The 72,089-nt window shown below is 36.5% G+C and overlaps 1 protein-coding gene across 3 annotated transcripts; it reads right to left on the bottom strand.

Annotated features, from left to right (window-relative positions):
• Nucleotides 1–1,171: 1,171 nt before the first annotated feature.
• Nucleotides 1,172–54,996, bottom strand: LOC145674677 (uncharacterized). 3 transcript variants are annotated; one of them, XM_081744902.1, is made up of 7 exons: nucleotides 51,695–52,015; nucleotides 40,752–40,801; nucleotides 35,375–35,420; nucleotides 30,533–30,582; nucleotides 19,656–19,839; nucleotides 8,676–8,922; nucleotides 1,172–1,884 (listed from the first exon to the last, which is right to left on the bottom strand). In XM_081744902.1, exons 1-7 carry the CDS (start codon nucleotides 51,808–51,810, stop codon nucleotides 1,762–1,764), a joined length of 816 nt encoding a protein of 271 aa, XP_081601028.1. In that variant the 5' UTR covers nucleotides 51,811–52,015; the 3' UTR covers nucleotides 1,172–1,761. The 3 variants fall into 3 exon arrangements, with proteins under 3 accessions (XP_081601028.1, XP_081601029.1, XP_081601030.1); XM_081744903.1 differs by lacking the exon at nucleotides 51,695–52,015 and adding an exon at nucleotides 54,517–54,996 and having other exon boundaries at nucleotides 1,176–1,884; nucleotides 30,533–30,577; XM_081744904.1 differs by lacking the exon at nucleotides 51,695–52,015 and adding an exon at nucleotides 54,517–54,996 and having other exon boundaries at nucleotides 1,187–1,884.
• Between the last annotated feature and the right edge of the window lie 17,093 nt (nucleotides 54,997–72,089).

Genomic DNA, 72,089 nt, shown 5'->3' on the forward strand with positions numbered 1-72,089 from the left:
TAATTTATTATTTCAGAACGATAGAATATGTATTTATACAAATAGCTTGTAAGAACTAAGGTTCTGTAATATGAAACAGTATATCTAAAACTTTGACAAACAGATTGACAGTATTCTTCTTACGGATGCGATGGTAGCGCCACAAGAGCTTTTTAGGACTTCTGCAGTTTAGGACTTCTGTCGTTTAGGACTTGTGCCGCGAAATGATTTTTAGGACTTGTGCCTTTTAGGACTTCTGCCATTTAGGACTTGTGCCGCGAAATAATTTTTAAGACTTGTGCATTTTAGGTCTAATGCCTTTTAGGACTTCTGCCGCGTCCCCACTTGATTTGCCCAATTTTACCCAATAAAACCCATTGGACTGGATTTTTTCTACAACCCTGACGGCATTATAACAACACGTTTTGCTAGGTATAATTACAAAATGTTGAAAAATTATGTGATTGTAAACCGTGTTGCAAACTTTTACAATCTTCACCGTATCTCAAGAACTGTTTGACATTTCAAATTGCTTTAAACGGTATTATGTTTTTAAACTTATTGTAAACCATTAATACGATTGAATGAGGTACTTATTTAGGCAGTTTCTCGGGGAAAAAAAAGGTACAATTTTTAATCTCTTGTAGTTCTGTTTCTACTCAATCCAAATCCATCATTCGTGGTAATAGTATTAGACACTAAGGTATTTTATGTGTGCAATGTCTCATCCTGTTATCATTGCTGTAGAAACCTCCAAAATTTGGCTGTTTCTCTTATGTTTGTATACTGTATCGTGCGTTTAGTTTGTAACCCTGAATAGCAAATTTAGTATTATGAGTTTTCGTTCGACATGTACATTGAAATGTGTAATAATCTGACATAAAAGAATTTTAAAAATTACAACTTTATGTTGGGTTGGCAACATTTTTAATCTGGTGGTAGAACGCAGTACGCCAAACAATGTCCCCTATCGACATTTGCATTGTAAGAAATTCCAGCCTTTTGTATCTATAATTTTAACAGTTACATGGGCGAATCAAGATGAATGGTCCTCCCTCTCTCTCTCTCTCTCTCATATATATATATATATTAATATATATATGTACACCTTTCGAGTCTTCGTCTGGAAAGCCAAATTGCACTATGTGGTAACGTCGCAAATAAAGAACCATAGATTAGATCTACCAATCTATCAAATAGTTATATCGATTCTTTCCAGAAGGCAGCTAAAGTCGATATTCATTGACACTAGCATCAATTATTAGTGTAGCAATCGATTCAACTGCTTGTTGTATTTGTACAGTAATGCTAATGGCTCCAAGTTAATCTGCGACGTTGCCACATTGTGAAATGTTGATTCCCCTTAACACCTGAAGGAGGCCCCGGAGGTCATACCATCACATAACATTTTCGTTTTATTTTGGCCTGTAGAATAGTGCTCTGGGGTCCATCGGCGCCATTTTTAGAACATCCGATATTATATCAACGAACCGATTACCGGTTCGAAAAATAAGGAAATGTCAAAAAAAGAAAAGAAAAAAAAAGACATCCTATTTGTCATCCTAGTGAAGTTCTCCTCTTAACATTAAGTAAAAATAATATTTACTGACAAAAATTGATAAACGCTCGTCAGGAAAGAGGTAGTGTCATAAAGAGAGTTGTAATGCATTACTCTTATGGAAGTCTAATTCTTTTCCAGTAAAAACTCATCAAGATGAGAGGTGGTCCTTCAGAGAGGTTTTACTATAACTATTTGACATGCATAAATCACTATAATTTCTTTTATAAACTTTTACCTACTTCTTTGGCTAAAAAGTGTTGAACATGCTCCGCCCGGAAGTCTATCGCAGCAAACAGACTCTTATACAGAAGACCCTCATCAACATCGGATGGTTCTGGGCTTTCCTAAAATGACAACCACAATAAACATTAAGACGAGGCTTCAAAAAACTGCACTTTTATTGATATTCTAGTTTTCTTTTTCATACATTAAGTACAATGATACACCATTGAAAACTTGATATTTTACAGATTCAGTTACGTCAGTCCACAATGGGTCATTGGACACTTTGTTGGATCTCACTAAGGCACTTGACACTATAATTCTTCATCTCTTACTTTAAAAAATATGTTCTTATAGTATAAGAGGAACTACTTCAAAAGTCGATATCAAGTTGTTCAAATTAAGAAAGAGATTAATGGAAAATTCCAAGTTTTATTTCATCTATACTTAAGACTAGGAATGGCCAAAAATTTTCGGATCCGGGATGTGAGATCCGGATCCGGATCTTGCCGGATCCGGATCTCGGATCTGGATCCGAAATTCGGATCTCGGACCTGGATCCGGATCTCGGATCTGGATCCGAAATTCGAATCTCAGATCTTGATTCGTATCCAAACCTACGTCTGAAATTGTGATGATAAAATTGAATATCTAAAATTCGTCAAAACTTTTTTCGGATTCACCGATATAGTAGGTTGCTGTGCTTTTAAATGTTTCCATAACACATTTGTGCTACCTTTGTTCTTTATTTTACTTCAACCTTGCAATATTTACATGTTGCACTATCTATCGTCTCTTTAGTAAAATGTTTCCAAGTTTGACTTCTTCCCATTTCAGAGTATAGTGAATTGTCTGAAAACTGATGTAAATGATAACAAATTTTTCTGTTTAGCTCCTCTTCGAAACGTAATGTTAGCTTCACATTGAAAATATTTATTTTATTCTTTAGAAAATAAACTTTCTTATTTTCTCATATACAAATGAAATATCTTTTAGATAAGGCCCTTCTAATCGCAGGAATACTAGACAAAACAAACTCTTTATTAATAGTAGTTTCAGACTCACTGGAGTCCAACCATAAACAAATGTAATAATGAATATCTTACATTTCAAGGTATATACAACAAAAAATATAGACTGGTCGGCGTGGAACAACAGTAGACTTTTAAACATATACACGAGAATTTCAGGAGAGTGATATGGTTGTGTTCGTTGTATGACTTTATTACCTAACTTATGTTTGCCCTTCTGAGGTCGGAAGTTTGTTGGAGTTTCTTTTATTTTTTCTTCACCCTCCAGGTTTCTTTAATCATATATTGCAGGACGTAAGCAAAACATATCCATGCATCGTATCATTGAATCATTTTGTGTTTTGTATATTAAAGTGTTCAAAAATATTTAACATATTCGCATTTGTTCATGTGATCTCAGGTTCAATTCTCGGTGGGAACATAGAAGAGAAAATTGAAAGCTGAAACAATATGAAAATAGTATTTAAAAGTCAGGAAATTGATATTAAAACTTTAGCTATCTATTGGGACTGTAAGTCTGTAGTTAAATTAGCCCACACGTTTCGTGAAGATATATTACGTCGTTATTGTTTATTTACTATAAGCTACCAGATACATCCAAAGAGACCACTTTATACTGTAGTAATCAACAGATGAAAATAACATTGGAAAAGGAATGGAAAATCTCCAGAGCCTTAGATCAAGGTACTAACCTAGCAATTGCACAGTATAACTGAGGAACAACCCTGGAAAATCCTCAGTCAGGATGGCGGTCTCCGAATTCGAACCTGGTGTTATCCAATTGCGAAGCAAGAATACTAACAAGTAGCCTGAACTTGCTCCATATTATTATTATTATTTAATCAACGTAATGTTTTAAAATTAGTGCAAATTAAACCCTACTTTCTTTATTGCTGATGTTATAGTTAATAAGCCTACATGAGACATCAGCCCCCCATCAAGAAAGAATACTAGAACTGGAATTCAGGAAGCGGGAGTGAAGAGATTAATGAGGATGAGGAAACTATGTACGATGCAAAAACTGAGTAACTATAACTTCATCACAGATATATTCACTTACATACGTCAATTAATATTTCTCTGATACAGGGCACTCTTACTTTCTATAATGGCAGGAAAGTGGTCCGCTTTTGTAAACGAACACACTAGGCACGTGCGTATAGGCGCAATGTCCGTGCAAAGAAACATAGGTAAAACTAGAAAAAAATAGGGAAATCGAGGGGAAAATGATAAACCGCCCTTCAACTTTTTTTAAAAAAAAAAGCTAAAAATAACTAAACTTACAGCTACGAAAGACATAAGGTGAATTTTATTGAAAAGATTGTTTTTCCTTAGTGATTAGTTGTGATAACTATGAACATGGATTAAAAAGAAAACAAGTAGCTAGCTCTGAGTTTCGCAAACTAGTTGAAAAGAAAATATTGGATAAAATTTAATAATAAAGAAGGCATTTATGATAATTAAAACAAACTAAATTTTTGGCACGACAGTCCTTTGGTTCCTACCAGCGGGCTTACGTTCAAAATGGGGATGTGTAGTCAACGCATCGACACCCGAAGTCTCTAATGCAGGCTTTCTAGACTGGAGTCCGCTACCTCTTACTTAAGATAACTCCCCAATTGTCCTCACGATGCTGGGTCAACATCGAAATTGTTGAGTGCCTCTCCGGAAATTGAACCCATGACCATAGGCACCGAAGGCACGCGCTAACCACTGTTTTTCATTTATAAAAAGGTAACAGTTTTTTTATCAAATTATTTAACCTGTTGAACGCTTTGCACGGATTACACTGTAACCATTATGACACCACACAGACATAGAAGTAAACGAGGACAGTTAAAAACACCTACGCCCGAAGCGGGATTTGAATCCAAGACATTCACAGCAAACGATCCACAGCCTAATCCCGCAGACCCCTCGACTATGGCTGACGGATTTTCTCGGCTAATCCGTAGCACATTTAAAGTAACTGATTATTTTAAAAGTTGCTCCTAAATACTGACAATCTAAGTCTTATGTATCAAATATTTCCTGCGATAATACCATACTCTCCGTCTTCTATAGACGAAAAGCTATAGTTACCCACATTATCTAATACAGAAATAAGTTATGTTTCTCTAATAGCTGCTGATGGTGATAGTCAAGGTTCACCGAAGCATGATCCCAAACACAAACTGAGATATTGATGTCACTGGAACGCCTGAAAAGTCATTGTGGGTAAGTGAATTGCCCACTTGTCAGGATGAAGGGCGATGGTGATGTGAAATGCGGGGCTGTCAGAGGTACTACTTATGATAATTGGATTTATAACATTCTATGTTGCCATAAACCCTCTTCAAGAACATAACTGTTAATCTTAGCTTTGAAAATGTTACATAAGGAGTTTTATTGCTATCATTAGGTTGCATTAGGAATTATCGGATTTATTTTAACGCTTAACTTTTACATCTCTTCTGATTTACGAATATTTAAATCGAGATTATCCCCTTAAGGTCAATTAGTGATATTTTAAATCATTTCGAACCAACTTTATATATGGTTAGTCTTGTTATATGGGAATAATTGAGACCAGAAGCAGTCTACAAGGTAAGTCCAAAAGAATCTTGGCCGACCTCCTGATAAACCACGTCTTTCAGCAAGGTGAATTGTGGCAATCCGATACTCACATGAGGAAATCTTCGGTTCAGTGTGAAAGCTGCCATAAGAACCAGCATTCTAATCAGTGGAATGTGCTTTGCTAATTTTTCCTCGATGTGAAAGTACCTAACTTTATTGCTAAAAAAGAAAAGGCATTTATTTCAAACAAGTCGCCATTACAGTTTTCACATTTGAACACAACACTCATGAAAAGTCATGTTAAAGCGCGACTTGCCCCTGAAAAAGAACATTTATCTGTTTTTAGTTTCTCGTGTTCCCCAAAGTACATGCGGAATTAGTGCAAGTGCCTTCCGCTCGCATTACCTAGGTACAAACGGCTACGATCTTGGTACTAGCACATGTTTCGGCTTCCAGATCTCAAATATTTATCTTTCAGCCTGATTCTATGTATAAATCCGAAATTTCAAATCTAGATAAGGGGCGCCAAAATTCATAGTTTATTCTCGGTGCTCATATTGTGATTTACTAAATAATTATGAAATCTAATTGTAAGGTACAGGGGCGGATCCAGGACCGACTTCTGGGGGGACGGTGGGTTGTCATACTGCTACTTTTAAGGGCTCCAAATTTTGGGATGGGTTTTATTTATATATATAAAATAAGAAAGTTTCGTCTCCTGGGGGGGGGGGCGATCGCCCCCCCCCCTGGATCCGCCCCTGGTAAGGTATACATTTGATATTTTGAGCAGACTGAGCAAGATAAATATACGTAAAAACTAGTCAATACTTGTCTTAACTGTTTATGTTTTCTTAACTGTCAATGAAATAGGTGTATTGAAGAATTTTAAATATTCGAGTTTGGTATTCCGGTTTCAAATATAAATATGTGCAACCCAGGTCCGAGATCCGAATCCCGATCCGAGAGCCGGATCCAGATCCGAAATCCGAGATCCCGATCCAGATCCGAAATCCGGACCCAGATCCGAAATTTGAGATCCGGATCCGAGATTCAAGATCCGGATCCAGATCCGAAATCCGGATCTAAAGGATCCGGACCCAATCAGATCCGGATCCGGCCATCCCTACTTAAGACCCTAACTGGTGTATCAGAAAGGATCAGTATTTAGTCCACTACATTTCTTATATATATATATATACAGGGTGTTTCAAAACAACATCGACAATGTTTAGGAGGCGATTCCTGACCACGACAAGACAAAAAGTATAGTCCAACCTGGGTGCACAAATGCTTCCTTTCGGAGTTATAAGCAGTCAAAAACATGAAAAAACGAACCTTAGAAGTCCATGGTTCCAAAGCTATGGGATCTACCATAGTCGGATCAAGACTTAACTTAGGAACTGTGTGCCCTATCCAGAAATACATGTTTCAGAATCCTAAAGTAGTCACGCAACAATTTTTATAGAGGGAGTCTGACTACAGGCATGTAATTTGAAGTACTCACCAACTACCTCTATAAAAATTGTTGCGGAAGTACTGCAGGTTTCTGAAACATGGATATTTGGATATGACACATACTAGTTTTTAAGTGAAGTCTTGACTCGACTGCAATAGGTCCCATAGTATTGGACCGTCAGTAGTATGGTATATACAGGGTGAGCACAGAAACAGTACCTGATTTTAAAGTGCCATATAATTAACATTTAATTGAATATTTACATGAAATTTTGTACAGAGCTCAGTCAACTCAAAGTATTTTCCCATCTATCTTTTCAGAATCCTAGTTCTGACCAGGGCAGCTAGAGGGCAGTAACATCGAAAATGGCGTTCACCCCACAGCAACGAAGCTGGTGCGTTTTACAATTTGCAAAAACAAGCAGTTTTGTGGGAGTGCAGCGTGATTTCAAACGACAATTTAATAATGATCCATCCACACACAAATCCATTGTGAAGTGGCATAGAAGGTTTATTGAGACGGGGTGCATTTGTCATCAAAGAAAAGGACATTCAGGGCGACATCCAGTCTCCGAGGAAACTGTGGAGCGCGTAAGAGCAGCCTTCGTACACAGCCCACAGAAGTCTACACCCAAAGCTAGCAGAGAGTTGCAGATGCCACAAACAACAGTAAGCAAGATCTTACGCAAGCGTTTGCGGTGTTACCCGTACCGACTGCAGTTGGTTCAGAAGTTATACCCACAAGACAAGGTAAAGCGCCGTGAGTTCTGTGAGACTATGCAAAATTTCATGAGAGGACGACGAAAAATTTCTGACGAAGATCATTTTCAGCGATGAGGCGACATTTCACTTAAGTGGAAAGGTGAATAGACACAATGTAAAGATATGGGAACCCAGAATCCTCATGCAACTGTAAATGTGGAACGTGGCTCACCGAAAATCAATGTTTTTTGTGCAGTATCAGAGCGTCGGGTGCACGGTCCGTTCTTCTTTCAGGAACAAACAATTACAGGTGAAAGTTACTTAGCATTGCTACGTAACTGGTTGATTCCGCAACTTAGTAATGCAGAGATAGACGACTTCGTTCTACAAAAAATGGAGCGCCGCCACACTGGCATCGTGCTGTACGCAGGTTTCTAAACGAGAACCTCCCAAACCGATGGATAGGGCGCTCTGGAGTCAATGATCAAGTTCTTTGCAAGTGGCCTCCAAGATCACCTGACCTCACTGTTTGTGACTTCCTTCTATGGGGATTTGTGAAGGACAAAGTGTATGCACCTCCACTACCCGCAACTCTGAACGATCTCCAAGAACGCATCAGTGATGCTGTCAACTCCATCACACCGGATATGCTTCACAACATGTGGTTGGAGCTAGATTACCGCCTCGATATTTCCCGCGTTACAGATGGCGCGAACATCGAGTGTTTGTGATTTCAATTATTGCTACAAAAACTTTTTGAGTTTATGTATCACTGTTCAAAATTTCAGCAAAATATTCCTTCGCACATTAAATTTACACTAATTTGAAACCTGGGACTGTTTCTGTGCTCACCTGTATAGGTCTATATATATATATATATATATATATATATATATATATATATATATATATAATGTCAATTATACATGCCAAAGCTCCTATAACATCTATCTTATTACCAGTCAACATGTGATCTGGAAAAGGACGAACGTCATCAACCCGAAAATTTCGAGGAACCTGAGGACAGGATACAAAATACGCCGCAGCACTTTAGAAGACATCAATCTCGACGGACTGATCTCTCCATTCCCTTGTGCTGGCTGTGACTACGCCCCGAAAACTACCTCAACCTACTCTCCTGGCTGTGACTGGACATTGAAATTACCTACCTCACCTTTGGCTGCAACCGTGTCCTGGGACACATCTATCCTTTTTGTTTGGTAGCGACTGGCCTCTGAGGCATGAGACTCTATTTTCGCCCGTGCCTCCGCTACTTCTCTTTCAGCCTCTATTACGTGCTCACGCAGGCTTTTCACCTCAGAGCTCGCGTTACACAACTTTTCTTGCTGATCTTCCTCACGGAAACATAACTCACGTTTTGGTTTATTAGGAGCTTCCTCTCCATCTTTAATGTATCTACGAAAAAGCAAAAGTAACATTATTATTATTTAACGAAACAACTGTATCATTGTTATATTAAACAATTCTATATTCCCTATTTCCAAAGGATATAGTTTAGGAATGGATAAATATAATAACTATATCTTATTATATAGCAAGACTTGGTTGACACTAGTAGTTACTCAGTTTTCAATTGACTACAGCAGCAAAAGTATTTAAGGATGCGATTGATTCGTATTTATAATAATTTGTACACGAACTGTTTTATTTACTGCATCGAATGTTCAATGTACTAAAAACTGTACTGTTTCGGTGTCCTCTGATGCTTTCCTCAGCACACTGGGTAATTCGCTCGCAATTCCTACTATACGCTACAACATAAGATACCATTTTGTTGAATCATAACCCAGTAACCTTCCTTCAATTCTTAGCTGGTGTATCTGTAGATGAAGCGCTGTTCCTCTTGCTAGGCATTTTACAGGTTGAGAAGTACAAATTCCACAAATAATTAAATGTAGCCCTTGTGGAGGCTGTATAAAAAGATTCACGTGTAACCGAAACTGATATCCAACTGAGGGAATGCCTTTGATGCCTTCAAATGACGTCTCAGCAGTTTGTTGTTTGATATTTTAAATCGATAGGTTAAGCATGATGAACTTTCACCAGCATTTATTCATTTTTTCTGCTGAGTTCCAAAGTCGTGAGCTGCATATTAAAAATATGGTTCTTATAAATATTATAATGACAGAATTGCAATTTTTGCTTAAGTTTCTGAAAGAAGGTACTTCAGAAAGCGATTAGACCAAAGATAAGTAAGAGAGGGGAACATTTTACATGAAAATGAAGTGAAATATACACCGGTCTATGCCTTCTTTACCTAGCAGACGTTTTATTTGGAAACGTAAATGTGAGTTTTAGATCCTTGCATTTAAGTTGAGAGCAGAAGTGACAAACTCACTTAACTCGACCCTTATACGTAGTTCTAAAATCACAATGTAAACATACAATGTTTTCAAATACAAAATTATTTATATTTCTATGAACTCAATTTCTATATATATGTCAGTGTATAGTAAGTAGTAGTGGTACAATGAAGGGCACACATTTTAAATTTGAATGTCAGATGATACTAAGGTAGTTTTCGTAAATTTAAATTTCGTCAGTTGTATTCGACCTATTGCATTGATCAATGAACTGAACTGAAATGAAATAAAGATATATATAAGAATTTTAAACAAAGACTATAAAATATAAGCTTTACAATATACCAGTCAGCACAAAGAAAAAAAAAGTATCTCAGAAGAATTTAGTCGAAAGACTACTGTAAGTTATAAATACAAGAAAAGGTCATCAATGGTAATGTAGTTTCTCAAGCAATAATAGTTTACTGGAAGGACCTGTCGTGAGAACGGAACTAATCATTTGCTGAAACATACACAGTTAAATAAAAAAGTTTTTTTTTTTTTTTTTTTTTTTTTAAGTAAGTACAATTTTAATAACTACTAGCTGAACCTGCGCTCTCTACACAGCGCATCATTTGCATATGACCATAAATCTCCTTCTCATTCCTCACAACATATGTACATGTCCCTTTACAGACACAAGTGAAAGACGTCTTAATTATCTATCTATCTATCTATCTATCTATATATATATATATAAAAATCGGCAAGGGGTATCATAAAGGGGAGATTTTTTTTCGATTATTTTTTCTCAATATCTCGCACCGTTTGCAAGATTTGAGCCTACTTCCGGTTGGAGTTTCTAATTCATGTATGACCAGTGTTTTCTTTCTTCTTGCATGCAATATGTAATAAGCAAATACACTACATATACAATTAATTATAATGTCAGTTATATATGGTGTTCATTGGGCAAAACACTCAAAAAATAAAGATTTATCTTAGACTGGAGAAATGGTTATCCTTCCTTTTTCACTATTATTTGGCCATGGAACAAACGCCTGAGACATATACAACCCCAATATACATTGTGGTGTTGGAATGTATAACGCATAGGATATGATGCTTTAGATTTTTTTTTTAAAAAAATGTCAACGCTTCCAGTGTATCCTAAAAAAATGTAATAAAGAAATAATGGCTATTTTTTTAATATTCAATTAGAACTGAACAATCTACGCAAAATTTGCAATCGATCAGTGAAAACTTCATCTTTCTAGAACCTGTAGTTTCCGAGATCTCATTGTCGAAAGGATTGGCCACAAACATATAAACATAGTTTAAAAGAACTCGGAAGATGGAAGCACAATTCACATGCATTAATTTTAGAGAAGGCTTATTAAAATACAAAGGCTTTGAACAATAATTTTATATCATAAACTTTATGAAAAAGATATAGTTAACTAATTTAGATTATTTAAAGTACGAATACTTAAAATGTTTGTCTCTGTTAAACGTGAAATCACACATAACCGTACATGAAAGATTTGAAAGCCAAAGTTATAGGTTGGAGCTCAGGAGCTTTTAATTGCTACTGTAGCATTTTAATAGATAGATTAATAGACATCCTATTGAATAAGGAAACAATTTGAAGAAAATGATTGTTTCAAAAAGCACTGTCAGTTTCCTGTTGCATGTGTCACTGTTCACAAGCCCAAGTGTCATCGAAAAGCATGTGGCAAACTTGTTCCTCCGCTTGGAAGTACGAAAGTGAGTCACCATTAGTAAATCAGCTTTCTGAATGTCGCAAGAATGCAAATAGTTTTGTTTTATTTCCGTCTAGAAGTAACAAGAAACAGTAGTTTTGTAGTCCTTGTTCTCCCTCTGAAAGTGTGAGTCAAGCATCACAAGGTTTTTAAATATCACACGGGTGCAATTAGTTTTGAATATAGTTGTTCTCGGAATAACAACCAGGTGGATTCCAGCTTGTCCGACATTTCGAGAACTGACAACACTGTTCTCATTATCATCTCATTCTGAGTGATCCGATGTATGCTTAGACTGGATGCAGTATTGAAATATCAAAAAACATTAAATGGCATCATGAAGAAAAATCTTAATAGAGACACTGGCCAACAACTCAAGTCAAAATAGAAAATGAAATGATATCTTTAAGTTTTACGTCCCACGGTTATGCCGGTTAGGCTAAAGGAGACGGTGATTATGAGAAATGAATGAAATGGTGGAAGGAAGAGTGGAAGGAAACGGGATAACCCCGAGAAAACCCACGAGCACGGTGTTTGTCCACCACACAGTCCACACGGCCCGAGCTGGGATCGAACTAGGGACCCCAAGCACCGGAGGTGAACGCTCTACCACTGAGCCACCGCGCCCCCTACCAAGTCAAAATGGGTTACTTTCATTGGAATAAAACGAAAATAAATCAACCAATCACGGCCTCCCTACGAACTCAGACAACTGACCAATTAGAATGAGGCTGACTGGACGTTTCCATGGACCAATAACATTTCGCCCCAGTGATTTATCCAGAATTTTGAACTTAGGGGGGTGCAATCTTGCATTAAGGTCGTATACTATTATGATCTGTTAATTAGTTTTTTTTTTTTTTTTTTTTTAAACAAACTAAAAATGTTGCATCGAACGTTTGCATTGGATTTCTTTCTCAGCCAGAGCCAATTAGCGTCGACTTTCTCATGGTTGGTGTGACGTCGAGATGAAATCGTTCGCAATCGATTGATCAAACGTTGTGACGATCACAGGCGTGTAAAGGTTGATTTCCATAAATTCTTGCGTTGCGTGCTTTGTTTGAAAATTTATCTTGTCGAAAGTAAGTTGTTTTATTATATTGGCTCTTAAAAACAAGAATTCAAAATCTTTTAAAAACCAAAATAGCAAGATTTTTAATACTGTCTTTCCGTTCTCTCTCAAGGTCTTCCAGCACTTTGTAGAAAATATTGTAAATGGTCTTATCTTTAGGCAGAATGGGAATTCCCGTTCTGCATAATCTTTCGAGACAAGGAATTCTGTCCACGGAGGGATTTCTGCAAGAGAATTTTTCTTTTGTAATAGTAACAGATTCTGTAAGTTCTATCGTAAATTTTAGATCTTATTCTACTTGTTCTTTTCGGAAAAATGACTACATACAGTTCTGTTATTAACAGTGTTACTCACCTCTATTTCAGTTAAAATGAATGTGATTTAAAAAAAAAAGCTACCTGCAGAGAAATGGAAAATTGATTGACTCAGTTGCAGGGGCGGATCCAGGATGGACTTCTGGGGGGGCGGTCGGCGGTAATACTGCTACTTTTAAGAGCTCCAAACTTGTTATGGATGGGTTTATTTATATATAAAATAAGAAAGTTTCCTGTTGTGGGGGGGGGGGCGATCGCCCCGATCGCCCCTCTCTGGATCCGCCCCTGCTCAGTTGCAAGAAAGCCGTTTGACATTGTAGTTGAAACGAAAATAAAACAAACTTACTTCGGTCTAGTATAAAGTCATTTCACAATAAAATTGTATTCAGCTTTCCAGCAGTTCACCTCCAATATGCTAAGGCTGACAGTCAGGGGCGGCTTTAGGATTTTTATTTTGAGTAGGCCTACTCACTCGCGTATGGATACATATGCACAATTGATTGATTAGTAACAATAGGAAATTACTTTTATAGTAGTGGTTGATGCTGTTTATTAAATAATTAATTACTATTAATATAAAAAGTGGAAAATATATTTACTCTTTATTGTATCTTTTAGTGTTTATATATTTTTCAAAATTTTTGGGTAGGCCAGTGCCTACCTGCTAAAACCGCCACTGATATTACACCGAATTAAGTTTATTTTATGTTCGTTTCAGTTACAATGTCAAACGGCTTTCTTGCAACTGAGTCAATCAATTTTCCATTTGCCCACAGGTATTAAAAAAAATCACATTCATCTTTACCAAAATAACGTCATTTTCCCCAGAAGAACAAGAACAATAACATCTAAAAATGTTAATGAAACTTGAATAAATAGTTATTCTTCTTACAGCCTCTGTTAGAATTACCAGATTATTACGAATGCAGGATAAAATTCAAGAGGACAAACCCAAAGGAAAATTCAGACAAAACGGACTAAATTCAAGCGACAGAATCGTAGGCTCAAATTAATAAAAGAACGATTATTTTTTTCTTCAACAGTTATGCATCTAAAATGTTATCTAAAATTCTTCACTTTACGGAAATAATATTTTTTAAAAAATGCTGAAAACTCAATAAAAGACTAAGACTGTTATAGTAAGCATATATTTCACTTTTCGATCTTTGCTTTTAAAAAAAAAGTTCAGTATTTCAGAATTAACCCTTTTTAGGATTTCCACTTTTTGAGGTAAACTTTAGACTTTCACTTAAACAGCTACTGATTCCTTACTATTTAGCGTAGGATCATGGTTCATATCTAGTTTTTTTTTTTTTTTTTTTTTTTTTTTTTTTCAGGATATAGCATACTATCCACCGGTGTTACTCGCTTGTCCGTATTATACACCAGAAACATGAAAATCGGGTAAAACCGGAAGATTTTTCGAAAAAAAGTACACTGTTATATACACAATACGTGTGCAAAATTTCAGTCTTGTACCTTGGAAACTAAGGTCGGGAGAAATGTTTGAAAGTCTAAGGGTGACCCATGTTTGTACATATATATAAAAGTAATTCAAAAATGTACTGCGTCATTACTATTTGACATAAGAGTCACGGTTCAAACGTCATTTACTTTTGTATAATAAGCCCCTTCCTATGGCATTACTCATATGTCCGTATCATACATCTGAACCGGAAAAATCAGAATTTCTTCTGAAAAAAAAAATCACCTTCTCGGAACACCTGCTTTCCTCGGGCTCTGACCGGTTTCGCGTAGGGATCTCAGAAAAATTTGAGAAATACCCAGAGGTACATACAATCCGTATGCACAGTTTCAATCTGATATCTTGAAAACTGAAGGCGTGAAAAATTTTTGAAATTTGCCTTAAGAAAAAATAACGTCACGTTCCTCCGCCCTTACTTGGCGCCGCAAAGTTGACCATCCGGTTCCGAAAAGCATCTGAGGTGTTCTTTGGTCTATCCTTGACTTGACCAATAAATAAAAACCTGGCTTAAATACCTGTTATAAAACCTAAATAATCGATCAAAGACCATATTACGCCATGGTAAGTGCTTGGGGTCCCGGGCTCGATCCCAGCCCCGCCAAGTGAACTTTGTGGTGGACGAACACTGTGGGTGGGTTTCCTCGGGGTTCTCTTGTTTCCTTCCCCTTTCTTCATTCCACCATTTAATTCATTCATTTCTCATAATCACCGTCTCCTTTAGCCTAGCTGGCATAAGCGTGGGACGTAAAAGTCAAAGATTTCATTTTACGCCATGGTAACAAAAGTTATCAAAATTCTAAAAGGGTTAAAATAAATATGTATACATTACTCAAAATAAAAGACTGCTATATGTTGCCACACAAGAACGACCTTTTTAAAATTAAATAGCATCACAGTTACTTTTCGTAATTAAAATGAATGGTATTACTGTAATATGCTAAACGTATTTCAAATGTATTAAAGGTATAATAAATAGGAATACCCAGAACTTCTCATACGGGTATGTGTGAAAGTAATTAAAGCCAATCTGCCCTTTTATTGCAACATTTTTACGTTTTATTTGGTTTTCAGAATTTTTAAAGAAATAAAAAGTTATTTCAGAGGAAAACATACAGATAACATTTTAGAATATATGACAGTTGAAGGGAAAAAATAATCATATAAGGTGTGCACAGGTACACCCAATATATACTCTTGTGAGTTTGTGCCTTGAATTTTGTCCTCGTCAGAATTTTCCTTGCATTTTGACCGCCTGAATTTAGTTCCCACCCTCGTTATTACAGCCATTTTATGCATGAGTTTCGATCTGCATACAAACACAAGCAAGCTTCGATCATGAGTTTCGATCTGCAAGCTTTTCGGTGCTGCATTTTCCTAAAAATTTCCTCCTCGCATAGAATTCCCTTTCTCCAAAGATTAGACAGAACGGGAATTCCTGTTCTGCCTACAGATAAGATCATTTAAAATATTTTCTACAAAGTCCTGGAGGGCCTTTAGGTAGAACGAGAATGAATCCTTTTAATATTGCACCCCCCTAGTTGAGGGATATAAGGAATTTATTTCCGGGGGGGTGTCCGAAAATTTTAGGAGGGTGCTGGGGGGTGTTAGGGGGTGTAGATAAATCACTGTTTCACCCCTTTCTTGGGCAGCAAATATGTAAGGAATGCTTGCTATACTGTACCCTGAACGGTAAGAAGAACGTTGTCAGTTCTGGAAACGTCGGCAGCGTAGAATTCATAGGGTGTTTGCCCAAGAACAACTATATTAATAATGAATCCAAAAAATATTGAGTTATTATAAATAGTTTATTACTGTTTAGAAGCAACAGGAAAGGGTAATTTTGTAGTAAACTGAAGCCCCTGTTCTACTGTGTATTTTCCCCCCTCTTGCGACCGAAAATGCGACGTATAAGGATCTGCAAATGATATAGTAGTTCACCAGCAAGTAGAACAATTATTATAAATAGCATTTAACATTCCTGTTATGTTTAAAAACATTTCAAAATAATTTATCTTCTAGGAACTAGAACACACAAATATATATAACTGAGATTATTTATATAATTAAAATTCAATGAAAATCAGACGATTATTACAGACGAATGCTGCACATGAGACGAAGGTTCTATTCCAAACCCTAGAAATGAAATAAAATCTTTGAGTTTTGCGTCCTACACTTATGTCATGTAAACTAAAGGAGACGGTGATGATAAGTTAATGAAATATTGCAATGAAAACTATGAGAGAACCCCGAGAACATCTACACACACGATGTTTATCCACTACAAAGCCCATTTGATGCGAGCTGGGATCGAATCAGGGACCGCACGCACCAGAGATGAACGCTCTCCCACTGAACCACCGCGCCCGTGATCAAAATGTAAATGAAATGAAATCTTTAAAGTTTTACGGCTCACGCATATGCCCGTTAGGCTAAAGGAGACGGTGGTGATGAGACATGAATGAAATGATGGAATGAAGAAAGTGGGAGGAAACGGGAGAACCCCGAGAAAACTCATGATCACGGTGTTTGTCCACCACAAAGTCCACACGATGCGAGCTGGGATCGATCCAAGGACCCCAAGCACCGGAGGTGAGCGCTCTACAACTGAGCCACCGCGTCCCCCGCCTGTGATCAAAGACCGCAGTGTTAGATACAGTATATTTCTCAATGACTGAAGTGTTGCTGCTGTTCTTTCGAATGCAATTGGTATGTGTATATTAATTTCGAATAATTTCAATGTATACATTGTAGTGTACGAATTAACTGCCAACAGAGAATGGAAACAGAGAATGCTAATGTTATTTCTGTTTACCATCCAATGCTGTTCATTTGTATCAGTAAATATATTTACTCAGAAATGGTGATCCTTGAGTTTAATTCTTCATTTCTACTAAACATATATATATATATATATATATATTTACCTCAGGAAGAACCATCATATTTATTTAAAAGAGGAAGCTGAAGATCGACAAAAGTGGAAGAAACATTTCCAAGCCAAAATCTAAAATTGGAAAAAAAAAATCCTCATTAGTCCTCGGACCTGCCAAAAGGCAGAATACTTAATAATAATAGAAATAACGCAACTTCACTCATTAAAATGTTCCATAGAATTTTAAAATTAATGTTGGTGGTGTGCATTTACACAGTGTGGTGGCCAGAAAAAATAACGATTTTTTCCGTTTTTAGGAAAAAAAAAGTTTCTAAAAAACTTTTCGAAGCAGCTTTTCTATCAGAAACCAGTTTTGGAGAAAACCAAAAGTTGATTTTCGGTTTCTCTAAAAACCGTATTTCCTAACCTACTACTTACTGAATTATGTCTTGATGGTTGTATAATTTTCGTGCTTTTCCTTTTAATAATAAAAATAATAATACCACAGAAAAAGAAAAAAATACTGGAGTTGATAAATGACTCGAAAGTTGAACCTGGATTTTTTTTATTTTTTTTTAAATTTTTTTTATTAATTAATTAATTTTTTTTTTTTTTTTTGGCAGGGGGGTTTGACTTCGGTAACGAACTGATTCAAAGCAACATTATGTCTGCCATTTTTAGCTTAAAAAAATAAATAAATAAAAACTGAAAAATAATCAGTACTTGGATTTACTAAACACTATAAATTTGTTTCGTATTCTCCAAAAGTAGGACATGCTATTCATCATACTTCTTTCAAAACAGCATCTCGAACATTCTGTTAGTTAGCTTAAACAATTTTGATCCAGATATGATGCCTCATAATAACAAAGCCAAAGGTGTAGTAGATACTTCTGGTAAAATGTGTGCAGAGTTTATTATACGTCGGTAAACACGAAGGTGGCCCCTGAATATGTTTGTAACCCTCATCAAACAAGCACACAAGGAAGCAGCAAATGTATATTCTTTGTATGTTACAAAACTGATGGACTTGGGTTTGAATAAAAATGATCTTTGCGATTCAACTGTTTTGAATGCCAGCCAAGATCTTGTCTGTGCAATAAAAGTCCTATTTAATCTTTTCGTTTAAAAATAATTAATCATTTACTCTTCTAAAAAAGCATCGTATCAAAAGGATTTAAATTTGATTTGAGTTTAGCATTCCTTTCAGCAGCAAGGCTATACGAGACGTGAACCCACAGCTTAACAAAGGATCTGAACTACATGAGCTACAGTTTGTGATCGAACACCATTCCCCCACGTCAAAGGCACGTACGACAGCCGCTTAGACACGAGGGTGCTACAGGTTTCAAAATCAAATGGAATTTTTTAGTTTTACGTTTCACGGTTATCCTGAAAAGGTTAAAGTGATGACGAGAAAGAATGAAATGATGGAATGTAAAGTGTGAGACGAAACGGGAAATCCCACCCCACAGAGTATTTGTCCGCCACAAAGCCCATTTGGTGAGAGCTGGGATCGAACTAGGGACCCTACGTGCTACAGTAAATGCTCTACCACTGTGACACTGCCTATAAAAAGCACGGTTTGTTTTGGTCTGCAAGTATACCCAACCCGGTAAGTAACGTAATTTGGTAAACAGAGAATTAAGTTTAATTTTTATTTAGAAAAGGCATTATATATATCCGAATTCTAATGTTATCTTTCGCGTACACTAACCGGATTATTCTTATCTAGGGTGACGAGACGTACTGATTTTCGCAGTACAGTACTGGTTTTCAAAGAGCTGTCCTGCGTGTTGTGAAGACGCCTAGAAAATCGAGAAATGTTCTTCTTTTTTAAAATGTCCTGCAAAATATTCTGAGTTAACTTATTTTCAATATTTTAATGTTTCATTCTTTATTCTTTTAATGTTTCATTCTTTATTCACAATATTTCGAATCACAGGCACTCTTTTCCTGAATGATGAACTGCTGTGTTTTTTAACACTCCTCAAAAAATTAAGGAAGGAGAACAATCAACAAACCATTATTTTGCAATACATTGTTTTTACTGACAATAAGAAGGGCTTCTTGAAATATCGGTAAGCTAGGAAATGTTTCTTTTTCAACCTCTCGGGCAACAATCCAAAGCTTTCACAATGTTCTACCCTGATGTGTCCACTACTTTTTATATTCTTGATTTTTTCTTTACTTTTATTCTCCGTGAACAATGCTTCACGGGAAAGCCAAAATCTTGAAAATATAAGATTATTCTCAGGAATCGGAATAAGAAGAACAAAAAGGAAGAGGAACAAATGTTCGCTATTATTTAATAGGAAAGAATCAAACCCACTTACGTTTTATCCAAATCCTGTTGAACTTTTGTCGCTTCATCGACTTCTTTCATCCGCTGTTCTGGCACCATTGATTCCCGCATTACATGTTCTTTTGCAGCACTCGCTTGAAACTGGGATGGACTGAATTTCCTGTTCCTTGATTTTTCCTGAAGATTCTCAACAAGATCTAATTTTTCATGTTTTACTGTTAAGAAAATAAAAACGGATAGATATATTTTATATCAGAAATTTTAACAAAAACAAATGCAAATACCAGAGTTTATCATAAGTTTTGCAATACTGGCATACGAACATCGTATGCGTTGTTGTAACCTAGATTTTGTGCTTTGAAAATTTGTGCAGTCCTGCATTCCATGAGCGATGTGGCAACAGCTGAGATGACAGTGTAACAAACTCTAATTCGAGAAATTTTGTTTTAGGAGTTCACTGAGCCGTTAGCGGCAAGGAGGCAATCAGATGATTCAACAAATTTTCCTCAGGATGTTCGAAGCCTCCTTCAGGTTGGTTACATAAGTTATGGGAAAGAATTTCCTAATTTATACCGGCTTTCCTGATATCTATTATAAACTAGTGTCAATTTCCTGCTCCGCTAGGTGGAAATAAGAAAAATTAATAATACGTTCCGTTAGTTAGTCACTTTTTACTATTACTGAAGCCCTCTCTGATATTGGTCATTTCTGATCATTTATATATATATACAATGAAACCCTACTAACGGACACCTCCCATAACGGACAAATTTTGTAATCCCCAAACATTGTTATAGGAAAAAGCATATTGGCAAACCTCTGTAAAGCGGACACTCTCTAGTACGGACAAGGACAGTCTTTACTGTCTTTTATAGGTATTATTTAACTCCATATTACGGACACTTTCTCTGCAAACAAGTTGAAAATTATAGTATAAATACACTTTTTGTAATCCATACGTGTATCTGCAATGAAGGACATGAGAGTGTGACAACATTTTACCTCCTCAACTGTCTGCTCAGCAACCCAGAGGAAAAGTCTCCGTTTAACAACACTCTCATGTCCTTTGCTTGCATTTCACTTTCACCCAACCTGTTTTAGACACAAAAGTGATTGACAGTTGCCACCGTTTGGGATGACAAGTAATTTTAGTGTCCCGCTGGAATCTCTAACCAAGCAGAAGACAAGTTTGGTATTTTTTGACCGCGGCAGGCATATTGTCTATTAATAAAAAAAAAAAAAAAAAAAAAAAAAAAAAAAAAAAAAAAAAAAAGCCATTACTGGACTGCAATTGACTCACAAATTAAAGAAACATACCTAAAACGTAGTAAGTAGCGATAAGTGTAAAATACAGAGAACTATAACATCTTATTTCCATGTTCTGCCTCGAACACAGAGTATTGGATGGCGCAATATAATGCAGGTACGGTAATATTCATAAATACATGATCCATGCAAAAGTGTTTTTTTTCTTTTTCTAATTGCATAGTACTTTGTACTAATTTACGTAAAAAAATATTGAAACCTCTCTAAGGCGGACAATTTTTGATTCTCCACGGCCGTCCGCTTTATAGAGGTTTCACTGTATATATATATATATATATATATATATATATATATATATATATATATATATATATATAGTGAAACCTCTACTAACGGACACCTCCCATAACGGATATATTTTGTAATCCCCAAACACTGTAATAGGAAAAAAACATGTTGACAAACCTCTCTAAAGCGGACACTCTCTAGTACGGACACGGACAGTCATTTCTGTCTTTTATAGGTATTATTTACCTCCGTATTACGGACACTTTCTCTAGAAAGAAGTTGAAAAGTATTGTAAAAATACATTTTTAGTAATTCATACATGTGTCACCAAGAAAGCATTGTGACATTTTGTCTCCTCAACTGTCTACTCAGCAACCCAGACGAAGAGTCTCTGTTTAACAAGACTCTCATATCCTTTGCTTGCATTCCACTCCCACCCAAGCTGTTTTAGACACAAAAGCGAAGTCCTGCTGGAATCTCTAAGCAAGCAGAGGGAAGTTCGGTAGTTTTTGCCCGCGGGTACGCATATTGTCACAAAAAAGACACTACTGGACTGCAATTAACCATTTCATTCTTCATTATTCATTAACCATTTCGCTTCTTCACATACCATTTTTTATGAGTATACACCCAAAGGGAAATAACTCTAAACACATGAAAAAAAAAGAAGAAAGAAACAAAATTACTGTCCTCCCTGCGCCATGGTTCAACCTACATACATAAAATGCATATCGGTGAAAAGCTTCATCCTTCAGGAACACATTAATATCAAAATTCTCTCCCTAGCTTAATAGAGGTGAGCTATCGAGTTTTAAAGCTTTGACGCAGCAGTTGCGTCAATCGGCGTTTAAAGGTTAATATGGTGGTTTTATGCAGTATTTCAAACAATATACACCTGTCCATGTTTGTACAAGATTTCATTTTTTTTTCTTTTTTTTTTTTTTAACCATTTGTTCAAAAGTTATAAAAACATTTCAAGGTAAATAATCCAGCTTGTATACCAGCAAAATTGGCCACACTTGATCAAACTTGGCTGTGATTGAATGAGGGACGTCTCGTGACCTGATCATGTAGTATGACGTTATTGGGGTCACTTTCGTCTTGTTTTTTAGCAGGGGGTACCTTGGCCCACCTCCTCAAATTTGGGAGGGGCTCATAGGAACCCCTCTTATATTTTGCAAATTGGCAAATTTTATAATTTGGTATGGCAGTATAGGACCAGGGTATATACGTTTTTAAGTTTGGTTAGTCCAGCCTTCTCCCTTTTATGGGTACAAAAAAAGATATCAAAAATTCATTCGGAGGTTTTGACCTATTTTTTCTTCTTTGATGAGGCCTTATCACGCTATATGGTTACGTGAACGCGCTGAGCCCGCTCAAGGGTGTACAGCAGCCTTAGGCCAATTTTTAGCTTGTAGTCTAAAAATGTCCTTTTTATGATGTAATCATAACTGTCAACTATCGGCCAAATATTTATTATTCGACAAATACTCGAAAAGAAGTGGGAATACAATACTCCGGTACATCAATTATTTATTGATTTTAGAAAGCCTTACGACTTGGTTATAAGAGAAACACTGTACAACATTCTTACAGAATTTGGAATACCAAGAGAGCTAATTAGATTAATTAAGATATGTTTAAATGAATCCCAAAGTAAAGTCCGAGTAGGAAAATTTTTGTCCACAAGCTTTCACGTCGATAATGGCCTGAAGCAAGGAGATGCGTTGTCGCGATTATTCATCTTTGTCCTGGAGTACGCTATAAGGAAAACCAAAGATAGCAACCAGGGCCTAGAGTTGAATGCCATTCACCAGGTTATGGAGTATGCTAATGATGTAAATTTAATAGGGGATGATAAGAGAACAATAGAAAGAAACTCAGAACTCTTGTTAAACGTTTGCGGGGATATGGGTTTAGAAGAAAATGCAGAGAAAACTAAATACATGGAAGTTCGTCGGGATCGTAATACGGCAAATTATGGATATGATAAAAATCAAATAATACTTTTGATAAAGTGGATACTTGCAAACATCTAGGATCAATATTAATAGACGAAAACCATATTCACAAAGAAATGAAATGTCGAATAAAAGCACAGAATTCATGTTATTATTCAGATTAAAATCACTTGTTGTCGCGAATTCAATCGAGGAATTTGAAGCTTAAATATATAAAACGATAATCATGCCTGTTCTGTATGGTTACAAAACATGGACGTTGACTCTCAGGGAAGAACGTAAACTGGAAGTATTTGAGAACAAGATCCTGAGACCAATATTTGGGCCCAAAAGGAACGGGAATGGCAAATGGTGGAAATTTCATAACGAGGAAGCACATATTTTATACGGTTTACCAAATATTGTTAGGGCTATTTAATCTAGGAGGCTTAGGTGGGCAGATCATGTAGGAAGAATGGAAGAAAGTAGGATCGTTTTCAGTCTTAACTGAAAGACTAATTGGAAAACGACCATTAGGAAGACCTAGGCGCAGATGGGAGGACAATATTAAGATGAATCTCGCAGAATTAGGAATACAAAGTAGAAACTGGATCCAGTTGGCTAAGGATAGAAGTCAGTGGAGAGCCTTAGTGAACGCCGCATTGAACCTCCAGGTTCCGTAGGTCATAGAGTGAGTTAATTAATCATAACTGTAATTAAGACACTATACGTTACAATAAGATCAATTTACAAGAACGTAACAGTCCCAGCTTTTACCTTAGCGAATATATCAATAAAATTTGTCATGTCAATTTCATTTAATAAACTGCGCTCGATGAAAATCCTTGTTAAACTGTCTAACCTGCCTTGAATTATTGTACTTCGCATTATACATTTTAATTAATATCAATCTTGAGAAATTTTGCTCTCCGGTTGCTACTGATACAGTAAGTGTTACAAGTATTAGGACTGCTACGAAAAGATTCGGGTGAGACGCTTTTTTTTCTTTTGTTTAATCACAAATGAAATTCGGCAATTGCGTAGGCATTGAAATAACTATTTATATAGTATTGAAGTTCATGGAAAAAAGAAAATCAAGACCTAAAATGTTTGTTTCTGTTTTATCTGTTAGAACAGTGGTTTTCAAACATTTTGCAGTTAAGGCTCCCCTCACTACCAAAATCTGAACGCACCTCCCCTGTCAAAAATGAAATGTGTCACGAACATAAATACATGTGTCCATAAAATAAAGACTATCACTATGATAAACTATGTTTCATTTGTTAATCACTAATGGAAATATCTCATTAACACAGGTGATCTACACTGTACACACTGACTACACCTTTTAGTGTTATTGGCCGGTGTTAATAATTATAAATTGTGATAAGTCAGATATTTATGTTAAAATTGAAATATACGAGCAGAGAGGGGAATTTAAATAATAGAAACTGACACATTTAAATGTTAAGCAAAGTCAATGCGATGTATGAGCTTCTTTTGAGTCACACGATTTATTAAAAAAAAGAAAAAAAAGAAATGAAATCTTTAGTTTTACGTCCCACAGTTATGTCGGTTAGGCTAAAGGAGAAGGTGAAGATGAGAAATGAATGAAATGGTGGAATGAAGAAAGTGGGAGGAAACGGGAGAACCCCGAGAAAATTTACGCACACTGTGTTTGTCAAACCACAAAGTTCACTTGGCGGGGGCTGAGATCGAACCCGGGATCCCAAGTACACACAATTTATTAAATCTCGGCACATATTTTGAAATGGCAAGACACAAGACGGCTTCGACCAATGAAAATAAAACAAATAAGACTATTCGTGAATGGCTATTAGTACTTTACAAAAAATTAAAACTCAAGAATCGTCCCAAAAATAATAATAAAAAATTAAGAGAAAGAAAAATTCAGCTAACATGGCTTCGTGCGAAATTCCAAAGACATTTAAGAAGACATACTATTCTACAGAGATAAAGTAGAAGATTGTTAGTGTCCATCTAAGAAGCAATATACACATTTAAGCCAACGGTGATAGGATCACCCCTGATCGTATGTGGAACAGAGGCTATGCAAAGGCTTAGTCCACTATGTATTATTAAAGAAGAAAGGTGCAGACTTAAGTGTTCGTGTTGCATTATAAATATGTTCCTTTGTAGATTTTTTTTAAAGTTCTCTCGTCTCTCCAGGGTGGTGCGCCGCACAGTTTGAAAACCCCTGTGTTAGAACATTATAATTTTATGCACTAGCTTAACAAACTACTTTACAAGAATTACGAAAATTACGCGAAAGAGAAACATATGCATTTTATTAATTCAAACAGTTCAAGAAGTGCATTTGTTGCAATATTAAAAACAACATAAACGTTCACATCTGGTGCGTAGGGTCCCTGGTTCGATTCCGTTCATGTCAAGTGGACAAACACCATGTGCATGGGCTTTCTCTGGGTTCTCCCATTTCCTCCCCCTTTCCTCATTCCACGATTTCCTTCATTGATCATAATCACCGTCTCCTTTAGCCTACCCGGCATAATCCTGGGACGTAAAACTTAACCTTTTGGTGCGCAACTTTACATATATGCAAAGTTTACTTTGAAATTTATTGCAGCATGTAGCTTCTAGTTCGGACATAGAAAAGCAGCTTTGCGTATCAGCTAAGATGCCCTTTCACTAATCAAGTTCTGAATTTCCCGCTAGATGTCACAGTAAGCCAGCGTTGGTCTCTTTGTATTACTTGCTGCATACGGAGTTACGCCATATTGTCATCTTTGAGCTTTTTTTGCTCCTTTAGGTGGACAGGTTTTGGACTGTTGACTTTTTCCTTACTAGGCAGAAGTGTAATAAGTGTAAAAATGCAAGTACGCTCACAACTCGTCGCGTTTTATTAGTTATATCTGTTTCCAGTGGACTTTCCAGGTGTCAACGCGCAACTTTGCATAGACCTTATGTGCAAAAAAACACTCATAGACCTCATAATATTGGCATTAATTAAAAAAAAAACTGTTTCCTACACCGAAACCACTCCAAATTAAAAAAAAAATCAGCCTTTTTAAAGACATAATTTAATTTAATTAAATCTATCTTGAAAGAAAAATAAACCTTTTTTTTTTTTTTCATCGCCGCTTTCAATATCACGTTTCCTGTTCTGGGCACTTCAATTTGCGGGCAATGTCTTCTGTATATTTCACCACTGATTCTTTCTTTTTAATGATTTTTGTAGTGGTCTATATATAGTTTTAGTAGTTGATGATATTAATTTAAACTGTTTTAACATCTGAAATTTCACTAATAACATTTATTTTGTATTACATCGTTCCAAAGAACTAATGAACAAATGAATTAAAATTGTGTGGTGTGCTTCACGAACCTCACTGCCACCGATTTATTTGTTGCAGTTGTCGTCATATTATTTTCTTGTTGATTATTTAAAAAAAAAATCATGTGTTTCAATTACAACTGAAATTTTTCAAGTTTAACCCATAACGCCGGCCAGGGATTTCAACGAAATCGTAGACTCTCACGTTAGAGGCTCTAGTGAACCCCGTAATTATCACAGAGTCGTGATTTATATATTGTTGGAAAGCTTATGGATCACAGATTTCAACGAGGTAACACTTGTGCAATTCAGGCTTTATTCGTAGAAGTGGAAGATGAAAAAGAATTTTTAAAAATCCGGAAAAATATGAAAATAATAGAATTTGGGAGGTCCTGCCAATCCAAAATTGCTCAACTCTGAACCTCCCCTATTCCACACACATAACCAACAAGTACTTTTGCGGGTTATTAGCGTATAGTGGACAGTTTTATTGTTTCGCATACCAATTTTTATGTCTGTACCCCCAAGAGGAGAAGGAGGATGTCCCCCAAAAAACTGATGAAAAAAATACGAATTCTACCCTCCCCCCCTCTGCTATTGCACTCTCCACATACATAAAATGCATATCCTTCGTAAGCTTCATCCTTCACAAATAAATTGTTACGAAAATTATCTTTGTGCCTTAATTAGGGGCTGAGCTGTGAATGTGTAAACCTATGACGCAGATGTGCGTCAATAGGCGTTTAAAGGTTAAGGCTTCTAAACGAGTTTGTTTTAATTTCTTATGTTAGAAAATGTTTGAACTCAGCACAAATTTGAAATTGAATTTTCAATCCGTAGAAGCTAGGATCCTGGTCATGGACTTTAGGGAAAACGTTCAAAATTCCCGCCTCACATAGAAAGCATGGCAAAATTAAAATAAAATGAAATCTTTTTAAGTTTTACGCCGGTTAGGTTAAAGGACACGGCGATGATGAGAAATAAATTAAATGACGAAATAAAGAAAGTGGGAAGGAACTGGAGAACTCAGAATAAAACACGTACACGGTGTTTGCCCACCACAAAGTTTACTTGGCGCGAGCTGCGAACGAACCAGGAACCCCATACACCAGAGGTGAATGCTCTACCACTAAGCCACCGCGGCCCCATGGCTAATTCAAATTTCCAGCCCAAGTATGAAGTATTACTTACGTATATTTTTAGCAATTTTTTATATATGGGAGGGTACGAGATAAAGAAACCAAATTTGTAAAGTTACGTATTCACGTTTTAGAGAACAATTATTGATCTGTATTCTTAGCAATTTGCGAATTTAGGGCTGATCCACTACAATCCTTCCCAAATTTAAGAGCTGTGCATCAATGTACCCATGTCTTATGAGAGAGAACGGACCCCTGTACTAAATCATATAAGCATTTCGTGGAATAAAGATTCATCAAAGAGGATAAATTAGATCAATAGCGTATCGTAATAATACGTAAATTTAAAATAACGTACCGTGATAAATTTAAGGGGTCGTCCAATGCACGCTTCCGAAATGTAACAACTTCTCGGTCCACTGCATCCAAAGTAACCAGGTCAAGACAGACCAACCCGAGATATTACGTTTTCCGCATTTATTTCAATTTAGACCAGCACGAGTAAATTCGCACTTTGTTTCGTCGACCGTTCTTTCGTGATTTATTGCGAGATATTTCGTGTACAACATACAGTAGAACCCCTCTCTTCTGCCCTCGGTTGGTCCGCTACTCCGGTTAATCTGACCGTGCTCGAGCCGAAATTGTCCCGTTTCGTCGGTGACTCACGAGGCTCATTGTTGTATACTTCCGTCGCGGCATTGTTGTTTACTTGCTGTTACCACATATCCGCTTTAGTGTTCCGTCATCTCTTGTATCGTGTCTTTCGTTGTGCGTGTTTTCTGCACTGTGCAGTTTTTAGCGTTCACTGTTCGTTTTTGATAATCCGACCCTTTTTGTGTTCCGACCATATCCCCAGTCCCAAAGGTGACGGATTAGGAGTTCTACTGTAGTCTCATTTCTCCCGCATCTTCGACGTGAATCTCGTTTCTGGTACACAGAATGCAACGTAGCACTTTGTGTTGCTCCTTGCTTTAGTATGTACCACACAGTGGCCGCCATATAGATGCAAACTATAAAACTTAATTTCTGCTGTATACGATCAACAGCCACGATTACTACAGTATAGAACTCAGCATTATAGTTGCTTTTATGGTATAGCTTGTACCTCAAACAATTAGGGCACAAATATGCCAAATATACAATCAGATATGTTACTGTTTTGCTATTACGTTACTGGTACGAGTTAACTCGGGTTAGTCCGAGATAATTTTATGATGTCACATATCTTCACAAACAATTCTGTCAAACTGCAATCCTTTATTTGTGAACCTTTGTACCTATTCAAAATAAATAGCGCCTTTTTGACACAATGTATACTTATATGTGTACATATTTTTCCATTTAGAAAAGGTACGAGTTAACTCAGGTTAGTCCGAGCATGGTTTTATGACATCACACATCTCCACAAATATTAACGATTTTCAAAAAAGATATATGCGCATGTTTCTCTTGAAATTGAGGTAAATAGCGAATAAAAAAATATTTTTTTTTGGTACGAATCCCTCTAAGTAATTAGATCAGAAGTGACCTAATTACTAAAACGAAATAACTCGGGTTAAACTGGAAAGTGGTTAAGAGGGTGCATAAATGTACACATGTCTTATAAAAGAGAAGGAACACATGTACTACATCACATAATACATCAAAGAACATAAATATAGGTCAAAAACCTTTAAAATTTGATTTTGGTAATTTCTTTACACAGAGAAGGAAACGAGATCTATCAACGAAACTTATAGAGGTAACTCATGTCCAAAATTAATATCGCATGTCTATAAATATGTTGTTGTAGTAATATAATTTGATAACCCATCGCACGGTATTTCTCATGCTGTTATTATGTGTATAATCGGCAAAGACATGTATGTGGCAAATTTTATGTCAAAAGAGCAGTAAATAAGAACAATAAAACGAAAATAAAACTTTCTTGTCCATTTAGCAACATTTTGTTTTACTCACTCTAATTTTCGTAGTTACAATTCTTTTCCTATGAAATTTAACACAAATATACATTTCCAAATTCTACACATAGTATCAGTACTAAAAGTACCCTACACAATCATTATCAAATTATATTCTGACAAGAAGACAGTTATAGATATGCGACAGTCATTTTGGACATGAGTGTACATACCTCGGTCATTTACTAGCATATCAAATTTTTAAGTTTCGTAATTTGTAAAATTCAAGGTAGGTCCTTTGTATCCTCAAAGATTTTGAAAAGGACTATCACGTTGCCCATGTCCTATTCAAGAGAAGAAACCAATCTACTCTCCATATGATCATATGATGGAATAAACTCTTGTGTTAGTGCACTTTGGGGCACTACATTCAAAATATTGTCTTGTGCTAATTGAAATTTACCGCCAAAATATTAAGTGTTGCCAATGTATATTTTTGGATTTTTTTTTTTAAACAGAAGAATACGAAATGAACCAACCAAATTTACAACGGTATGTACTTACGTCCTAGATAACATTTACAAATTTTTAACTTTTTGACAATTCCTAACTTAAGATGAGCCAGCACAAACCCCGTCCCAGAATTTAAGAGGGGTGCAAAAAATACCCGTACTTGATGAGAGAATTAACTATACATAAGATTAGGTAATGAAATAAAACATCATCAAAGAAGAGAAATTAGGACAAAAATTAAACCTCGTGGCAAATTCGTATATTTCCAATTTGTTGCATATAGAAGGGCATCAATCAAATTTACAAAATAATATGTTCGAGTTCTTGAGAACATTTACCAAATTTTATTATTGACAATTCCCTAATTTAAGGGATAGTTTTATGTACCGCTCAAAATTTGAGAGAGGCGCATGAACGTGAAGATTTCTTATAATAGAGAATGGACCCTCGTACTGTCAGCGACAGAAGTTCTTTCCGTTTGATGAAATTAGCTCGAGAGAGAGAGAGAGAGAGAGAAACTTTCTACCTGCACTTACAGCACTTACCTTCTCTAGGAAAGAAATCTCTAGGATTTTTGTGGATCCAGTATCCTACGCTGAGAAAAAAGAAAAATACAAAGTTAATCAAGATAACAAAACAAGCTGAAACAATAAATTTATACGATATATATAATACTAGCTGAAATACCCGTCCTTCACAAGGGAAGAATACATATTATGAAACATTGAAGCCTCTTCCCGCCTTAGAATATATATGCAACCAGAGTGAAATTACAAAATCTCAAGTCAACTGACGTCCTCCACTCCTGCAGGTAAAATTTTAAAAAACGATGAAGCAAGTGGTCACACGTGTATAAATTTTAATAAGGAGTTTACACAGGGTCATTGTTGGTCAATTCAACCACCGCATGCCTCCCACCTACAGCGATCTTCATGATATTTTGGAAAGAGTTTTATGTTTACTAGTGAGGGAATATAGAAAAAAAAAATAAATAAATAAAACAAACATAAAACTGAAGATGGCTAGAGCCATGATTTTATGTTTTGTTATATTCAGTATATTTGTAGCAATGTAGTACCTATTATTTGTGGAACTAGGTAATCCAGTTACTGAAATATAAATGCTATCTGACTTATTTGAAAAATGACTGAATAAAACACATAAAATACAAAAAAGAAAAGAATAAACAAAGCTTTTATCATCAAAATTGTTTATTTTTTATTACAGGTAGATTTTAAAGTAAGCTTTATTAGGAAAAAAAGTACTTTTGAAGAAATGAGATGTCCCTACGAAAAAAAAAAATATTTTATGATATTTAAAAATCAAAAATTGAAAGCGTAAAACAGACACCTGTAAAATCTCATTTATAGAACTCTCCCCTAAAAAGAAAGAAAGAAAGAATCCAATTACTGCACACTTATTGTAGTTCACTACGAGAGAGGAGATGAACTGGTTTCGGTGTTTAAATCACCATTCCGAGTAGTTTGAATGAAGCGAACTACTTATGTGAAACACATCACTCCCGAGTTCATTCAACCTCTCTTGGGAGGAATTGTACTTGGAAGACAGAAATATTAGATGTTGAATACGTCGAAAGACATTAGGCATTGAGAAGTTTCACATCAAGTGATAATATTCGATTTATCATGCCAATGAGTATGATAAGTCTAATGCAGAGGAGTGAGCCCAGGTTGCTGCAGAAATGAATATATCAACATAAGGTGTTTCAAAACAATACCGACAACGTTTGGGAGGTGATTTCTGACACCAAGATAAGACAAAAAGTATAGACCAACCTGGGTGCACAAGTGCTTCCTTTCGGAGTTTTAGGCTGATGAAAACATGAAAAAATGAAGTTTAAAAGTCCATAGCTCCAAAACTATAGGATCACCGTAGTCGGTGAAGACTTTCCATGTGCACTACTCAAAAAATACATGTTCCAGAATCCTAAGGTACTCACGCAACACGCAGAAGTACCGCAGGATTCTGAAACATGAATATTTGGATAAGACACATACTAGTTCCTAAGTGAAGTCTTGACCCGACTACGGTAGGTCCCATAGTTTTGGAGTTTTGGAGCTATGGACCTTTAAAGTTCAATTTTTCTTGTTTTCGGCAGCCTATAACTCCGAAAGGAAGCATTTGTGCTTCCACGTTGGTCTATACTTTTCGTCTTATCTTGGCGTCAGGAATCACCTCCCAAACGTTGTCGGTGTTGTTTTGGAACACCCTATATATATATATATATATATATATATATATATATATATATATATATATATATATATATATATATATATATATATATATATATATATATATATATAACAAATAAACTAAAGACTTATTTTGTTGTTAATCGTAACTATTGTTTTTAAAATTCTACTCATAGTTGAAGAATAGGCGATAACATCATAGTACGTTATATAAATTTTTAAATTTACTTCCAATATATTCTCAAAATAGTAAGTGGACCACCGGTGATACGCGGTAAATTTTTCAGTCATTTCCAGAAGATATATATATATATAATGCATCCACTATTACAATTTTGTCTTTCTTGAAATAGTGTTTCAATGATTCTGTTTATACTAAATCAGGATTGTATTTGAAACAGAAGATTATAATATAGTAATATATTCAATTTGATTACTTGAGGTTTGTAAAACAATTTCTGAGAAATTATTTTCGTATCTACACACCCACAAAAATCACTGGTACGATACCTATTGGACAACAATAGAAATATGTAATGATGAATCTTTAAGTTGCAAGATTGGCTGTTAAGTTCACGTATAAGTAAAAATTCTTTCTTCTTTCGTTTTAAGTAGCCTCATGTCAAGTGAAAAGCTGCTGCTCCATAGTCGGTAAAGGATCCCGAGTTCGAGCCCCGGTGGAGACGGGAAATTTTCTCATCTTAGCCGTGTCAAAATGCGGCTCTAAGCTTCACACAGCGTTTTATAAAGTCAGTGCCTAGGACAACCTGAGTAAGTAAAGAAGCCAGAGCATCGTTCAGACTACATCACCTACACTATGTGTAATCCGAACTACCGTAAAGTGCTCACAGTTCTCAAGGTTCTCCCACTAGGAATCGAACCCAGGACCCCGTGAACCAAAGGCACGCGAGTTAGTTACTGGATTAGCGAGCGTGATAATAATAACAACAGTCGCCAGCACTGTGTAATTTTTTCGCATTACCTTATAAAGATTTTGCAACACAAGTGTACCTGCAACATAACACAAGACAACCAAAGAAATTCTTCCGTTTTAGAACAGTGAAAAACAAAGGTCAATACAATGGACAGAAGTACCTTTAGGTTTTGAAGTAATCTCCATTAGCATCCACCACCTTTTTCCAACGTCCCTACAGCTGCACAATACCCTGTTTATAAAACTCGGCGGTCGTGGATTCAAAGGAGTCCGTGAGTGCGTTCTGCAGGTCTCCCTTACTTGCGAAGGATCTCCAACGGAGGTGGTTGTCGAGGAAACGAAACAGGTGGTAATTTGTTGGCACAAGGTCCGGTGAATATGGTGCATGCACAGTGTCTCCCAGCCAAGAAGCAGAAATGTCCCCCGGGTCCTCTTTGCCACGTGTGGCTTGGTATTGTCGTGCAGGAACAGCACACCCTTGCGATTCACCAATGCCGGCTCCTTCTGCTGTAGTGCATGATGCACTCTTTGCACCTGCTGAGATTAGAGGTCAGCAGTGATATTTTGACCAGGTGGAAGGAGCCCACAATGTACCACCTGCCGACAATTTCACCATACAGAGAGCATAACCGAGGTGTGAGGAACAAGGTAACGTGGGGACAACCAATGTTTTCGGAGTGTCATAGAGGACTTATTTTTCGTTACCAGTGAGCAAGCAAAAATTGGTCTGTTCAGATGCCGAGTGAGCAAGAACAAACAGGCCATCCCTCGTTGTTTCTTGTTGGCTGCGACAATGTGTTGGGTACCCACTTGCTTAATTTATAAGACTTACCTATCCCATGCAGGCGCAGTCCGACTGTTTCAGCGGAGATATGAAATCTTTCTGGAAGTGTACGACACGTTAGATCACTGTCCTCCTCGATGGTTGCTTTCAGGGCCTTGTCATCCAACATACATGGTCGTCCATTGCGAGATTCATCCGAAAGGCTCACATCTCCCGAACAGAATTCCTGGAACCAATGTTTGGCGGTGCGTCCGTTCACGCATTCTCCACAAATACCCGGCATACACGGTGACTTGATGTGGCAGCTGACAGGTCCATTTTAAACCCATACAACAAAGATACATGAAGAAGCTGCTTTGATACCTTCATTTGTCTTCGACACTGGACGAGTTATGATTGGGCAACTTGCCTGTATTACTGAAGGTCGATGGTCAGACCAACTCCCGATCGCTTGGTCATTTCGTTTCCTCTCTGTGAGCGCATGATTAATGGGACCCCCGAAACGGCAAGAACGTTTTTGGTTAGCTTTTATTAACATTTATCGTGTATACTTTCGTTCATAAGACAAAATACAGCAAATTATGTGTGTATGTAATAATTAAAAATGTTAAGTTGATGTGCATCTCAATCCTTTAAACGCCACTTTTCTATTATTACTTTTTGTAGAAAACCATGATTGTATTTAATTTTATTTTACACTTACAAATTTTATATACCTAGGTAATATACCTTAAGCGAAAAACGAGCCGAGGTGAACTGAACTAAGAAGCTCCTGCAATGGAAAGCTGTGAAACACAGCCGAATTGGGCTCTGTCGCTATCCCTCACACGATGGCCTATTTGCCCACCAAATTTAATTCAGATCTGGCCAATATTTACCAAAAAATAAAATACCAGATACAAGGGGAGTCCAGCCTGTTTTCGGCCACGCCCGGCACCCAAATACAGCAATATTTCTTCCTTAGACCATGAGTTCTTCTTCTTGTTCTCCTCAACCATAGGTTGGTGGGCACATGGAAATTTTAAAACTTTTCTCTCCGTTGGGAAAGCTGTTTTATACTTTGATAAGGTCTCTTCTTCGTAATTGCATCTAAATATTCTATCCTTATGAGTTACTTAACAATCAAATTTTGTTCAGATCCGACCTGTAGTTACACAGAAACAGTACGATACATATATATATATATATACCTACACCTAGAGTTAAAATGTAAGATCCCATATGCTTACGCCGGGAGCTGAAAAGTTTTAAAACAGTAACTCTATAAAGCAAGTATAATTGTAAAGCTTAACACTACTTCCATTCCCATTTTCTTGCTCCCATTTCTTAAAATACACTACGATATTCTGAAGTTATTACTGAAACACTTATTCATAACATAATTAAAGTAGGTGTTTTCGGACAGCTCCCGGCGTAAGAAAATTCGCATTATCAGTAGAACATATATACTCACGTAAATATGTTTGAATGTTCTGTGTCACTATCTTTTGGTAAATCACCTGAAAAAATATAAATAAATAAATTAATAAAATAAATAAATAAATAAAATAAATAAATAAATAATGTTATATCAATAAATCACCATGAAGGAAGCAGTGGAATTTTCAAACAGAATTGGAGATCAAGTAACAAGATAGAATGAAAGGAAATAAACTGAAAGAAGAAAAGAAAAGTTTGTTTTGAATAGAAAACACAAGTCCTTAAGAAGCAGGTAGGAGAATACTGAACTTAGTAAATTATAAGAAACAGAAGAAAAAGTGAGAAGTAACAAAGTGAGGAAGCGCTACAGCATAGAATTTAGCGTAAAGAATGTGATATGAATTATCTAAAAGAATTAGGGGAGAGGTTAGAAGAAAAGATGACGTTGGAAACAACATGAAGACGACATAAGAGAGAAACATTTATTTATTTTATTTATTTATTTATTTATTGAACAAATTCCCAGATACAGCATAACTTTGCCATTTTACACAGGGACATGCTAACAAAAGAAAGAAAAAAAACAAGACAACAATAACAACAACATAGAAAAAAGAGTGTAAAAGTAAAACTATTCCGTCAAAGCTCGTTTAATTGCTCTTTCAAACACTGGGTAGCTCGAAAAAATGTCCACATCAGTTGTTACTTGATTATAACAGTTTGGTATTCTATAAAAAAGAGACCTCTGACACGAAATAGAATGGGAAGGTGTGCAGAAGTATTAGAAAGGGAAAGGAAAATTATTATGAGAAAATGGAAAGAACAGTGAATAAGAAAAGAGAGGATCCGTGGAACAAGATATTAAGTAAGACAGAAAAGAGGACAAGAACACGAACATGCATTGAAGTGTCGGATGCGAGAACTCTTTCCATAGTATCCCACAAAATCACCCTTAAAGGGCAACATTTAATAGTAGACACCTTCACAATATGGACGAATTTTTTTTTTTTTTTTTTGTCTCGGCAAAAAGTATATACGTTATTATGAGAGAGCCCCTTCTTATTTTCGCGGACATTCCCACATACGGGGACGAAGTCTTCTTTTGCTCCGTACGTTTTAGTAACTTCTTCATAATGAAAAAAAATTCTCAGCTCATACGTATTTAACAGCATAGAAAATCCTTTCCGCAATTTGAAGATATATGATTGATTGGCTTCTTCAACTAATCCGGCAGTTACAAGCATATTTCCAGCAGGATTAAAAGCAAACAACTATTGTAAACCTTTTCACAAGAAATTTCTAAACAGTCATGATCAGTTAGTTCCGCCTTCAATTTCAGTATATAATAAGATGTTGCATGTTTTTGTTGGCTTGCTTTTACATTTAATAAAGTTAATAAGCGAATTGAGGGTCAGTCAAAAAAGTACAACTTTTACTTGAGAGGAAACTACCACACAAGCATTTTGCAGCATACGCCCATATAAACATCCACCAACGACATTTTCGTTTCTTTAGAGAGGGGGATATCTCCGTCATTCCCCTGCAATTCGAAGTGATTATGTCAATATTAGACTATATTCACATGTGTTATTAATGACAATGCATACTGCATGCAACTTCAACATGAGCTGTCAGTAATGTAAATTTGTGTGACTCCTCTGAACTGGTGCATCTCATTTACGGACAAAAAATATGTCCTATCGATGTTCTTTATTGAGGGGTTTTGCTCAGTAGTTAATTACTTAACGCGAGACTTTCCTTAAAACTGTCAACACCACTTCTTGTAAATTCAATAACGTCCGTGCTTTGTTGTCTCGAAGATAATTTTCTCGCATACTACAAAGCCGATAACTCGGGAAAGAAACTGATTTCGACACAGACATCTTCATTCACAACACATAAACAGGAAGAAACACAACATATAATTGTGTATTTTGATTTTCAAGCTAATAATGCCATTATGTAACGTAAATAAACGAAAAATAAATAAATAAAAGCCATGTTCGAAAAATGATGATGAAAGCTAGTTTACTCCGAATCGTCACTGAAACCCAGTACAGAAGTTTTATCTGAGCGTAGTCCCGGGTTCGATTCCCGGTGGGGGCACTCGGTCGAAAAAGTGTAAAAAAGTTTTTTTTTTTATGCCAGCCATTCTGAATGAGGTTTCCTTGGGATCCTTATTCACACGAGGCAAATGCCGGGGTGGTACCTAACTTATAGGTCCCAGGCAGCTTCCTTCCTTCCTTTTCCCCGGATTGTGTGCTCGCCGAGGGACGTCATCCCTCAAACGTGATGGGCTAAATGGCCTTAGAAGCCGAAAACCCGGAAATCTAAATCCTAAAATCCTTTATCCAAGCTTAGGTGTATTTAACTTAAATGAAGAGAACTTCTAACCAAATCGAACACCACTTTCCATAAATACAATTGTTAGAACTTCTGAAAACCAACATACCTGTAATAATGACCACGTCTATTTATCAGCGTATCCCACAAAACGAACTAACAAATGCTTACCATGGCCATTAGAATAAATAGACCTAAGCACAAAGTTAGAACATTTACAAATTCTTTATCAATTTACTTCTAACCATAGGTAACGTAGTAACTTGAGTTGCCTGTCTTTCTCGTAAAACGTGTGTGATAGAACTTGTAACAATGTTTTCCAGTTTCAGTGAGATATCGCCGTCAGTGATATTTGGCATGTAGCTGAAACTAACGTGATTTACACATTAACAGCGGTAAGTAACATGAATTATGCATTGGCCTAAAATTGTTTAGTAAGTTCAGAAGCGTAGCCACAAAAGCAACATAGGAGTATGCGTATCTATAGTGGCCTGAGAAGGCCGAAATATGGCGTCACCAGCTAAAATGTACGCTTATATGCACAGCCACAATCCTTCATGGACTCATGAAAAAAAAAAAAAAAAAAAAAAATCAGTCTAACGTTTCACGTTTATGTAATTTACGCTAATGGAGACGGATGATTAAGACAAGTGAATGATGATGGAAGACACGGAACAAGAATAATGATGGTGGAACAAGAATGTGGAAGGAAATTAGAAACCCGAGAAAAACCACGGAAACGATGTTGTGCACAACAAACTTTTGTAATGTCCACAAATACGGTAAGTTGCATTTTCTTCAGGTGTTTTGATCATTTTGATAACTATCTCTACGTCATAAACCAACCTAATGTACTACAAACGATGAACTAACACACCATTAACAACATTCAGGCGGTGAACATGTATCTTAAATGGTACCACCCCACATATCTAATGTAACAAAAATTACAAGTCTTTCCATTATTTGCAATTACTTGTACATATATTTCCCGTACATATATATGATTGCAAAATAATGATAAGGCCTATAATATATATACGGTACGGGAAATATGTTTAAAATTTCAATATATACAGTACATACTATATATATATATATAAACAGTGAAACTTCTCTTAAGTGACCATCATTAGTTCTATAGAAAGTCGATAGTTGAAAACAGTGATCACTTAACAGGGGTTGGATTCTTTTTTAAGATAGTATCACAGCTAAGGTTACAAATGCTCTGAACTTAAAGCTAGACAACTTTTACCGCTTTAAACCTACATAAAAAAGGAAAGTAAGTAAACTGTTAACAGGAAAGTCAGTTGTAGTTCAGTGCATTTCTCTCAAATAATTGCCTTCTCAAGGCCCAGTTTGTAAGAATTTGAAAGAAGTCACAAATGTATGCCCACTACATTTTCTCGGTTCGCCACTATTATTATTATTATTATTATTATTATCTTGCTGCAAGACATTTCAGACAGCAAATGAGCCACCTAATGGCATACACATGCCGCAGAACTACACTAATAGAAACGCATTAAAAAACACGCCTTCTACATAGTTTCTCTTGAAACAAATTCATTGCACAGAATAAGTGTTCGATAATTTAAAGGTTCAAGCACATCAGTAACTGTGCAGGCAACCTCATCGTAGAGTCTATACAGAGCGTGGTGCTAGAAATTTCAAAATCGTCAAACAACACGGCGAGTGTAGTTGCGTGTGAATCACTTCTATGTTTATATTTCAAAGAACGAAACCAAAGAACGCGTAATTTACAATTAACTAACTTCGAGTGTTGGTAAATGGTGCAGCTGCGAAAGGTTGGATTGTCGTTTCGTCGAACTGCAGCTCGCATAGATCGAAACGTGTCAATGGTTCACAGCGATGTACTAGACGGTAGGTAGAGGATTACCAAAGCAGACACGCTCCTTCCTTGCCTTTCAAAGATGAACATTTGTGCGTGTTGCACTTGTTGATACGTCACTGACACCACAGTTACAGCGACACCCATATGTGAGGACAAAAACACTCAGGAATCGAAGATCGATCACTTGATCTGCTTTCGACAATGTTTGTTTCATTGGTGAATGCAAATGTCATCACTTGAGTGAGAGAGGGTGCACATGTTCTTCTTACCCCCAAAGTGCTCGTTAAATAGAGTTTTAATATACAGGGAGTTTCAAACCAACACCGACAATGTTTGGTAGGAGATTCCTGACACCAAGATAAGAGAAAAAGTAGACCAACCTGTGTGCACAGATGCCTCCTTTCGGAGTTATAGGTTGCCGAAATCATGAAAAAATCAACTTTAAAGGTCCATACCTCCAATACTATGGAAACTACCGTAGTTGGCTCAAGACTTTATTTAGGAACTATTGTGCTGCCAAAATGTCTTGAGCCGTGGCAAAAATGCGAACTAAAGCTCACACCGTCACACACCCACGCGTTGAGCCAATAAGGGTTCAGTTGTTGCTAAGCGTGAGAAAGCGAGTGGAATTCCTTCAACCAGTAGCAGCGCTTGCAACGGAAGACTAGGGATCAAGTCAATGTGGCATATCTTTAGTATGTGCACTATCCAAATATCCATGTCTCAGAATCCTGCGGTAGTTCCGCGACAATTTTTATAGTGGTAGTTGATGAGTACTTCAAATTATATGTCCGTAGCCAAACTGTCTCTATAAAAAAAATTGTTACGTGAGTAGCTTAGGATTCTCAAATATGTACTTTTGGATAGCTAAGATATTAGACCCTAAGTGAAGTATTGACTCGACTACAGTAGGTACCATAGTATTGGAGCTATGGACCTTTAAAGTTGATTCTTTCATGTTTTCGGCAGCCTATAGCTCCGAAAGGAACCATTTGTGCACCCTGGTTGGCCTATACTTTTCGTCTTATCTTCGTGTCGAGAATCAAGATCAAACGTTGTCGGTGTTGTTTTGAAAAAGCCTATATATTAAGTGCATACGAGATTTCACAGGTTCCTAGAACAAGAAAATATATTAAGAAAGGTGATCGGTGAGAGAAGTTTCACTGCGCGTAATTGGCGTAGTATTGGTATATAATGAGAGGTACATACTCACCATGAACCATTGATATCCCAGGGGTAAGCGACAAATCATCCTCCTTTTTACTGAAAAGAAATATATATAATAAATGAAGTCACTAATTCAAAAGAAACTTTAAACCTTGTAACTTAATACATTTTAAGAACTTTATTTATTTATATTTATATTTTATTTATTGTAATCCCATACTTTTAAATTGTTGAATTACTAGAAACTAGTTATTTTATTATAAATTGTAAATATCATATTTAAAGGTATATTTGATATAATTTTCTGGATTACATAATAGATTAACAATGGAAATTTTCACAAGTACACAAATTTTAAAACAATGTTTTTAATGAATGTTTTTTTTTTTTTTTAAAAATAAAAATAAGTTTCGTCAAGGATTCAAAAATACTCTGAAACATTTGATACACAAATCAAATGCAAAATTCATTGTTTTGTATTGTTTAATTTATTTTTAGTATAATTTACTTTAAGTATAATTAAAACTTTTAAGCTACATTTATAAAAATAAAAAAGCAATAGCATTTTTTTTATAAAACTTTAGAGGCTTGCTTTACCTTAAACTAAAAAATAAACAACTTTTGTGAAAGTAAAAGTATTATGCCAGTTAGGTATATAAAGCTTCAATTTTTTAATAACAAATCATGTTGTAAACTCCATAATATTATTTTCGTTAATTTTTACGTTAAACGCTTTGAAGATGGCAGAACACTTTCTTGGTTTCTAAATTTCTTGTTATTCTTAATTTTGTTACAATAACAATAACTACAATTGATTGTTGGTTAAGTCTCTCTTAATAGGCATAAAATATTTCTACATTGCAAATTGTAAATATTAATACTTCACCCATACTACCAATTAATTTTAAATTAATTTACTTTAATGGCTCCTTCTAAATAAAAATAAATGTATTACTATTATATTTATTCTTTTAAATATTTTCCAAAATTTTCATAAATTACTGTTAAGGCTCAATCGCCTATGTCAACAATAAAAATAAATATTACCTAATTATGCTTTATAAAAGCTACAAAACTAAATCTTTATATTTTTTTTCTTTATTAGACGAAGCAGTTTAAATGTAAACAATAAGTAGATTCTTTTCAACCATCATAATATATTGATTTCTTCTTGTACTTATTGTCAGAATTGCACTAATTTAGAGAATACATATAATCATCAAAACATCGAAATATATAAAATTTAAACAATAGTACAAAAGTTTAAAATATCAAAAAAATAATTCATTTCCCTACCTACACAAGAGGAAATCACCAGAACGGAATTCAAATTACCTGGGAATGATTTAAAACAAAAACTATTGTCCAGGGAGCTGAATTGTTTAATTTCAGTTTATACTCTCTCTCATTTTTACTATTTGTATTCACTTGTTTCATATGAACTTTGTTTACCACATGACTACCACTCCTCCGTTGTATCCCACCTTTTTTCACATATACCCGAGTTCCCTCTTCGTCTCGAGTGCACTAATTTTTATCTAATAACTAAAGTCAAAAATGGACTTCTATCGAACGCTTTTCCGCTCAGGGTATACACCTGGGTGAAAGACAAGGGCGAGAAAATTGGCTGTACGATTTCCTCGTGTATAGATGCTATCCAAAGCAAGCACATCGTAGATGCGCCAGAATGTCACAAACACAAAGGTTTATTCAATTGCTGGTTGCAGAATAGCCAATGAAACTGACAGTTTTCCACAATGACGCATCTTTCGAAATACATGTAGTTTTTTTTTTTTTTTTTTTTTTTAAGCTTCGGAAAACTTTCGATATAAAGACCCAATGGTAGATAAACAGTACTTGCAGAAGAATTGATTTGTGCAATTATTTGGGTGGTGTTTGTTTGACGAACGAGGGAAGGGGATTAACTGGGCATCTGCAAACTGTACATGACGCAAACGTAAGAGTTTAAAAGTACTGGAGGTGTACGAGTAGCCATGAAAACACCTAAAAGACCATGAACTCGATTGTGAAAGTTGCTTTGCTCGCCACCTGTAGATCTACAAATGTGCAACTTGGTCTGTATAACGTATTTTCTGAGAATGGGAAAATCAGAATTGAAATGAAATCTTTCAGTTTTATGTCTCTGAGGCTGAGATGAATAATTAAGGTAAGTAAATAATGATAAACAAATTGGTGGAATAAGAACGTGGAAGGAAAGAGGATAACCCAATAAAACCCACACAGACATGACGTTGTCCACCACAAACTTACTTGGCCGGGGATCAAACCAGGGAAAATCAGAAAATGGTTGCTACAGCAGCTTCTCTCAGGACACTTCCTCAGACCTTGATCTGGCCATACACTATGAAACAATGCACACATTAAACAGGACCAAGGGCAAATAGCCTCGCTGTTGACACCAAAATTAAACTACAATCATTCATTTATTTAAACAGGGCTTAACGCAGCTCTTGACCAAGCTTTCTTTTTATTTCCATTTTTCATTCATTCTGAAGACTGCTAGAGGTTTTCAAGTACTTTTGCTAAAGCTAGACACCTATTCTATTAAAAACCCGTATTTCAGAACCATACAGAACATGCAACAGGTTTTCTTAAATAAATAAATAAGGCTCGACATAGAGTATTTAAACCACAGAAAGACGCACAACCTCTGGTCCAACACAAACAAAACTTCAAAAACCGGTAGAACCTAGCGAGTTAATATTGTTTACTGAAAGATTAAAACTGAAGCATATTTAATCAAATTAATAAAAATGATGAGTGAAAACACTAATTCCGAGGACTGCGTCTAAATGACCTTTACTGCACGGCTTCGGCCACTAAAGCTGTGGCCACGTCCACCAGATTAAGTTACTGAAAGGAAGAACGAATCACTTAGTAAACGCACTTCATTTTAAGGTCGTATACAAATGATACAAGTGCACATTCGAAGTACTCTTATTTCCGGAACTGACGTCACTTGGTATGCGTCAAAAGGTCCAAGTTCACAAGTCTGCAAGTGCATAGTGTGATACGATGTACACTCATGTCCAAAATGATTGTCGCATATCTATAACTGTCTTCTTGTAAGAATATAATTTGATAATGAATTTGCAGGGTACTTTTAATACTGCTACTATGTGTATAATTGAGAAATGTATACTTATGGTAAATTTCATAATAAAAGAATTATGAATATGAAAATTAGAATGAGTAAAACAAAATGTTGCTAAATGGACAAAAGAGTTTTATTTTTTGATATTGTTACACATACTAACATTATACGAAATATCAGGCGAATTCGTTATCAAATCATATTCCTACAACAACATATTTATAGACATGCGACAATAATTTTGGACATGAGTGTACACTACGTTAGTACACTTGTGTACTTAAGATGGCGGTTCCTCATAGTAGGAGTAACGACACTGTCAAAATAACATCCCAATAAAATTTTAAAAAGCATATTTTTAATATTTTCCGTGTTGAGGCGAATATTTTTGCGAGGTGATCTTATAATAATGAGAAATACGCAAATTGTGATTTTAGAAATGAAATATCGAAACCGTTACAAAAATAACTGAAAGGTATTTATATTATGTTCTCTAAGTAAAACAAAAATAGTGTAGGAGTTTAAAATGCTATAAGATGTTTGTGCTTAAAATATTATATGGTTCATGTAGCCTAACTGTGATAATTAGACTATCGGTACTGTAGTTATTTGCACGTAAATCACGAACTTGAATGGCATATGAAATAAAATTTTAAGAAAAAGCATAGAATAATGAATACCCATATTATTCATTACTGTATGGCTACAGCTACGTTAATACGTAGGTAGATAGTAAGATATAAGTTTTGATTTTAAACAAATAAATTTCTTTTATGGCTACCAGATTTTCTCGTATTTGATCTATGTGAGGGACCGTAATATGCAAACTACTGTATACTTTGCACTTTTGACAGCTGACCAAAAGTGAAATACAGGTCAAAACTTTATTTCTATACATTTAACAAAGTTTTTACAAATTTCTCTTAATTCATATAACCACAGTACTGTACTCACTATGAAACGATTATGAACAAGTGATCCGTTCCGTGTCGTTGAACAATGGGAGCCATTACATAACATACATCTCTCTCTCTCTTTTTTAATATATAAAACCGTTTCTTTTCATAAAATTGTTATTATATTAATAATTTTAACTTATGATTGTACTTTGACGAGGGAAGTTGTTTCGTAACTGAGTAACAATTTTCGCAGCGGGGAGCATGAGGGAGAGAAGATAAGCGTACACTAAGAGAGGATTACGAGACCGAAATCATAGTAGCGCGCTTTATTTGCTGCGGCTCAGAATATTATAGTGGAGCTCCCTTGTGGCTAAGCGGTTAGCGCACTCGCCTTTGGGGTGGGAGACCCGGGTTCGATTCCCGGCGGGAGATCATGGGGTTCGGATTCCACGTTAATCAGTAGGTCCACGTCACACATAGCCTCGCTGCTGAAAGGGACGCTAACCTAGAAATCAACTCAACTCATTAATATTATAGTGAACTGCATGCAAATATTGGATCGTGTATACAACGCACAGAATTACATTTAAGCAGGTTTATTAGATAATAACCTTACATTAGTTTCTTTTTTATTTATATCATATCCAATCTGTGTATACGTGATCCGTACAGCTTGGTATATCATAATGACATAATAGTTTTTTCCTGTAAAATTTGCAAATTTTGACCCTCACACCACTATTCAACTACACTACACCACTGGCGCAGCTTAAGAATATGGAGAGACTACTTCGAAGATTTGCGGATAAAATCTATAGATTCTCAAAGAACGAGTAACATCTAAAGAACTTAAGTAAGAGCGCAGTAGGTAGAGATATCCCAATTAGTAAACCTGTAATTAAAGCAATACGGTAGAAAAAGCACACTTACGGCGTCATTGTCGTGTAATCCACTATACAGGAAGAATCATATACAATATGAACTATCTTAGATCTGATACATTATGCATTTTCCAAAATAGCTACGTGTCTGTCGGTTGCTTGCAGTAAATTTCCTAACTTTTAAGAACTAAGAAGTTAAGCCATACTGGTTGTAAATAGCGCCCGCAGCAGTGTCATCGGCGCCCTAACACCCTGTGCTACTTTCCTCTCGATGGTTTAAGAATATTCCCTCGCGCAAACATGTCTAATAAAACAGAACAAATGCCAATAGTTTTGTGGCTTTTATTTTATTGCGAAGTAATAGTGCACACAACACAATATGTATGTATAGCCACTGCCTTTACGCTTCGCTCATTTTAGTCTGCGCATGAGAGATTCGAAATCATAAGTATTTGCAAATATGACGACCGAATACGTCTACTGAAGCTGTTAGTATACATGAAGAACACCTATGTTAGTTTAGGAGTGCTCCATATTGTCAATCTGTACGGTATATTTATCTTTAACATAACCGAAAAGTAATTTACCTAAAAAAAAAAAAGAAAAAAAAAGCATTATTTAATTATATTTCAGCACGCGAAGTTCTCCTTCCTTTTGTTATCAATCTTCCATATTCTACCACGATGAGATGCTGAAAGGAAGTGCAGATCAAAAGTTAATTTGACGAAGTGTACACTATCTAATGTGCACTTCGCACTTTTGGACACGGCCTTAGTGCAAGGTTTCATTGTTAAAAAAGCTGCGTTCGGTAAATATCTAATAGACGCAATCAACGGAATTAGTGTTCCTACTTATTCTTAAGTTGCTTTCATTCTATTAGTCACAAGACTAATCTCGCATAAGGAAAACTCATAGTGGTTGAAGAAAAAAAAAATTCTGAAGTGACATTAAGTAGAAATCCTTAGAAAATGTCCTCACGCCGAAAGATCCTGAAAAAGAATGAAATGAAATTTTTTTATGTCTTACCTTCCACGCTTATGCCGGCCAGGCTAAAGGAGACTGTGATGATGATGAATGAAGAAAGTGGGAGAACCTCGAGAAAACCCATGCACACGGTGTTTGTCCACCATAAAGTTCTCTTGGCGCAGGCCGGGATCGAACCAGGGACCCCATGCACCAGAGGCCAAAGCTCTACCATTGAGCCACCGCGGCCCGATAAAGGATCCTGAGGGTAAAGTTAACTTCCCCAACCCACAATTACAAAATTTACGAGGAAATTCAAAGAATTATACGAAATTTAATCTAACAAAAAGGAAACTGAAGATCATCACTGTAGAGTGGTTAATTAAGGGAAAAATGAAATTTAGTTTTGGACTACATGAAGGTGCGCAGTGGAGCTATTTAGTTGAGTTGATTTTAACGTCTCTTTCAGCAGCGAGGCCTACTGACTAACGTGGAATCCGAACCACATGAGATCCTATCGGGAATCGAACCCAACTCTCCCACGCCAAATGGAGTCATTTAGGTAAGATGACAATACAGCATAAGAGCATAATGTGTCAGTGTTTTAAACCCACTCTCATTCTAACTAACATAAGTGTATAATGCAATAACGGGTGTGAAAAGTACCGACTGTTTCTAGCAACACTCCTTGTCCTAAAGCATATCGCTCTTTCGGATACATTGGTTACAGTGTGCGACGGTTTGCAGGAGTGGCGATCACAAAACGACTGGGAAAATTCCTGTTTTTGTTATTTCTGGGTATAACAGACTTTGCAATTGTGACCAGTTGAATGATACTGCTTTTGCCCAGTAATACAAAAATGATGCAAACTTATTTACTGAAGAATAAAGAAAGCAGCTAGAGTACAATTACAACAAGAGTAGGGAAATGAAACAGGAGTAATTGTAAGTAAAGAATATAAATATACCCATAAGTAATTAGTAAAATAGCGTATAAGACAGCTCTATGTTCTTCTGATCCGGGTGGGCCATTAGCTGAACTTCAGCCGTGAAAGAAAATGATTACTAAAACTACAGAAATGAGGAGTAAGTACTTTACTGCTTGTTTCCAGCACCAGAAACGTATTAAATTGGATCCTTAGCTTGCTGTAGCACACACAAACCACATGTAATTCTACCGAGAATCAAACCCGAGTCTACCCGTATGTTCTGTACCTATCCGCGAAAAGTTATATACTCATATTTCGTTATAGTAACAAGAAAAAAAAAAAAAAAAAAAAAAAAAAAACAAAGCCCGAATAGCGTCGTTCAACAGTTTCAGTTATAATGTTGATGTTAACTCTCCCTTATACAAAATGCTTTCAGAATAACATTCATTTAAAGCACTAACGTTACACGTACCTAGAATCTAATACGGAAACAAAACCACAGTATTATGATCTATCACATTTTCATGAAATCTAAAATTTACGTAAAAACTGTTTACCAATCAATCAATCGCCGATCCCTGCCGCTTCACCCTGCACTGAACAGGAACAGAGAAATTATGCCTGTACTGACCAACCATCCTGCCCGTACGCGGATTCAGCACACGTCGGTGCGTGTTTTTCACATTAGTACATATATTATATGGCAAAGGTTCCGTTGATGGACTACGGTGATCGGAGGAATATAAAGCTGGTTTAAACGTTAATTACCTTATTACTTATGGCTCCGTTAATATACCTTGCTCACAATTACTCCTCTTTTACTTGCCTAATTCAGTCGTAGTTGTATTTGGAAAATATTTGTTAATTACCTTCTTTCTTTATTCTTGGGGGCGCGGTGGCTCAGTGGTAGAGCGTTCACCTCTGGTGCTTGGGGTCCCGGGTTCGATCGCAGCCCCCGCCAAGTGAACTTTGTGGTGGACAAACACCGTGCTCGGGGGTTCTTCCGTTTCCTCCCACTTTCTTCATTCCACCATTTCACTCATCTCTCATTATCACCGTCTCCTTTAGCCTAATCGGCATAAGCGTGGGACGTAAAACTCAAAGTTTTCATTTTTCTTTACTCTTTACTAGGGTTGGCTGGTTTAAAAACTGGGTTTAAACAAACAAACAAAAAAAAAAAAAGGTTTTCGGTCTTTTCAATAAAAAATACGGTTTTTGCCAACCCCGTCCTTTACTAAGTATGCATACATATTGTATTACCTTTCAACTGTTCAGTGCTGTAAACTCTCTGATATTCAGAAAAAACAAAAGCAATGTTTCAATGGAATTATTAAACTTGTTTCCTTACCTTAACACTGTAAAGGAGGAGATGCATTGATGGGTGCAGAATGATTTTAGGAGGGCTACAGCACGTGGAACATAAACCATCTTATGCTAGATGGCCACTAAAATCACGAACACTATAAGGGAAGGAGCGCCTGGGACGGTACGTACACACATAAACGAGGAAGGTGGAAAGATTGAATATGGCATTAAAGCACATGTCTTGTATTAAGGCATTAAAGCACACGATTGTGCTAACCTAAAGTATATATGTGCCGATGAATGCGACATATCCTATGAAACGCTGATAATGAAATGGCAAGTTTTTTTATTTTGACTAGAACATTCGCTAGTCAAATTAAAATGGTCCACTTGCGGAACATTTATGTGACTTGGTTCCCGCCGCAGTTTAGGAATAGGTCTCCGAAACAGATAACATGTTAGGAGCAACCCATTCCTTACGCTGGAGAATAGAAACATCTTTGGTAAGTGCTTCCCAAACCGCTCCGGGAATGGGTTCTGATAAACCTGTTCTTAAACAACCGTAATTTACACGTTCTTAAAAATGTGCACTAACAGCCACAGACAAACCCAACACACTTTAAATGAAGTGAAAACCAGGGGATAGCGCATGGTATCGCCTCTAAATTCATCGACGGCTCCGGAGCGGGTGCCATGATATATAGTGAGCCGTTGTAAACGAACTCGTTCATGCATATACCCACAGTCAATGACGTGCCTGATTCCTACAGACGCACGCCCTTTCTACTGCTAGGACCCGACTGCTGCGCACCCGAACGCTCAGATAGCGTTCGTGACTTAGTGACCACCTAGCACAAGTTGGTTCGTTTTATGCAATACGTTTATACTGTAATCTAGACTCATGACTACATCACAGTTACAAATAATGAACCACAATCACCAGCACGTGATTTGGTGGCGAAACTAAATAATATCCGAACCAGGTCCTAAACTAACCTAATCCAGTATGAACATTCCAAACTACCCATAATCAACTACGATATATAATTCTGAGCTAAAAGCACAACGTCGTCGCCACAGCAGAACACTCATGAATAACATACAACTACTACGCACGATAAAAATAAAACACTTGCCCATTACTCAAGTCTACATTACTGAAAAATATTGTTTTCTGCACAAACGTAGATCTGAAGCGAGCACAATTCCTATTACAACAAACAAGAAAACCTAATAAATGTCCATAAATGTCAACTAATACGTCGGAAATAACTTGAGCCTTCGACCACAACCATCACAAGTTTTGTATAACCACACACTGCCGTAAAGCGACAACAAGTAATATCTGGACCAGGTACAAACTTCCATCTCATTTACGAACTCTACACTCTCCAAGACACAAATTGAAGTAACGCGCTTCTATGAAACCTAACACACCGACTACAAGCACATAGAAGCAGCTGACACCACAGTAGCTAACTTCCATATGCTTGTACATGATAGACACAATAGACATCGCATGAAAGGCACAATGAGTTCTAGCAAGTAAGTGAACCTATAAGAACCCGCTCCAGAAATACGTAAAAAATACAAAATTTACGGGAGAAATGAAGATGCAAGTATTTAGACCTAACACAACCTAACTAAATTTAACCTAAATTAAACTAAACTAACTTAAACTAACCTGAACTAAACTAATATAATAGAAATAAGCGACATTCTACCATTTTTTTTTTCGAAAATTATGCTGAACCCCTACACTATTATAATCTAATCTAACCTAAACAAAACCAACCTAATATGTACAGAAAGTACCGAAATTGTAAAATTTGTTTAGAAAAAATAGCTGGAACAGTCTTGCTAAACATTGTCCAAGTAAGATCCTACCGATGAAAGGGTTTATGTTTAGCAGAAGAGGTCCAGAAGCACGTAAAAAACATAAAATTTACAGGAGGAATAGATGATGCAAGTGCTTAGACCTAATGTAACGTAACCAAATCTAACCTAACCTAATATAAGCGAAATCCTATCATTTTTTGGAAATTCATCCTGGGCCCCCACACTAACATAATCTGACAAAAGATAATCTAACCTAATATCAACAGAAATTACCGAAATCGTAACATGTTTTAGAAACAATTGTTGGACCCCTTAGCCCATTAGCCGATGAAAGCACTATCAGTTGATTTTATTGAAAGTGGAAGGTATACGAACTTATATCTATTTGGGTCCAAAATCTCAATCTGCACCCTATTTTCGTAGGAGTGGAAAGAAAATGCAAAAACATCTTCACTTTAGTCACCATAGCCTAAGCTCAAGCCGTGATACAGGGAATAGTGTAACATATCGGTTTACTGGAGCCGATTTATATAGCCACTTAGACATTTTCTTTCTTTCTTTTAATGGAAACGTTTTTATTATATGGTACCTTAAAACAAAGAAAATATAATTTCACTTACACAGAAGATTTATCATCACTACTGTTATATCTTGTTCCTTTTCATCTAAAAAGGCACTCTTTTAATTAGCATCCTTACTTTTACTCTGCTTAGCTGAATCTCCTGAATTGTCATCCTGCCTTTTTGATTGTCTAATGTTTAAATTTCGTATAACTCACTTAATGTCTCCATAAATTTGGTAATTTTGAGGAGGCAACCTGCTGAACTTAATCTACATACATGGCACAAAACCTAGATATATCGCACAAAACGCCGTATTTACAAACATAACGACTGTGCCCATCTACAGTATATCTGTGCCGATGAATGTGACGCCACCTATAAAATACGGTTAATGAAAGTACTTTGGTTGATTTTCTGAAAATTGCAAGATAAATATGTACTGATATCTACTTATTATATGGGACACTATAATAAATAAAACAGAATTTCACCTACATCGACATCTCCGTATCATTAGGCCTACTAGGCCTGACATTGCTTGAGCCATTTTCACTGTGTCCCACACCGTTGTCATTTTCATTTCTTTTCTCACTTGACGGTAAGCGAGGCATCTTTAATCCTATCCAAAGAGAAGGTTCTTTTTCGGTTTCCTGTATAAAATATTAACTACCGAAGAACACTTTGAGCTGGAGCGCGACGAGTTGTAGCTACAGAAATAACCAATGTAGCCAGAGCACTATGATCATAGTGAGAAATACATACGAACATTATTTAATGTTACACTGAGCAACAATGACACTTTATTCTGTACTTCAGGACTAACATATACGCTGAAAATAAATTACACATAATACATAATAATGTACATTAGTAAATATCAAATAACACCTGACAATAGGAAAATTGTGTGTATGCGCCTGGCTGCTTCATGCACAAGCACAGTGTAACCATACGCACACGTATAAATTAAAAGTATGACTGCTATGACGTAATGACTATAAATACAGTTCTTTGTCAAAAACTGAAGAAGCTCCTAGGCTGTACACATTATAAAAGTAACAAGTAAAAGTAACAACTATACACATTATGCAATGGCATATGAAAAGGGGGAACTCTGATGGGAACTCCCCCCTTCAGCAATATGGTATTTAAAAGTAAGCCTTTGTCATATTAAAATATGTGTGAAAAAATAGTGTTTCGAAGCTATATGAGTTCGTGCTTGAATTCCCGGCTTGCTGAAATTCCATGTAGGACACTGGCCCTATGGAATCTAATCCAGGGGTAAAAGTAGATTTGAAAAGGTAGGGGAATGCATGACGTCACGCCGTCCTCCTTGCGCATTGTAATTTTAAAAAGTGGGGGACACCAGGAATATTTTCTGAAAGCGGGGTGACGGCGTACCCTGAGTTCCCCCTTACTTTTACCCCCTGAATCTTTATAACAAAAACGTCCTAATCGCAACAGTGATTTTAATGCTTACTACACATGATCGCCTCGCAAGAAAGTATTTGTTACTTAATAAAAAGAGAGAGCCTTGGCAGAACGAAGGCTGAAGAAAAATATAAAATTATAGAGTGGCTAAAGCATTGTAGTCCATGTAGCTTAAAATATGTTGAGAACTGGAGAAAGTTTTAAACAGTTTAATTTATGTATAATTTCTTGAGTCATCGAGAATTACATATAATAATGACGCTTACATTATTTTGGGTAAACTTCACAACACACGCTCCAACTGCTCTTCGATAAGTAGAATCGCTTTAAAATGCTTTAGTAGAGTAGAGAAAGATAGGAATTAGCAGAGTAGAGGAAGGAACGGGATATCTTAAGGTTAGGTAAGTTTTGACCCATTTTCATAAAATTAACAGAGTGTAACTTTTCGTTTCTGTGTAAGTATACCAGCTGGGGCGGCCATTGTAAAGTTAACCCATTTGCTTTTAATAGAATAAATGACGCTTCGCAACATGATTCTAGCCTGGTGCCTGCAAGTTATGCTATACACGCGTTCACTTATTATTGCTATTGCTGCTGAAGTTAAAATCTTTGTCCACTCGAGTATCGAACGTAGAAGTACTTCCACAATTCGTGACACCTCAAAGTGGCTTACGGGCAGTGAAAAAGTATTATCTGGACAAACAGTTGATGTAATCAGTGTTTCTTTCAGAAACAAAGTTCCAGAGTGGAACACTTAGTATTCTGGGTGGCCACTTGTGGTACTATTCTATATATTATTATATTAAAGATGTATTATTTTGGTCTCCTCCGGGGAGCATTCTTCCCCCCCCCCCCAAAAAAAAAGAAACACATCCGGTTGGACGCAAAATGCTCAACACCATCTTTCGGCCGCTTATCAATCCTTGCGCTGGACTAGCGATCGGTGAAAAATAAAGCCTGCCTCCACTAGGTATAGAATCCGGGTGGTCCGGTTGGTAAGCAGGCATCCTACCGATTACGATATCAATTAATACATAAACAAAAGCGGAAATGATAAAACAAGATTCGCACAAATTGGCCCAACTGTCCCTGCAAAACTAAACTTTCTCTCACTCTCTTAGGGGTGGAGCTACACCAACGATAAATACCTACGCTCTGAATCCGAACTAGAGAGACATGAAAGACTAAAACGCAGAGTGAAATCAACGTATTTTATAAGAGAAAATGAAATGAAATCTTTGAGTTTTACGTCCCACGGTTATGCCGGTTAGGCTAAAGGAGACGGTGATAATGAGAGATGAGTGAAATGGTGGAATGAAGAAAGTGGGAGGAAACGGGAGTACCCCGAGAAAACCCACGAGCACGGTGTTTATATTTTATAAGAGAGTAGAAGGAAAGTTTAATGTGTGATCTAGCTTTAATCACTGCTAGGAATATGCTCATTTAACCACATGATTGTTAATTTCAAAATCTGCCCCTTAACTTTCCAATAAACACTTTACTTTTTGAAAAATCGTCTTTAAAATTGACTATTCCTACCCACGAATTTAACTGAAACACAAAAAAGAACTTAGTGGCGCCTACCGTGCATAAAATAAAAAGTTCAGCTTCTTGTTAACATTTAATAACCTTACCTTCCAATGTCAATATACGATGCGGAAAAATATCTTAGGCACGGGTCTGGATCATACCATAAAGTATTCATGAGTACATTAGCACAACCAATACAGGATTTTATGAGACCATGTTTATTGTGGGAGTGTTCTCTACCCCACATCAAAAAATGGAACTCTCGAGAAAATACTGTCATGTAAGAACAATTATCGCAGGATTTTTTCACGAAAATTGAGAAGCACATATTTTCATTATCAATTTAAAATAGTTACCTGGCTTATTTTCACTCTCGATTATTTCCAGTATTCAGGCTTCAGAGAAAATTTTCACCCTTTTTTTAAATCCATCTCTTCTTTCTCCTACATATACTTGTAAACCAGTATTTCCTTTCTTTTGCCTTTGGTTTTCTGGACGCAGCAACTTTCGAAATCATAGTTCTAAACAATAAAACTAAACTCAACATCGCTGAAGCAAATGTTTACTTCAAAATTTCCTCCAAAATGATACTATTTACGTGCAAAAAATGTTCCGTGAGACCTGTAGAAGCACTTCGGTTCAAGTACTAGACTAAATTCTTCACAGCATTATATTTTGAAACAAATTACTCTATTTCGAATTGTAATTATCGTCCTTATACTGTAAACTGTTATTAACTTCCACTTAGAAAATACCACTTATAAATCGTCCTCCAATATCAACAATTCGCCAAACTCTTTTCTTCTATCGGCGTTGTTGATTTTGGTTACCGGCAGATGGCAGAGGAATTAGTTTCATCCAGTTGACGGCGGAACTGCGGTGTATTCCTCGTCTATTTTGAAGAAAGAAATTAAATTAAATTGTTATTATTACCGAGAATTATTATTTGGTTAGCAATTTTCCGATATGATGCTAAATAGTAATGAAAGTAAAATTCTCTTCTATTAGTACCTAGTTAAAAAGGTTATATAAACATAAATTCTGCATGTGCCATGGTATTTTCAGTCTTACTTCCGAGCGACGATACAGACCCGACCGCGGTGTTTTAGTGGTAGAGTGTACACTTTTGGTGCGTGATGTCCTCTGTTCGATCCCAGCTAGCGCCAAGTGGGTCTTATGGTAGACAAATACCGTATGGCAGATAAAAACCTAAAATCGAACTATGATAATAAAAAAAAATCAAAATTTCAAGAGGTTTACAGCTTTCACGGCTCCTACGTGGCGAAAACAGACCCGTTCGTTCTTATGCAAATTTGATCACTCGCCACTACCATTTCTTGACCAAATTTTAAACATTTTTTTATAGATTCTCTAGAAGGAGTGGGAAATTAGAGTGTGCGATTTTCTCCAAAATAGCGCTAACGATCTGGTTTTTTGGACTATTTTTTTTTTCAAAACCGACTCAGAGAATTTACTTCATACTTGATAGATATATTTCACAAATGACTTGACAATACAACGCAATTCATTTGTTCTGAAAAAAATCAGAAGGAATTTTTCTTGAAGGTATTTTTTTTCTCTCGTGAAGGTATTTTTTTCTACTTTTCTTTTAACAAAAGAAGTAAAGAAAAACTACTCACAAGAGAACTTTTTTTGGTGTCACACGAAATGTTGAACGAGACTTTGTCAATCGATTTGTGTTAAGCGGCCCATACATGTACACACTTGCATGACCAACATTCATGAAAGATTTGTCTCATCATGTATGTTGGAAGAATTTTTGCCCACACACGCACCAACATGCTGTTCAACTTACTAGAAGTTGTTTGAGAAATGTGGAGGACGGAGACCGTGAAGAGTCGAATCATAAGACAATATGATTGCTACCAACTAGTAGTGACCATCGAGGTCTCTTAATTCTACATACCAGTACACAGGAATAAGTGTGAAAATAAAACTAGTTGCAATAATATTTTATTTTAATTACCTGTGGAGATGACTCATCAGGCTCTTCATCACTGCTGTATTCATCTAGGTTGCTTTTGCTTACACGTGTTTCTTCCTAATCCGATAAAAATTAAAGTTAATCGTAATATCACAGGGATGTAGCCATGGGGAGGAGGGCGTCGGGGCCAGTCCCCCCAAATGATTTCCTGGACCCTCTAAACGACCAGTTTTTAAAACATCATCCTAAAATTATATTGCTCCAGTCATTTAAATATAACAAAGTTTACATATAGTTAATAATTTACGTTAAATTATTTACCGATTGAAAAATAATATGGTGTATCTTCTGTGTAAGGAATGACCAAATGCACAGGTTGCTACCACATCTACTACAATCGATTGATCTAGTGCTCCTGTGCGGATCACTTCCAAATTGGTTGAGTTGATTTTGAGTTTAACGTCCCGTTCAGCAGCGAGACTATATGAGACGTGGACCTACTGATTAACGTGGAATCCGAACCACATTAGTTCCCACTGGGAATCGAACCCGGGTCTCCCACGCCAACATGTCCAAATTGGATGGAAATGGTTTAGATAATGGAACTAAATTATTCCACACAAATTATAATATTTTGTGTAATTTTTCTGTAGATTTGTGTCAATATAAACTCATAACAAACAAATGGACTTCGAAATATATATATATACACTTATTTGTAACAGCAGATTACACGATTTACTGTGATTTTATATAAGAGGCTGATCCAGAGGGGCGATAACCCCCAGAAGATGAAGATTTCTTATTTTATATATAAATAAAACCCATCCCAGAGTTTGAAGCTCTTAAAGGTAGCTCTAAGTAGCAGTATTATAACCCACCGACCTCCAGAAGTCCGTCCTGGATTCGCCCCTGTTTTATATTTGACAGTTTGAAGACAAAAGTTTCAACAAGGTACTATAAATACTGCTACAAAACTATCGCCGTAAACTGAGTGTTTTAAAAAACACATTTTTTTATCAGTTGGAAAATATGGTGAAAAACAACGTTTTAATTCAGTTTTTCAGTTTGAATTTTATTCGCTTTTTTTCCACTTGGTATAAAACAGGAAGTGATATATAGCTGTTAATAAAATATTTATAATGTTTTTTAATCACGAATAATAAATAAATATTTTTGTCAGGAAATTTTAAAGAAATTAAATGAAATTAAAAAAAAATCAGTCTTATGTAGATAGGTTCTGTGTACAAGGACTTGGATTGAAATAGTTTTACACAAAGGTATAACGTTTGCTTCGGGGCAGTAGTTCTTGATTAAGTACAATAAAAACTACCTGGTACATAATATTTTTGAAGAAAAAACTTAAAAAAACAGTGTGTTTAGATTTTCGGACGGAAACAAAAAAAAAATCCGTTTTTTCAGCCTTTCAAAATTTCTAGCTGTAACACATTTTTGGGGTTTTGTACATTGTAGCTGTCTCTCCTCAAAAACGACACCCCTAGATAAGCCTGCTGGCTACACCCCTGTAGTACCATAACTTTGGCATGTGAATTTCATGAGCGGCAGAACCACTTAATTTCCTTTTTCTCACTTTGATGTGCTCTCTTCTGTAGTTGGAGCGCAACGTATTTATCCTCTTTTAACAACTATCAAGTGTGGAGTGAGGTTGAAATTCTCTCAGCTTTTCTAGATTTTCAAATGTAGAATTCTTTACGTCATTCCCCACACAGTAGTTTTTTTTTTAATTTTTATTTTACCTTCCAAAAACATGGTACTTCTTTGTATACCTGAATAAATGCATGCACAGAATCCCTTGTCATGTAACGCATCTCTCTCTCTATGTTTTGATGCTCCAGGAATAACGATCACCCATCTTGAACGACCTTGGCATGCGAGAGGAGAGAGTCACGTGATTTCTTCCTCTGTCGTGATTGGCGGACCTAAATATAAAACAGCCACCTTGCATGAACGAGCCCATACACGGTAAACATGCATGCAGAACGCCAAAAACATCAAGTATGTTTTCAGAAGATTTTGAAAACTTTCAACATGAATGAACGAGGCCATACACGATCAACTTGCCTGTGGTTTTATCATTTTTCATACAAGTCGGGCTGTTTCTTCAGGCATGTGTTTACGTGTATGGGCCGCTTTAGAGATAAAGAAAATCTATAGGCGGGAAATACCCAAAACCCTCCATCGCAGCCGTTCCGTACTTATGGGGAGGAAGTAGGGACATTGGTAACACAACACATTGTGGATAATGAGTCGAAATATGGAGCGATTTCGATAAAAAATATGCATAGAAACGCAGTTAAAGATATAATACAATGTGACATTATGTTCGACAATACTCTGACAAGTGAGGGCAGAGGCGTAGAACGTAACGGCAGAGAAGGAGGGTGGGTAAGCGTGGAGTATAGCGGAAGGGAAAAGTTCAATAGAAGGTATGAACACATACGAGCTGGACTTGAGGGGAATAGCATAGTAATATATCATGGTCATGGTCAAGTATATGGGTGGAGAGTAGAAAGGCAAGGGGGCAACGACCCCCACCTTCCTGAACTGATCTTTCAATGTATAGTGGTGTATTGGACTTTCTCTGCTTTGTCCCGTCCCCCTGTCAGCATTCAATGCGATCCGTCGTCCCTACCATTGTAGCATCAAATAGCCAACACTAATCAATTGTTATACAAATATAACACACAAACTATAGTTAGCCTAGATATGATACTTTGAAGCAGAAGTGCAAGCATATGTTGTGCTTCTTTGGTGTTTTGAAGTGAAAATGAAATCTTTGAGTTTTACGTCCCACGTTTATGCCGGGTAGGCTAAAGGAGACGGTGATGATGAGAAATGAATGGAATGTGGAATGAAGGAAGTGGGAGGAAACGGGAGAACCCCGAGGAAACCCACGCACAGGGTGTTTGTCCGCCACAAAGTTCACTTGGCGAGGGCTGGAATCGAACCCGGGACGCCAAGCACCAGAGGTGAACGCTCTACCACTGAGCCACCGCGGCCCCGTATTTTGAAATGCATTCACACAGGGGCTTTTATTGTTGTCTTACTTTTATGAAATAAAATGAAATCTTTAAGTTTTACGTCCCACGGTTATGCCGGTTAGGGTAAAGGAGACGGTGATGATGAGAAATGAATGAAATTGTGGAATGACGAAAGTGGGAGGAAAAGGAAGAACCCCAACAAAACCCACGAGCACGATGTTTGTCCACCACAAAGTCCACACGGCGCGAGCTGGGATCGAACCAGGGACCCAAGCACCGGAGGTGAACGCTCTACAACTGAGCCACCGCGCCCCCTGTCTTACTTTTATGTCATCATCATCATCATAATCATAATCGACCATTGTTGATCCACTGCTGGATGAAGGTCCCTCCAATACTTATTCACATCCATCTATCGCGTGCGGCTTATTATGTTGCACTACATTTTTTTGTACTCTATATTTTTAGTCATACTCGTTGATCATTCTTATTCATGTTCAACGTATACTTCCAACCAGGCACGTAGCAAATCAGGACTTTAGGGGGGAGGAAGGATCCTAGCAATGTTGATGGGATACACAGACATTATCACATGCGACAAACATATGAAAATGAATGCCTACATGTATACAACACTCTATAGAGGAAAGTGGGTGAATACCGCGCAGGAGGGTAATACCGAACATCGACGTTTCTCTATGATATCACAGAGCATGATATTTATTATGGCAAGTGACAGGTAGCGAACAAGGAGTGTAACAATACAACATAACAGTTGGTTGTACGCGCCATAATAACTGCTCAGTACATATTGCAAGACAAACTTGCAAAGTGTTTATAATTTAGCAGAGACATTTGAACGTTGTGTGTTGGATGTGTTTTGAAGAAGAACGAAATTATGTTGCTAAGGTAGGTAGAATACTATGTTCTTTTAAAATATAAAACAACTACACGATAATATTAGCATGTTCTATTTTCATTTTGTGTGTGCGTGTCTGTGTGTGAAGGTGGATATGAGGTAATGGCGCGCAATGTATGACATTAGTGCGCGGTTTTCCCCCTCATTGTTTTTTAGGGGACAAACTATACTCAAAATTTTCTTCTCCTCTTATTTTCGCAGATGCCGAGAAAGTACTTAACGGAAACTAAACGCAAAAGCTGGACAGAAGAAGCATTGTGCAAGTAGACTTGACAATAGTTTGTGTTAATGCTTTTAGTATACACTATTTCATGTTTTACTTCAAGTATTTCATTTCAAGTATAGTATTTCAAGTTTATTTTCTCTGTTTTCAGTATTTCAAGTTTATAGTACGTAAAAGATTATTAAATACATAAACATATGTTTGGTTTCTATGTTAGCTACATTGGATTATTTAATGTTAGAAAATTATCTGCGCGCTATTACCCCACGGAGGTGGTGAATACCGCGCATTTGCCTCACTCACTTTTTCGCTTGTTTTTTTCATAATCTAATGTAGTTGACATAACGGCTTATACATGCATTTAAAGATAAAGGATGTGATTATGTGTTCCTGATTTCTTAGTGTTTTTTTAATCCCAAAATGTCTGCGTAATTCGCGATTAAACTTTAAGTGCGCGGTATTCACCCACTTTCCTCTACACATTGGACGTTACAAGGAGAGGTGGTCCGTACCAATCCTTTAATGAGTTTGATTAAGAAAAAAAATAGTGTATTAAATTGTATAGATATCGGGGAGATAGGCCGACTATAGCGCTGCTGTGGCAATCTACAGAATATACAGAACTATAGATACTATTTGAAATTTACGTAACGAGTTATAAGTAGGATTGCCAATTTAGCCACTTTGTGGCTAGAACTGGCCACTTTGAGAACTTGGCTAGCCACATTTTTTTTTCAAAAAGCCACTAGTGGCTTTTCTAGCCATATGCTTTTCACTTTTAGCCATTTCTAGCCATTTTCTGAGTTTAGCCTCTTTTTGATATATTCTGGATGTCATTTTGCGATTTTCTGAAGTTTGATGCGTTTTCTAAGTTGCAACATTCTAAACTCCACTGCTAGAATTGTCCCCATAAAATATAGCATTGATGGTTATATTGTGGTTATACAGCAAAGAATGAACTCAAAGCCTGTAAGTTACCAGTAGACAAGGGCGCCGATTTCTCTGTAAATTTAGGGGGGCCCATTCAGATGCAGAAGGTATATATATGAGGATTTTAAGACAAATTGCACTCAAATTATGCCAAATATTGTATATTCACAAATACAATAGCCCCCCCCCTCCCGAGATTGGCGCCCTTGCCAGTAGACGTTGAATAAAATCTTCGGGGAAGACATGGGAGTTTTAGTAAAAGCTCTAAAAAAATTTGAAATATATTTCTTGATAATATAGACATCCTTTAGAAAATGTCGCTTTTTAGTGGCAATAAAGACTTGAAACCGTAGGAACATCTTTTACTGATTTAGCTTCAGTTTTCACTCTGAAATTTGAAAATATCGACAAAATTGAAAATCAGTGGCGAATATAAATCTTCAATTGAAAAACTTTTGCAAGAAGTAAATCGCTACACAGATACCGGAGGAGAGAATCTATTTACAGAATGTTTCTTTTTTCTTTCTTTCTTTTTCTTTTTCTTTTTTTCTTTTTTTAAAGTACTAATGATTCCACATTCGAACGCGGAAATGAAGCTTTTAGGTTTTGGGATTTAGATTTCTGGGCTCTCGGCATCTATGGCAATTAGCTCGTCACGTTTGAGGGATGACGTACCTCGGCGAGCACTATCCGAGGAAGGGAAGGAAGGAACCGGCCTGGGACCTATATGTTAGGTACCACGCTGGCAATTGCCTGATGTGAATGAGGAAATCGAGGAAACCCTCATTCAGGATGACCAGCCTGGAAAAGTGCCCCACGGGGAATCGAACCGGGCACCAGAAGGCGAGAGCGTTAGCGACTACGCTATGCGGGGCCACAGGAAATGAAGCGTGTATTTAATCAAGTGAATAAAGTCTTAGGAACAGGTTGAAAACAAAAACACTTTCTTCCATTTTAATGGTATGATTTCGGTTGTGCCATGTGAAAGCGTTATTTTCTATACGAAATTACACCCACAATTTTGCAACTAGTTGAAACAAAACCAGCCCAGTACAAACAACCGAGATAATAGAAACTTCGCCTCACCCTGAAGAAGATGATGATATTTATCTCTGTGAGGAGAGTTTTGCTATAATTTTATGTTATTATAGAATTCGAATTTGTTTATTCTTGTCTCATCAAGGAAGCTTGCATTTTTCCTAGCCATTTCTGGCCATTTATACCTGTTGGTTTTAGCCACTTTTTCTCGTTGGGTGTTGGCAACACTAATTATAAGCTTCAATTGTGAAGCTGAAATCAAACTGATCGGAACAAAAAAACTGTAATAACGACTTTAGTGAAAAGTGAATACATAATTTCGGATATAATAGTATCTTAAAACAATTGTTCGCGAAATTAGAAAAGTCAAAATTAATATTGTGGCATGATACCAGTTTAATTGTATTTGGTGAGTGTTATTATTATTATTATTATTATTATTATTATTATTATTATTATTATTATTATTATTATTATTATTATTATTATTATTATTATTATTATTATTATTATTAAATTTTATGTATGATTATTGAAATTAGGGGGGCGCGGTGGCTCAGTGGTAGAGCGTTCACCTCTGGTGCTTGGGGTCCCGGGTTCGATCCCAGCCCCCGCCAAGTGAACTTTGTGGTGGACAAACACCGTGCTCGTGGGTTTTCTCGGGGTTCTTCCGTTTCCTCCCACTTTCTTCATTCCACCATTTCACTCATCTCTCATCATCACCGTCTCCTTTAGCCTAACCGGCATAACCGTGGGACGTAAAACTTAAAGATTTCATTTCATTTTTATGATTATTGAAATTAGTGGTTAAATAGGTTTTCAATACATTGTATACGTATTACATCCTGGTTTTCATGATTGAACTTGCTTCTAATGGAGCTTGTCTTGTAAAGATCAATTAGTTAAATGCTCGAAATATCAACCATATTAGGAGTTTGCTATTATGTATATGGAATTTAAATTGGACAATTTGTTAAATTACACGTTTTTTTTCTGGAAACAGTTATACTGTTGTTTTTCGGTATAAATTTGAGGGAAATTGTTATTAAATCATTTCACCTTTAAATCTCTGAATAATATTAGAGTAATCCAAAGGTTTTGATTTTCGATTTAGATCTTTATGCTTATATAAATATTTTGAAAGGTTCAATTGTTCTATGCAATTCTAACATAATTTCTGCCAGAAAATTAATTGTGGAGGGGAGACTCGGGTTCGATTCCCGGCGGGAGCTCATGTGGTTCGGATTCCACGTTAATCAGTAGGTCCACGTCTCATATAGCTTCGCTGCTGAAAGGGACGCTAAACTAAAATCAACTCAAATCAATTGTGGAGGGAGCCATAAATTCCTCCTCGGCCAGTGACATTGCAGTATTGGATCGCCATTACTTAACGCACGTTACACTGTGGAAAACTGAATAAGAAAGTATCAAATTCTCAGGAAGCAGCTTAGGCGGGAATATTATTACACTACTCAGGATGCCAAATCAATAAATACGTTAAAATGAAGTGAAAATCAAAATTCTAATTTTGCGTCCCACGATTAGCACTTTAGGTTAAAGGAGACAGATGATTTGTGGAAGTGAATTAATGATTGTGAAAGTATTGTTGAAATTATAAAGTGGGAGGAAACGGAAATATTTCCAGAATATCCACGTCGTAAATACCTTAAAGCCTGTTTCTCGTACAGTAATGGTTTTAGGTTCCCTCTGGGATGATTTTCAATACATTATAGCAAAAAGTAGTACAAAGAAAATGCTGACAATTCACACTTACAAGGGAACACTTTATATTGAAAGTAGCATTGCCCAATCAAACAGTGCAAATCGATAGAGGAGTGAATGAAAGTGACAAATCCAAAGTTTTACGGACCGACACCCAGAAACACAGGAGATACAAAGGAAAGAAAGATCTAGAAACATGTGAAGATAACAATGCAAAAGATACACTGACACAGAAAGAACTCCAAAATGATTAAAGTAATCAAAATGACATTTACACAACAGTATATTAAGCAAAGACAACGCAATGAAAGTATTGACTTCACTTATTAACAAGACCTATCCTGAGTGGAGAATGGCCAAAGGATTTTCTTGGTGTTACAATGACTGCATTGCCCAAGAAAAAGCAAGCAAAGGAGTGCAGCGATCACAGAACCATTAGTCTGATATTTTACACTGGAAAGAACGGCGGATATTTTACACGCATACTGAACAGGCGGATGAAAAGTAAGACAGATGAGAGGTTAGAAGAATATCAATTTGGATTCTGGAAAGGAAAAGGCACCAGAGATGCTACTGGATTGATGAGAATTATATCAGAAAGAATTCTTGAAGTAAAGGAAGAGTTGTGTTTGTCTTCATCGACTGGTGAAAAGCTTTCGACCGAGTCAATTGGACGAAACTTCTCAAAATACTTAAAGAAATCGGAGTCAACTGGAGAGATCGACGACTCATTCAAAACCTGTACATAGAACAACGAGTGAAGTTGCGCTTGAATGAAGGGGAAACCAGCAGTGTGGAGATTGGAAGAGGAGTCAGACAAGGATGTAGTTTGTCACCCCAATTATTCAACATTCACAGTGAATATTTAATGAAGGAAGCATTAATGGGAATTGGAGATTTCAAGATTGGAGGGCAGATCATTAACAAAATAAGGTATGCAGATGATACGGTTATAATAGCTGAAACCGAAGGAGGACTACAGGAGATGATTGACAAAATATTTGACACTAGAATACTGTATGGAATGGAAATTAACATCGAAAAGTCCAAAGTCATGAGAATATCCCGTGGAAATACGCCCTTACGGATCAGAGTAGAACAAAGAGAACTTGAAGAGGTCGATAATTTCAAGTATCTGGGAAATTTTTTGACAAGAGACGCTTACTGCACTAAAGAGATCAGGTCAAGAATTGCCATAGCTAAAGAAACATTCAACAAGAAACGATCACTCTTAACTAGCAGGTTCAATATGGGACTTAAGAAGAAGTTGGTCAACTGCTATATATAGAGCATTGGACTGTATGATTCAGAGACTGAGACATTACAAAACTTAGAGAAGAAATATTTAGAGAGCTTCGAAATGTGGTGTTGGAGGAGGATGGAGAAGATTAAATGGACAGAGAGAGCAACAAACGAAGATGTTTTAAAACGGATAGGAGAAAAGAGGACACTTCTAGCCACCATCCTTCGTAGAAAGTCCAATTGGATTGGACATATCTTACGAAGAAATTTATCTTCTTTACACCGCCATAGAAGGAAGGATGGAAGGGTCTAGGAATAGGAAGACAAAGAACATAGCTGATCGATGATTTGAAAGATAGGAAAAAATGTTGGGAGTTAAAAGAGGAAGCTGAAGATCGAGAAAAGTGGAAGAAACATTTCCAGGCCCAATTCTAAAATTAAAAAAAAATCCTCATTAGTCGCAGGACCTGCCGAAAGGCAGAATACTTAATAATAATAATAATAATAATAATAATAATAATAATAATAATAATAATAATAATAATAATAATAATAATAATAATAATAATAATAATAATAATAATAGTAAGCAAACATTATTGCACACAGGCATGCTCAATAACATCATATGGAATGCAGTGTTGTCAACTGAGCACAAAATGAAGTTTTGTTAAGTAGCACGGAATACAAATTATGATATCTAGAAAATCTAATTATAAGTAGAACTATACTTGTGAAGTCTTGATGCACAGTGCTGCCAACGTTTGAGAATAGGCCTATATGAATTCCTATATGAATCTCGGATGTAGATGAGAACATACAGTTCACGATTCGAACTAGTTGAAACCAAAATATGAGACCACAAATAAGAATACAATCACTGAAGTACGAAAATAAGAGACGAAGCACAATGGCGAAGTGTTTTTTGCCAAAGGGAAATGTCAGAATAATACCAAAACACAGCACATAAACTGAAATGACCCATGACCTTCGATGACCAGGTGGTTCACTGGTTCGCTGCCGGTGCACATGATCGTTTTCCGATTAGAGCGTTCTGCATCATAGTGGTAGTTGGAATCCTACATTAACCTAGATACAGAGCCGGATCTAGGGAGGTCAATTCGAGGCATTTTTCCAGGGGCGCAACTGGTTGAGAGTATGTAGGGGGCGTCATTTCGGAGCAAAATTGGGAGGAAGGGGCAGATGTACGTCTTTGCTCTAGGTACAATATTTCGTAGATCCGGCGCTGGTGAGATGTCTTGCACGACATTAGCTCGTTTAGAACATGAACAGTGGAAATGAGCGGAAATACAAAGTAAAACATAGATGGGAGAAAAACAAAGAATACATGTCTAGAACCAAAGACATCGCAGCGAGTTGAAAACAATGTTCGTAAAACTTCGAACATGACTACTGAAAAATTATAAACGTTTAATAGGCCTATATAGTGTTCATATCAGCGAGTACTGAACAACTGTGTGCAACAGTGTGTTAGCTGATGTACGCAATCATTATTTCATTGCTGTTACCTATGTGCATTGATTTGTTGTTTCCTACGTGCTACACAATGGCGTAGCGAGGATTTCATGTCGGGATGGGTCATGGGATACCCTCCCGTAAATTGTTTGGCAATCTGGAAACTGAAAACCCAATTGTATGCTTTAAGAAGTTGTAAAAGTTTCTGGGGCTTCGGGGCTCCTCCTTCGGAATAATTTTGACAATGTGATACTATTTTGTTTTTCCACTTGGGCAAACCTGCTTCGACACCGTGCTTCGTCCGTCATTTGCGTACTTCAGTGATTATATTCTTGTTTATGGTCCCATATTTTGGTTTTAACTAGTTCGAATCGTGTACTGTATGTACTCTCCTACATCCAAGATTCATATAGGAATTCATATAGGCCTATTCTCAAATGTTGGCAACACTGTACATCACGACTTCACAGGTATGGTTCTATTAATAATTAGATTTGCTAGATCTTATAATTTGCATTACGTGTCATTTAACAAAACTTCATTTTATGCTCAGTAGGCAATACTGCATTCCATACGATATTATTGAGCATGTCTGTGGGTACACTGTAAAAAAATGTTGTGTTAATTCAGCTCAATTTTAACACAGGGCAGTGGTTCCAGTTTGACTACCACTATTCAGTGTTAATTCAACACACACACTGTAGTGTTGATGTTTAACACATGGGGTGTGTTATGTTTTTAACACATAACCGGTGTTAAGCGGTGTTAAATTCAGATTTGTGTTAGTATTTTTGGTGTTGATTCGACACCATGTCAGGGTCGGTAGTGTGGGGAAAAGTGTTGAGTGTTACTTGTGGCGATGTTGAACCAACACGAAAATGTAACACAGTGTGCAGTGTGTTAATATTACACCATGTCAAGTATCAATATAACACAGTCCCTGTGTTATTTCAACATCATTTTATTATTATTTCAACTCGCAATCTGTGTCACAAACCAAGGTCAAAGCCGTATAAATAACGCCGTTTTTGTGTTAATTCAACACTTCCTGTGTTTAAATTCAAGCTCAGGCCACCAGATTAATACCGTCGATATAACCATTTTTCTGTGATGGAAAAGCGTGTGGTGGACATGCTTACATTTTAATTTTAAAATATGAATAGTAAACTACAGAACACTTTATTTAGAAAATCTTCATAAACTTGTTTGTCGTCCTTCCCAACATTTATTGTGAAGTATTTCTTGAGGTGCGAAACACAACCTTCACCATCTTGTTCAGGAATAATAGGAAACTCTTACACAGTGAAAAATGGTTGTTTTAATTCAACTCAATTTTATCACAGGGCAGTGGTTCCAGCGTGACTACCACTATGCGGTGTTAGTTCAACACATACCCCGCGGTGTTGGCGTTTAATACAGGGGATTTGTTACGTCTTTAACACACAACCGGTGTTGAGTCGTGCCGTAAGCGTTAATGAACCACAAAATTACTCCCCCAAATATGTTAAATCGCCTATGCGTAATGTGTTTACATTATGCTGAGTCTAAAAACCACTTTAAAGAAGTAAAAAATGTACTACAGTGCGGGAGGACACGAACCACAAACCTTTCAATTACTAGCTGTTGCCCTTCCGACTTGGCCACGGAGGCGATGAAGAAAACGTCGCTTGTAGAGGGATAAATTGTTGAGGTCTTTTGAATTTGGCTAATCAGAGTGCTTCTTTAAGCCGCGTATATTCGACGATAACCGTTCGGGATAAGATAAAATTTGATCGCCATGTAGATCTAATTTTATAACAAAATGGCGACTGTCTATTTACTTTATTTTATAGTTCTTCCATATTTACTTTCAAATGATCGACGACAGTTGCCGTCTAATAAAGTTGATGCGTTTGTTGCTTCTAGTACACAATCGCTTAGAAAAAGAAGCAATAAATGCATCAAATGTGGGAGATGAATTTAGAATACCTAAATAGCACATGCCTAGCACATCTTATGCTGTTAGGCTTTCTTCAGAAACATTTTGTAAAACAATTGAAAACACATCGCGCGGTTTGCATTTTGAAATTTTGCGTATACCTGGATTTGTTTAAGTATTTCTTTCTACTGTGTTTGTCTGTAGCTTCAATGCATAAGCCTTTATAATTAGATACCCAACATATTTGGTAATCACGCAGAAAACAACACCGAAGATTCTACACTTGTGTTAATTTAACACACAGGCTGTGTGTCATTTCAACTACCGGCATTTGACACATAACTCCAAATGGAGAGTGAGTTGTTCTAACCACTTGTTTGTGTTATATTTTAACACAATCGTGTTAACACATAGGCACTGGTTCGATCCCCGGCCTAGTAAGTTTGTGGTGGACAACATCATGCCCGTGGGTTTTCTCGGGGTACTCTCGTTTCTTCCCACACTCTTATCCCACCAATTCCTTCATTATCATCCGCTTGCTTAAATCAAAGCCTCCCTTAGCATAGGGGCATAAAGAGCATAATCGTGGGACGTTAAACTGAAAGATTTCATTTCATTTTCATTATTAGCAGGCTGCTTACAGAAAACTGAGAAGCTTCCAAGCACTGACTATATTTCACAACAAAGCTGTCGTTTTACGTGGAATAGTATACTTTGTCCCTTACTATAAGAAGTAAATCTGTACCCGTACCGTTCTAAAATGTCGCGATTTAATTAAATGTTTTTTCGCATTGACTTATCTTGTTAGAGATTTTGATTATAAAAGTGTTACCTTTCTCCCATTCCAGTTCAGAGAAAATACTATTAAAAATATCGAAAGCTTAGTAAAAACGAGATAATAAAACGACGTCCTTTCACAATTTAAATCCGATAGATATTAGGCGCATATTTGCAGAGTACACGGTATCTGATACAAGTAGGGATGAAAAAAAAACTGTTCTGACCCGCTTTTGAACCGGTTCGGGCACCAAGAACCCACGGTAAAGGTAGGAACCTGTCCGAAGCGTTTCCACAAGAACCGGTTCATTTTCCATCGCTGGCTACAAGTTGTTCCATGGCTCAATGGATCTGCACTTGACTAATAACCATACTACCTGTGTTCGATTCTTTGCACGTATTACTTTCTCTAATCATGAGTAGAACAAAAAAAAAGCGAGATTCAACTTTTTGCGGACATGCTTTTTTAAGTGAAAAGGATGAAGTTCGGTTTTACAAGAATAAGTAGGCGGCTATTTGAAGTGTTCCCAACGCGTTTTCATTGCTCATGCGTACGCTTAGGATAGGCTGACTATGTATTTAAATGTGGATGGCTAATCACAATGCGTTACTAACGCAAAGGCAATAAAAACGCGTAGAAAACGTCGGCTCGAGCGTAGTTGGTGCGTTTCGGAACAATAGATCGCCTAGTGTTTAAAAGATGTCTAAAAGAAGGAAAAAAGGAAAGACGTGTTGCCAAACAATAAGATTTTAGCAAGAAACAGCTGATTGACTGATACTTTGTGCAGAGTATTCGAACTCTGCCATTATGAACCTGGACCTGGCAAAAAAGTTCTGGAAACCTTGACTGGCTCACAGTATGATTTATAACTCTGGCGAAAGTAAAATTACCGTAGCCACCTAGGTTGCGTTTGCTGCGGGGGATAACGCATTACAAACGCGTTCTCAAATAGCCATACACTAAAGACCGTTCTAAAATTTTCCATTGATAAAAACTAGGAATATGTTTACAGCTGAAAACTAAATAATTCCTCTTTCACTATAAACAGCTACGATCGACGAAGTGGATTTCAGTTATTTTATGTGTGGTTAGTACGTTAACTTCCATTTTTTTTTATTTTTCAAACTAAATATAATTCAAATCATTTGTTTTGACTGGAATAGTAAAATAAGCATCATTAAATCTAATCAAAAATCACGTAATTCAAAATATTTTAGTGCCACTACAATACTTAAATAGACTATGAACTATGAAATGAATAAATATATACTCTAGAATGTCAAAGACAATAAAATAAATATTATGGATATTTGTGTGATAGATGAAGCAATGATTCATATTTACATAGAACCTAGAATGAAACACAACGTAGAATGTAAAAATATATTTACGTATATTCTGAAATATAAGATTCTTGAATATGTATGTAATTTGTAATATAGTCTGTGGCTATTTGGGAATGCGTTTTCGAAGCGTTACCCCCCTAGAGCGAACGCGACCAAGGTGGCTATTTGGTAACTTTACTTTCGCCAGAATTATAAATCATACTGTGAGCCAGTCAGGGTTTCCAGGTCTTTTTTGTCAAGTCCAGGTCTATAATAGCAGAGTTCCAGTACTCTGCACAAAGCATCTTCAAAGCAGCTGCTTTTTGATAAATCCCCTTGCCTGGCAACATGTCTTTCCTTTTTTCCCTTCCTTTTGACATGTTTTAAACAGCAGGCGGTCTATTGTTCCGAAACGCACCAAATACGCTCCAACTGACTGTTTCTCCGCGTTTTTATTGCTTTCGCGTTTGTGATTAGCCATCCACATTTAAATATATGGTCAGCGTATTCCAAGCGTACGCAAGAGCAATAAAATCGCTTTGTAAACACTACAAATAGCCGGGGACATAGGGTTAGAAATCGAATAGGATTAGAGATTAAGGCAGGGTCAAATTCAGAGATGACTATCTCCTTCCCCGTTTATTAATAAATCACTATAAAGAACAATACTACAATATTACTACATATCGCAGTGACGTAGCAGAAACTTATTAACGGGGATATTCTCTCTCTCACTCACATAATGTACATTCAGTGCGACAAAACTCCGCGCGCCAAGTCGTGATGGGGAACGGAAATGGGTCTATCTAGCCAGACCATTTACACTTAAGTATCAAATTGGATTTACGTTATTATGGGGCCTGGGTTCACAACTAGCGCCTGTTTTTTCTTGTTTTCTACAGGTAGTGTCAAGGTGAAAGGAAGTTTCCCGAGCATCGTATTATATAAAGCATTATGTAGCATTATATAGCATTCATTACATGTGCAGGCCAAAGAAGGACATAAATATAGTGTCGAAAGCCAAGAGATTCACTGCGTATCCATTATTCCATATTTCAATATTTTCATTTTTCTTTAGTTGCATGGTATTGAGATACTTATGAAATTATTCCACTAAGTAGAAGGAGGTACTACTATTGTATTTGCTACAGCCTATATGTAGCTAAAGGCATTTAAGAGACAGAAAGTAACGTCAACGTTTTATTAGCAAACATAACTAGGAAATTTTGTAGTGCCTAAAATAACCTTTAATAGATACAATATGAGGCATTGGGTGGCAAAGTGGATGGATAACTCATTTTTTTTAATGAGGTCAAGTCATTTCCGTGAAATTGAAACCATAACCTGTCGCATGGCAAAATTGCGTATCTCAGAGTTGAAAGACCAGGCCATAGTGCAAAATATGGCAGCA

Source organism: Thermobia domestica, chromosome 17 (genome assembly GCF_964235325.1).
Source record: "Thermobia domestica chromosome 17, izTheDome1.hap1.1, whole genome shotgun sequence".
Lineage (NCBI taxonomy): Eukaryota > Metazoa > Arthropoda > Insecta > Zygentoma > Lepismatidae > Thermobia > Thermobia domestica.

Bases quoted from the DNA above. Each gene is read 5' to 3' on its own strand.
- LOC145674677 (XM_081744902.1), bottom strand. From the start codon at position 51,810: ATGCCTCGCTTACCGTCAAGTGAGAAAAGAAATGAAAATGACAACGGT. The intron at 19,840-30,532 runs GTAAGTGCTGTA...TTTTCTTAACAG, and splicing joins AGATTTCTTTCCTAGAGAAG to TAAAACATGAAAAATTAGAT. The intron at 1,885-8,675 runs GTAGGTAATTTC...TTGTCATTTTAG, and splicing joins CGGTTGCAGCCAAAGGTGAG to GAAAGCCCAGAACCATCCGA.